The sequence below is a fragment of the Vicia villosa genome, unplaced genomic scaffold, assembly GCF_029867415.1.
Source record: "Vicia villosa cultivar HV-30 ecotype Madison, WI unplaced genomic scaffold, Vvil1.0 scaffold8, whole genome shotgun sequence".
NCBI classification, from domain to species: Eukaryota; Viridiplantae; Streptophyta; class Magnoliopsida; order Fabales; family Fabaceae; genus Vicia; species Vicia villosa.
Genome location: NW_026706811.1, coordinates 696,851 through 762,190, shown reverse-complemented (window position 1 = coordinate 762,190; position 65,340 = coordinate 696,851). Strand labels below are relative to the sequence as shown.

Genomic DNA, 65,340 nt, shown 5'->3' with positions numbered 1-65,340 from the left:
CATCTCTGCTCAACATACTCTCTTCCCCTTGGCCTTTCTCCATGTGGGGAATCGACATGATTGGAATGATCGAACCAAAAGCGTCCAACGGACATCGCTTCATCTTGGTAGCCATAGACTATTTCACCAAATGGGTTGAAGCAGCTTCATATGCAAACGTTACAAGACAAGTTGTCGTCAGGTTTATCAAGAATCACATCATCTGTCGCTACGGCATTCCTAGCAAGATAATCACTGACAATGGGTCAAATTTGAATAACAAAATGATGAAGGAACTTTGTGAAGAATTCAAGATCGAACATCACAACTCATCTCCTTACAGACCAAAGATGAATGGAGCTGTAGAAGCAGCTAACAAAAACATCAAGAAAATCATTCAGAAGATGGTCATTACTTACAAAGATTGGCATGAAATGCTCCCGTTTGCTCTTCACGGTTACCGTACATCAGTACGTACTTCGACTGGGGCAACTCCTTTCTCCCTTGTATATGGCATGGAGGCAGTCCTACCTATAGAGGTTGAGATTCCATCAATGAGAGTTTTGATGGAGGCAAAATTAACAGAAGCTGAGTGGTGTCAAAGCAGATTCGATGAATTGAACTTAATCGAAGAAAAGCGCATGACAGCTTTATGCCACGGACAGCTATACCAACAAAGAATGAAGAAAGCTTTCGACAAAAAGGTTCGACTTCGCACAATCAAAGAAGGCGACCTTGTACTAAAAAAGATTCAATCTTTTCTCACAGATTCGAGAGGGAAATGGACTCCCAATTATGACGGCCCCTACGTGGTCAAGAGAGCTTTCTCAGGAGGAGCCTTAATACTCACGACTATGGATGGAGAAGAATTCACCCGTCCTGTGAACGTCGACGCAGTCAAGAAATACTTTGCCTAAATAATTAAAATAACAGCTCGCTAAGTTGAAAACTCGCAAAGAGCGACTTAGGCAAAAAAGAGCGTCTCGGTGAATCGAAAACCCGAAAGGGCGATTCAGGCAAAAGTTAGAGACATAAAAAAATAAGTAATCAATCCCGGTAAACTTAAAACCCGAAAGGGGTAGTTTACGCAAAAGTTAGGGATATATGGCAAGTAACTGTGTTCAGGACAAACTTGATCATTCAAAATCCATAGCGGAGTATTCATCAGCAGTAGGTCATCTTCTACGAAGCACGAATACAGCGCAACTCGGAGTGGAAGGGAAAGATAACGGTCGTCACGTTTCATCGTAGCCCTTTTCCCGAAAATTACCAATTTCCAACTTTGTAAATACTCCATGGAATCAAGCATTTGGCTGATTACCATTCCATATATAATAATTTGAGCCTTGTGCTTTTCCTTTGCAATCTAGTCTTATTCAGTTTCTTGAAATGCATTCTAAATTTAAACAGTCAATTTCTTGAAACAAATGTTTTCATAAAATAAAAATGAATTTACTTACAAAAATAAGGGTGAAATTTATTTCTGAGGTTTGCAAACAGTAGGAAGAATGCGAACAGTTGCTCCGAGAACGGTTGAGACTCCGGGAACCAAGATTTCCCCATGAGGACGCTTTGCGAACATCTCCCGATGACGGATCTTCACTTCAATTCATATTATTTACTTCGGACAGCGGACAACTGGTAACCAGATATTCCCAACAGAGTTCGAACTCCAAGAAGAGGACATCTTCTGATCAACAAGAATTCAAGTCGTATCCTTAGGATTTTACATCCGCGACAATTCTATTCACATTCACTTTACATTTTATAATTGTCATAATATTCATGCATACATTACATTACAACTGCATAGTCGAATTAGGCTTTTAATCATGAGAATGCCCGAGTCACGAGGGCATGAACTCAAGTTTCCCCTGCAAGTCCTGGAGAAACTTTTTCCTTCAAGACAACGATCCATGTAGAGAGGTTTCCCCAAGCAAGTCAATAAATGGTGGTCTCCCTCAAAGAGATAGTTTGTTCACTTTTGGAATCCCTCAACTGAGAATCTCCTGCAGAGCAACGCTCGACAATCTTCTTCAGATAAGATAGTCTGCTTCACATTTTGGAATTCCCTACAGGTTTGGTATTTCCCCAGCAGGGTCAAGTGATGCCACTTCTTGTAAAAAAAAAAATAATAATAATAATTCAGAATCTCCCAGCAGATCGACAAATGATTCCCCAACAGAATCAGTGAATGGTAGTCTTCATCCAGAAGATAGTTCATGATCCCCAACAAAGTCAGCAAATGGCAGTCTCTTTCAGCAGAAGACAGTTTGCTCACTTTCTATCATAACAAAGTCAGCAAATGGCAGTCTCTTTCAGCAGAAGACAGTCTGCTCACTTTCTATCATAACAAAGTCAGCAAATGGCAGTCTCTTTCAGCAGAAGACAGTTTGCTCACTTTCTATCATAACAAAGTCAGCAAATGGCAGTCTCTTTCAGCAGAAGACAGTTTGCTCACTTTCTATCACAACAAAGTCAGCAAATGGCAGTCTCTTTCAGCAGAAGACAGTTTGCTCACTTTCTATCATAACAAAGTCAGCAAATGGCAGTCTCTTTCAGCAGAAGACAGTTTGCTCACTTTCTTTCATGACAGGGTCGACAAATGGCAGTCTCTCCCAGTAGAAGACAGTTTGCTCCCCTAGCAATTGGCAAATGGCAGTCTTTTCCCAAGAAAAGACAGTTTGTCTGCTAAATACTCAAGAGATCGACAAATGGCAGTTTCTTAAAACAGTTTGTCTGTTTCTGGGATGCTTAACTCCCCACAGAGTCGATGAATGGCAGTTTTCCTCTTAGGAAAATAGTTCGTTAATTCCCCAGGCATCAGTTGACGAATGGCAGTCTTCACCCCGAAAACAGTTCGTCCGCCTTCAAACAAAGTCATTAGCCCCTCAAAAGATCATGAGGCCATATGACATTCTTTCAAAGACGTCAAGTCAAAAGGAAAGATGGTGAAGTTTCTTTATTACCGTCAAATGGCATCTTATCTCCAAGCGCTGATAAGAAGTTAGACGAGGAAACAAACCTTTGAAGTTTCTTTACAGCCGTCAAATGGCATCTTATCTCCAAGCGCTGATAAGAAGTTTGACGAGGAAACAAACATTTGAAGTTTCTCTACAGCCGTCAAATGGCATCTTACCTCCAAGCGCTGGTAAGAAGTTTGATGAGGAAACAGACCTTTGGAGATTTTCTCTTTATCTGAGATATTGTCCAAACGCAACTAAGACCAGTTTCGAGATTTGGACATCCGGAACGAGAGGAGGTTGTTTACCTTTTTCTAAGTATCAACACTTAGTTAAAGAAGATGGATTGCGCATCCTACATTGCCATCCATTCTCCAGAATCCACATCAAGTATTTCTACAGGAGTTTGTCTCCTCAAGTGCGACAACGGGATCAAATCATGCAAAGATTTTATCAATTACAACATCTCAGGAGCGCCCAAAATTCGGGCATTCTTTGATATTTAAGTCTCTTTTACGCAGGAGAGATCGAGATCTCAATCTCTCTCCCTCCAGATAAAAGAAACTTAAATAGGGGCATCTGTCATACCCTAATTTTTGACCCCCCTGAGATGACATATCTTCAGGATTTTTTATCAGGTCAAGACAAGTACCCAGAGCAGTCATTTCTCCATCTGATACCTAATCGAGGATGCTCAAAGACAAGAAAGCTCAGGCAAAGGATCAATCAATACAAAGACTAGTCTCTAATACAATCATGGGGCTCAAAAACTTCACTTTTCTCATCTATGATTGATTAGACATCCAGTCATATGAGTACAGGTTTACTCAGGTCACCAGACTAGGGTTTTGAGCCTATCAAGGACTGAAATCAGGGATCACATTTGGGAAACCCTAAAAAGCCCCAGGGAACCATTCAAAGACATCAATCATCTTCAAATAACTCATATGACAAGATCCACTGGACATTACACCTCAATTCAAAGTCTACAGTCATTATTTTCACATGGTCGACAAATTAGGGTTTTGACCTAATTCACCAAGATGGTTGACTTTTAATCAGGGCATGAATCCAAAACTCAAGACATGATTCAAGGATCTCTACTACCTCCATATAATCCATTTATATCATCCATTTGGGGAGAAGATCTTATTTTTACACAAAAGCCCAAAAATTCACTTTGTCAGGAAAAAGTCAACTGTGAAGGATCATCATTGACTTTTAAGGTTTTTGGTCAAAAAATGACTTTCAAAGATCAATATCATCAATATATGGATGTCAAAGTCATTTGGCCAAAGAAATTCAAAGAAATTCATCAAGGAGCGAAAAGTCGGGAATTAGGGTTTTTGAAGGCATGGTGAGAACTCAAAATTTCACCTACACAACTCAAAAAACTTCCAACATGAAAGTTGTAGATCTTGCAAAATAAAACAACATCTTACAAAGGAACTTTTTTCAAAAGATCAACCATTTATGAAGTTTTGGAAATTTTGAAGTTTAGGTCATAAACACTTAGAAATTTTTCTAAGTGTTTTAACCTAGATTTCATCCAACTTTGGGCTCATTTTTCACAAATTTCCCAAATGATTCTGAAGAAGACATAAACTAATGAATTGAAGTAGATGTTTAGGGCTTTCCAAATTGTGTTCAACCTTCTCCAAATTCAATTTGAGCTAAGAGTTATGCTTGTTCAAAGTTGGCCTCATGAAGTAAAATTATAGGTCATGTGCAAATTGGACTTTGCAAATTTTGTGCAAATAACCTCTCTTATGGATGCTACACGACCCATAACACATCTAAAACCATGCCATACATCCATTTTCATCATTGCATAAGGATTAGAGAAGATTCCAAAAACAAAGGCATGTGATTATGTAATGATTGCATTTTTGAATTTATGACAAATTGGTGATTCATCAAAGGAATCTTCTCCCAACCAATTGGAGCTCATTTCTGCAGCAATTTGGTCCCCTAAGATCAAGCAAAACCGATGGCTAGGGAGTGGTATCAAAGAGCTCATCATTGCACTTGGGATATTCTTTGAATTTCTTCATGGCTAAGAAACCAAACTCACTACACTAAGCAAGCTTACCATGCTCAATTGCTCTGAATCAATTGCCTATAAATAGAGGCCTCTTTCTCATTCAGAAAACACACCAAAGCAACCATATTACTTGCTTTCTCTTTCTCTTCTCTTGTTCATTGTTTTTCAAAGTTCTTTGGCAAGAAGAATCGATTTCTTCAAACCAGAGCTTATCTTTGGGAAGTGAGCATTCTAACATCTCAAGGGAGGTCATTTGAGGTGATCCAAGCACCTGGATCACTTCTGTAAGTGGAGGAACACCATTGTTGCTCTCACTTTGGAGCATTTGCAGTTGGAGGTCCATGGAGTGATTCAGGAGGTTTCAAGCCAAGCCAATCATCCAGACACACTCCTCAGGTCATAGTGAAGCTAACCAGATGGCTGCAGCTCATCTGTAACTCCAAATTCAACAACCTCCATGTTCACTTGAAGCTGAAATCGAGGGAGGTCCATAGAACAATTCAGAAGGGTTCAGGCTACAATAAGCATCCAGTTAGCATCATTGAGTCTCAGGGAAGCTATTGAGATCATTCATTCAAGCTCAGTTGCTCTCAATCATCCTCACGACCTTCAGTTTCAGAGGTAAGTTTCTGAACTCCCTCTCTTTAATTTAAGTACTCTTTGTGAAATAGCTCGATTCTATCTTGTTCAGCATCATCAGAGGATTGAAAACCCTCTATCATCATCCATTTATCTTTCAGTATAGTCATTTAATTTAATTTTGAAATTTTAGGGTTCTTCACGATTTCTGGTAAATTAGTTAGATGTAGTTAATGATAGTTCATGTTAGTTACATATTTAGAATCGTGAGTGAATTTAGAGCAAGTTTCATGTTTACATCATTGCAAATGGTTGAGAAACGAGTGAGTTCAGAAATTCAAAATCATGGAGCTTGAGGTTGAAGACGAAGATGGTGGTGGCGCGCAAATTTGAATTCTCAGGGGAGAGTTTATTTTATTTTGAATGGTATGCGTATTATTAACGACTGAACAACTTGCCCTAGTGGCCACACATGCGCTCTTAGTCTCCTCATGCCACAAGTCTGGGGTTCGAATCCCCCTCGCCCCAGACTTTTTGTTCCTTTTATTTTTTTCATGGTTTTACTACTTGTTTGAAAATATAATGAATTGAATGCAAGTTACTAACACTGAGCGCGCGCTGGCCCAGTGGTTTGGTTTTGGGTAGGTGACCTAAAGGGCGTGAGTTCAACCCCTCTAGGTGACAAAATCATATTTTTTATCACTTTTCACACTAAATTTCTTCACAACTTCACACAATTATTTAACCTATCAAATTAAATCATTTTCACTTCATTTTTCACACACTTGTTATTTAATATACCTATTTTATGTATAATCAAAAAAATCATAAAAATATTATTTAATTCATATATTTTTATTAGGTATAAAATAGTATGTTTTAAGTGTTTTATTAAATACTTTAAATATATGTTTCCATTTTGTTTTAATCTAATTATTTGTGTGAATAATTTTATGATAAAACCCTAATTGTTTAGGTCTTAATTAAGTAAAAATCTTTATTTTTACTTTAATTAAGTTGACTTTTGTCAATTCTCAAAACTGTTTTCAATCTCTGATTTAAATCAAATGATTAAGGTTTTCAAACAACAAAACCTCATATCATTCCAAATCATTTTCAAATTTCTGTTATAACCAGTACTGTAAAGTACTGGGCCTCTAATAGAGTGTAAGTCCCAAAAACCTTCTCTTCTTAGCTTGTTTTCAAAACTGTATTTTCAAAATCTTCTTTCTGTTTTCAAAACATTCTTCTGGTATTTGAAGGGCATTATTCCCGGTGAAACTCTTCAGATACCTATGTGACCTTTGTCCATCTTCACTTCTTCTGTTTTCAAAAACCATTAACTGTTTATCATATATATTCAACTGTTATCAACAAAACAACAAAAATACTGTTGAGGCTCTGTACATACTTCTTCAATGGCCTCCACTCCATCCAGGTTAGGCTTTACAAGCTTTCAATTTACAGTCTTTATTTAAATTACTGTCAAATATAAACTATGCATATATTAGTTTAGAACTGCGTTTGAGTATAAACCTTAGGACAGTTAAACTATATATATATTATAGGAATATGGCCTAGGATTGAGAATGTCTTCCCGGTGAAGGCTCTTTCCTAATTAGAGATCTGTAGTTCAAACCCCCAAGATGAATTATTCCCGGTGAAACATCTTGGCAAAAACCTTAGAATCCAAATAAATAGGACACATCTACCCAAAGAGGAATTATTCCCGGTGAAACCTCTTACCCATTTGCTTAGAGCCAAAATAAGTTCAAAACTACATAGCTTTCTCTTGTGCTATAACAAGGACCCTCGATTAGCCTCCTCTTGGGCTTTGTACAAGGACCCACAGGCTTCTTAAAAGCATTTCCAGCTTCCTCTTGAGCTTGTATACAAGGACCCATCAGGTTTCTTATAAACATAGGAACAGGTCTTTAGTCACCTTTTAGCCTACCCTGGTGAGTTTCTTCCAATTTAAACCAGACTTTAAACAAGCTAAGTTTGTCTCAATTCTACATTGAGTACATTTTTGGAATGAGAGACATGGACAGTCTCTGTCACCCTTATCTTCATCAATCTTCCTTAGCAGAGTCTAGGATCCATGTTTACTTCTCCTCAGCATGTGTCAGCCTTCATCTTGGGCTTTAAACAAGAAGTCTCCATTAGATAATCTTTCTGCCAATCCTTTCATCCCTTAATAATTAATGGAGTGCTACCCAAATCAATCACTTTGTCAAAACCCCTGGAAAGGGTTAGCCTCCAACATCTGTCTAAAAAGTCAAAATCCCTGGAAAGGGTTAGCTTCCACACATTCCTTCATTCTAAAATGTCAAAACCCCTGGAAAGGGTTAGCCTCCAAAATTAAATCAATAAATAATTTCATTCTCTTAGGAGATAATTTCCCCAAAGAGTCAAAATCCCTGGAAAAGGTCAGCCTCCAAAAAAAACATGATAAAGTCAGTCTTTTAACAGACAAATTCACCAGTTGAGTCAAAATCCCTGGAAAGGGTTGGCTTCCAAAGAAAAACAGTCTTTTAATAAGTAAAACCTCTTCAGTAGAATCAAAACCAACAAAAACAGTTAGCCTCAACCTTGGGCTTCATACAAGGCACCCAGACAATAAAACTCCCCTGTCAACAGTTAGCCTCAACCTCGGGCATTGTACAAGGCAGATAATAGAGTCTCCCCAGTGAGTCCTTCATCACTCAGTAGCCACAACCTTGGGCTTTGTACAAGGCAGATAAACCATATCTTTCATGTGTCAAAGATTCCTAACACTTAGGATCTTTCCCCATATAGTCATCCATACTTAATTCATTTAAGAGTCCGCCACAACCTTGGGCTTTGTACAAGGCAGAAAATAGTGTTTTTCTCTAACTACAGTCAGCCACAACCTTGGGCTTTGTACAAGGCACATAAAATAGAGTCATTCATTCAATTATCCTCCACAGTTAGCCACAACCTTGGGCTTTGTACAAGGCACACAAATAGAGTCTCCTTAAGTAGAATCAGCCTCAATTCTGGGCTTTGTACAGAACACAAAAATACCCTGTGATTAATCCCCAATGGAGTCATCTCCCAGAGTCAATAATATCAATTAATCAATCAAAAAGCCTCAAGCTTGGGCCTCATACAAGCCAGCTAAAGTCAAATCTTTTATACAGTAGATAGACATAGCTTATCTCCATAGAGAGATATTTTTACTACTCTACCACATTCAAACAAACAAACATTTCAATTTCAATTTCAATCAAAGTCTCCCATTTAGGACTCTGAAAGACATGCTCTGGCACATCCCCAGACTTGTACACTTTCCCTAATTTGGACGAGCATCTTTCTTTCATTTAAGAGGCATCTGACTGGCATACTTGCACACACAAGTAAGGTCCCCCTCTTGAATGAAATGAATCCAGTTATTCTGTCACTCTTTCAAAATGTTTGTGGTAGAATAGTACTAATACCTCTCTGTAGGGATAATTTCATGTCTCTTTACTATAAACAGAGATTTAATTCCAAGCTTCAACCTTGAGCTTCAAGCAAGGCACCAAAAACATTAATTTCCCTAGTTAGTTCCCCGAACTACATTAAGCTCTGACTTCCACTAGGGATATGTAGGCATGAGGTTCACAAGGAATCTCAGCGAGCTAATAAAATACCAAAAATAGTCAGTTTGTCTGTCTGTCTGTCTTTTAAAATCAATTCAATTCCTTCTCCTAACACAAAGGAGAAACTTTCCCAATCATTAGCAGCAAACACAAACACAATGATACAGAGAAGGTTCCTGTAGAGTACTACAGATATGTAGGGTGTTTAAACACTTCCCTATGTATAACCGACCTCCCGGACTCCAGAATTTCTAGTCTAGGTGAAATCCCCACACTTAGCAAACTCCTAGGGTTTAGTTGAGATCTTTTTTTCCCTTTCCTACTCGTAGGACCAATAAGAAAGTTCGTGTGATATCGTAGGAAGAACTGAAATAAAATTCATCCCACCACGGGCGCATTCTCCTTCCAAATTTCGCGTGAAGGGTTTAGCGTGCCGTCCTCCCAAGTGAAACGGGGAGGTAAAGAAAACGACCACCACACTCTGTTCTGTAGAGATACGTGAACTGACTCTTTTTTATCGCTTAATGCTTTCGCATTTTTGAAAATTCACAGAGTCGCCACCGACCTTTTATTTTATCCAATTAAGGAAAGGTTTATAAAAGAAACAGAAAAAAGACCTTTAAGAAATTCTGGGTAAGGGGGTAGGTTATACAAAGGGAAGGTGTTAGCACCCTTTGTATCCATGGTTATCCATGGGCTCTTAAGTTTGCTTAGCTCACTTGTTTTTCGATCACTTTTCAATTGCTCTGAAATTGCTCATATGTGGTTTCAAATACTTTTGTAATTTGAATTTTGTAATGATCCGTGTGTGGATGTATACAAAATGCTTGTTTATCTTTCGAAAGATGTTTTGAAAAGAACGTTAACTTTGTAATAATCCGTGTTTGGATGTATACAAAGTATTGTCTTTTTTTGAAAGTTTTGTTTTGAAAAACAACAGTGTATGAGAATTTTGTTTGTTTTGATTTGAGCAAGCAAACTAGGAGGTCTACCTTGAGTTGTAAGGTCTTTATCCTATTTCCTTTAAAAATCTATCCTTTCACCGGATATAAACGCAAGGTTCGATTTTGTACTCGAAATAGTAGAATTTTGACTTCGATTTTGAAAAGAATGAGAAGGGATTACCTTAAGAGGTGCAAGTGTGATTGTGTTTGTATTCGGATATTTTATCTTTGAAGTTAGTGATCTAACGGTTCAATTTTATCTTTGACATACACGCAGTTTATATGTGCGGGAAATTAAAATGCGGAAATGTAAAGTGCGGAAAGTAAATCTACGCTATTACATCGATTGTGCAGGAAATGTAAACTAGCCTATTTACATGAATTTGACATCCTATACATTTATCTAGGAATTTAAATTGCAAGAAAAATAAAAGGCATGTTTTTGGATTTTTTATGATTGATTTTAATTATAATTAATGCATGATTAATTAAATTAAAATGAAGAAAAAAGATGAAAATAGATTTAAACCTAGAAATTAAGTTTAAAATATGTACAAAATATTTGTTAATTAATTTTAAAACAAAACTAATTTTTTTGGAATTTTTTGGAATTGATTTGAAATTGATTAAGTTAATTAATACATAATTATGCAAATAATTATACAAATAATTAAAACTTAGAGAGAAAATTATTCAAAATATGTACAAAATTAGTTTATAATATATAAACAATATTTTATATAAAGAACAATTTTTTTTATGATTTTTTGATTGGTTAGAATAATTAAAAAGCCAATATATAAATATATACTAATTAATTATGCACAATATTGAAATTTTGAAGAAAAATAAAATATTTTGATTTCAGAAAATAATATATTATTTTAGAAGTCTAAAAATATTTTTTGTGTATTTTTTGGATTTTTAAAACTATTTTTAATTAATTTAACAAAGAAATTAAAATAAAATAGAAAATAAAATAGAAAATAAAAGGATACTGATCCTGTGTGGTAATCAGTGAGGGCGCATGGTGGGGAAGAGTGATCTGGCGCGTTGGATCATTCATTAAATGAGATCAGATGGTCCAGAAATTGAGGCACGTGGTGATCAGTACACCTGCAAAGCACTGGATTAGTGGAAAGTTTAAAAAAAAACACGCGCGCGCTTCTGGACCAATGAGGGGGAGACACCTCATCGTCTTCAACCTTCAGACAAGGCCTTTTACAGCGCTTTTGTAAAAAAGCGCTATTGTAAGTGAACCCTAAATCTGCAAAATAACGAATAGGGTTAAACAAGCATAGAAATCAGGCGCGATGGTACCATTGGATTCGTCTTGTTCCACTGAATGTAACCCTGCCCTTAATTTGTTTTAATTTTGGCTCTAATGAAGAACCCTAATTTTGAACTAAGCAAACCCTAAAATGGTATATGCTACAAACATCCATTAAAATCCAATTGAAGCTCCAGAAACGACCAGAGCTTCAAACCAAACACAATTATGCATCTACATCTTGTTAAATATGCGTGTGTTATGAGATATAAGTTGGTTTTAGTTTGAACAAACCGTGGCCTATATAGCTCGATTCAGTGGTGTTTAGGACTTGCAATTGATTGGAATAGTTTCAGTGAAGCTCAGAGATGATGTTTGAATGTTTATTTTATATTGAAATGGACTGAAACTTAAAATTCGAATTTCAAGTTTCTTTGAAAATTACAAGTGGTTACAAGTATGCTATATGCTTATGGATGCTTCTGAACTCGTGTCCCTTTGTTTGCTGAACTATGATAGCTTATTTATAAGCTATGTGTGCTTAGAATTGAAGCTAAGATGTGCCTTAGTTGCCTTTGTTGAAACTTTGCATTTTTTAATATAAAAAAGCTTGAATTCTTGACCAAGTCATCTTGCCTTCAATGCACCTGCCTTGTCCTTCAATTCTCTGCAGAAAGATGAAGATTCTTTGAGGTGAGTCATGCTTGGAAGTTAAGCTACCATTATCCATGCATTTTCCTTTTAATTTTAATCTTAAAATAAGATAAAATCATGCAAAAATGGATAAAAAAAGGTATGGGCTTAGTCTTGGTCGTGGGAGGCCCATAGTAACATGGAAATGATGTTTGAATGCTGAAAACTTGGCCCCATTTGGAAAAAATGCCATTTTGAACAATGTTGATTTCATGTATTTCCCCAAAATTTAGCCAACTTCAACAAGGTGTAAATCCTTCAATTTTTGTCATATGAAGGAGATCTTGCACTTTTTGGAAACCTCAAAGAGTCCTATAACCAATGTCTTTGGTCTCATGTCAAAATGATTTTTGAAGCTCCTTGTGTGTCCTTTTGAAAAAAGTGTCTTTTTGTTGACTTTGAAAATGACCTGTAATGTCTTTGATCATATTTTTCAAATGGTGAATCCAATGACCATGGGATCAATGGCATTTGAAAGATAATTGAATTTCCTTCAAAACAAGCTTTGGTTTGAATTTTTTGGATGAAGGATGAGAGAGTTATGATCAGTCAAAGTTGAGTTGACTTTTCAGGCAAAAACCCTAATTTTGAATCTTAGGGTTTTGTTGATTTTTGATCTTTCCTTGATGAATTATGATCATCCAATGATCAAATGATGAATCCTTTGACAAAATATGGACTTTGACAAAAAATTTCATTTTTGACTGTCTGTTGACTTTTTTGGTCAAACGGGTCGTCTGTTGACTGTTTGAGCTGCTGACGGTGCGTCTGAGTGAATTGAAGTTTGAAAATTTGTATGATGGTACTTTGAGATATATGGATGTGTATGAAATCCATTTGAGCTCTCAAAAACTTGTTGCTCCTGTAAAAACAAGAAAAACCCTGTTTAGGGACTGTTTGTGTAGGAGACAGTTAAGCGTACCTGATTTTTGTGCAGTGCTGAGTTTCTGCTAATCGCGTGATATTCAGAAGACTTCTAACACAAAAATCTTGGAATTTTGAATTGTGAAAGATTGATTTGATTGATGGTACAAAACACTGAGAATTGTACTGCCAGCAGTTTGGCTGTCAACTGACTGTTCAGGTATTGATGTAGCAGTTAGAGTGAAAAATCAACAGTCAAGGTTAATTTTCTTTTTTGTTGTTTTTTTTTTGTTTTTGTTTTATGTGAAAAATGAAAGTTTATTTACATGACTTGTTAGAAAAACACAGACATAATAAATAACTAATATTTACGGTATGCGGGCAAAATTACCGATAATAACCCTGAAAATCATTTAATGCACAGAAATAGGAATATTTGACTGGCAGAAAACACACAAAATATTATCTTAGTAATTAAGCAATATTATGACAAATAGTACAACATTTAATACTGACAGTACAAATATCACATACTATATTGAACAGTACGACGAATAAACGGTACATTTAAGAAATAAGAAATACGGCAAATTTTAAGAATGACGATTAATGACCCATGCTATGAACAATAACATGTAGATGATTGGGAGTGCAACCATTGCAGGTCCACACTCTTCAGGACTATGCAGGCAGAAGAAAGTCATGATCACCGTAGCAATGGTGATGACTGTAAGAAACAGTGTCTCTATCCACTTTGCCATTCTTGTTAGGGAAGAAGAGAAGATAGATATGAGTTAGGAATTTGAAAGATGAGTTGGAATTTGATGTGAGATTTTATGGAAGAAAATGAGAGGTATTTATAGAATGGAAAGAAGGAAAGAGACGTTGGGGAATGATGTGATTCCGTACAAAAGGAAAATTTGAGTGGAAGTAAGATTTGAAAGAAAGTGTATGATAGTGTTGGAAAAAGGAGAGATTTGATTTTTGAAAAAAAGAGATTTGAAAAGATTTTTGCAAATAATGGAATATAGTACAAAAATTAGTGGGAAACAAAAGATAATAATAATCTACTTGTTACCAGTACAGTCTGAGTTTCCTGATTCTGCGCCTGCAAAAAGATTTAACTCTGTACCAATTGTGTCAGTACCATTTATCTGTAAATAAATAAATAGCATGTGTGAAGTAATACACAGTATTTGGTGTTTGCGTAAGAATAAATTCAACTGCAAGCCAAATTACTGTATAAGAAAAATTCTAAAAACTAAGTATTTCATATGTTAGGATATTTGTTGAAATAAAAATCCATGATTATATGAGACCCTTAATTTTCAGATTGGAGTTTTCTTGAAAAATATGTGGGCAAATTTTGGGGTATAACAGGATCCATAGCTTCTTATCAGCAGTATGAGGTTGAATCTTCCTCACATATGATTTCAAGTGCAGCTTAGGACAAGAGACTCCATCGTATTTTGCAAAAATTGGAGTTTTGAATTTCGGAGGTATAACAACTCCAGAGATGAGTCCTAGATCTTCAAAATCCAGTCCAGGTACCTTCTAAATTTCCATGGATTTCATACGCTCCTCCAGCAACTTGTATTTGTCATCAGGATGTTCATCCTCATGGTGATAGTCCTCTTCTTCTTCAGAGAGTTTGGCGGAATCATGGTTACTTTTTGCATCATCTTGCTCATCCTCGTCACTGTCTTCAGAGGCTTCGGCCTCCCTGAGTTGCAAGATCGGTCTAAGCCTTTTCCCCAGAGTATTCTTGCCTTTCTTTTTCTTATTCTTGGTAAGGAGTGCTTTCAGTTCATCTTGCCTCTTAGACAAGTTCAGGATCAGATCTTGAAATTGGGCGTTCTGAGCTTGAAGGTCTTTGACTGATTGCTCGAGATTCATGATGCTGAAATAAACAGCGAGGAGGTGAGAAACCTGTGGTGGAAACCTGTGATGCAATGTTATGAATGCAGATGCAATATTTTCAAGGATCTCTGGAAATTTAGTTAGCAACGTCAAAAATGATTTGGTCGCTTCTTCGTTTGAAGAACTCTGATTTTTGGATGTTCTTCTTTGGGAATCAAGCTCACCATATCGAGTGGGTCATCGCCTCTGATTCGGGAGCTTATAATTTTGAAGGTGCATGGCTAGAGGAAGATAAATCCTCTTGCCCCTTGATAGGTACTGAGTCTCCGAATCAGAAGGTATGTGGCCAGAGGAAAATAAATCCTCTTGCCCCTTGATTAGGAATTCGGTCCTTGATAAGAGTACCTAAAATTGTGCGCCCTAAATCCCTAAGATCCTTGAAAGGGTCAGTTAAATCATGTTATGTTTATGATGTCATGATGTCATGATGTTATGCAATGCATCAGGCAAAGCGTGAGATGGTAAAGACGAGTGAGTCCCACAAGAAAAATCTGCATGAAAACCGAAGGGTTAGTGGAAAGCACAGACAAGTCACGCAAGTGTCCTTAGGTTTAAAGGCTTGCGTGAAGTTCGTAGGTAAGTACCCTCCCCACTGAAGTTAAGTTGGTTCAACCTGTCCTAGAATAGTAACCGGGTTCTATGGTGCTCAATATCCCTGATCTTTCTCGCGGGCATTATCTCAACATGGCACTCAATCGGCCAGCCAAAAACATCCCTAGAGTCCAATCTCAATGAGTGTAGCATCGAGTATCAACCGGCTTCAGTCAGGAATCCAAAGCCATCCATCTCGCTACTTCCTATAGGCCAAAGTCAAGTTCAACTGGGGTTCTAAGGGCGAATCAGTGCTTATGACCACGCGGTAGCCAAATGTCTCCTCGATCATATTCAAGGGCCATCAGGACAAACCAAAGCGTCGCACTAACGGTTGTAGCAACCTGCCCTAAAAATTAAAGATTTAGAGTCGCCACCTATTCTGAAGGCGAATAGGAAACCTACGCAGTTAAGAGATCAGGGTAAGATACTATATTCGGGTTAAGGGAAGGTGTTAGGCACCCAAAACCCTTTCCTAAAGGTTAACATGCAAAGATTAGGGTTATGGCAAAAAATTAAGGTTAATAGTTAAGGAAATGAATAGGGTGAAAATTGAGATTTGAAAGTGAATTGAAATTGTGAGGGGGGAGACTCGCCTTGTTACCAAGTTCCTACGTATCTCCTTATGGAGAATCAGAGTCAACGTAGTTCGGGGAAGGGTTGTACGCCCTTAGAATTGAATTGTATGTGGTTTGAAGTTGTTTTGAAATTGTTTTTGAAATGCGAATGTTCAAAGGTATTTTGAGTTACCTTATCGTAGTTATGAACATCGCAGTGTTGAAACACCGTGGTATCGTGGTTTAGTGTTTTTTAAGTGTTTGGGCGTACAACCCTGGTTTGATTTAGCACTATTAACCGCAATAATCGATTGATTCAATTACCATGGTTAACAGATTCGAAGTTGTATCGTTACCAATTTTAATCAATTGACTTGATTATCACTAATAACGAATTAGGATATTTTTTAATAATTTTAAATAATTAATTTGTATCATTACCCCTCTCAATCGATTGATTCGATTAAAAAGAATAATGAATTGAAGTGTGGAAAATAGAAAGGTTAATCATCGCGACTAATAAGATAGTCGAAACCATTTAACCGAATAGAAATTAATTGCATTTTAATTGAATAACATTTTAATTACAATTATTATTGCCCATAGCGATTAATTAATTTAATCGGAACGAACAATAAATTGGAATTTTTAATATAAATATCATATAATAATTTATTATGAAAATAATAATTATTATTATATAAATAAATATATTAAATAAGATTTAATTAAAACATATAATTAATAAAAATTAATTTAGTTTATTGGGATTAGGGTTCCATGTGGTTGTTACTAGGGCGCATGGTATAGGCATCCATTCCATGGCCTTTGGATCTGGCTGAATGAAGATCTAATGGTCAGATTTTGAAGGGTACATGGCAGGTGTACAGGCTTGGGCACATAGGATTACACAAGGAAATTTAGAAAAATAATAACAAGGGCCAGGGATCGAACCCTGGACCCTAGAGACAATACACATGTGCGCTAACCACCCCAACCAGCGGACGAATCTGATCAATGCATGCACACAGAATATAATATACATAATAAAACAACCTGGGCCTCTTTTGCGCGCGAATTTCAAACCGGCCAATGGCGTAACGCCACGCCATCGTCTTCCTCCCCCAGACCTGAATTTCCCTGCAAAATCAGCTACAGATTTGCTACGATTTTGTTCGTAGCCAATAAGCCTGGAAAATAGCGAACTGCTCCTGGGCTAATCGGAGATCTTTCTGGGGTTGTTGATGCTATGCAAATGTCCACACACGTTCAGAATACCTTGAGGAAGCTTTTGCAACCTTTAAATTGGATTGAAACGCCTTAATTCTCTGAAACCGTTTTTTGGTTTTGAGTGAGTTTTCTTGTTCTTGGTTGTGCACCTCTGCCCCCAATCTTTCAACCCTTATTCACGTGGTATGCATTAGGTACTTATAGGCAATGGATTAGGTTAAGAAAAATAGTCCAAAACCTCTTTGAATCCAATATTGCAAGTTTGAGAAAATTGACTTTATTCTTGAATAATAACTTTCTATTTTTTGATCAAATTTGTTTCAAACTTTCTCCAATCAATATGCACGAAAATTACATTGTATTTTACCATAAATGCTGATTAAAATCAATCCATATGCACCTCTTTAATAAAAAATTTGATTTTCTCTTTAATTAAACCATTTTAAATCATTTAAAAATGAAATAAAATTATATATAAATTAAATAAGAGGTGAAATTCGTGGCATGTTGTTTGGATAGCTTGTGGATCAAGTTTGTATCATAAAACCATAGGCCCATTTGCAAAATTTCTCAATTTGAGCCTTCTTTTTTTTCATTTGGTCCTTCAAAATCACCCAACTTTGATCAAGCATATCTCACTCAATTTTTAAGCTATGAGAGGGTTCTAAGACTTTGTGGAAACCTTAAGAGGTCCTCTATAAGCCACTTTGGAATATATTTTTCATTTGGAGCTTTTATCGTGATCATATCATCTTTAACAAAAAATTGCTTTTGAATGACGCCTGAAAATGACCTGTAATCTTTTGTACTGTATCTCTCAAATGAAGCATTTCTAGCCCTAGCTTGTGAGAGACAAAGTTGTAGAGAATCCAATTTACTTCAAAATAGGCTTTGAGTGGGGAATTTTTGATGTTCCATGTGAAAGTTATGCCCAGTCAAAGTTGGGTTGACTTTCTCCTAAAGAAACCCTAATTTGAACCTTTTTGTATTTGTTCATCTCTGAGTTTCTATTAATGGAATCATGATCATTCTTGATCAAATGATGGTTATACTCCTCTATACTTGATGTTTGACCAATGATCATAGATTTGAATCATGATTTGATTGTAGTTGACCTTCAGGTTTGAATCAGTTGACTGTGGATCTTGGGATTGTTTGAGCAAGGCTTTGGAATTGAATCTTGAACTTTGAATTATTGTGAGTGGAATATGGAAGGCAAATTTTGGGGTATGACAACGGTGGCCACCAGTTCAACCATAACGATACATGTCGTACAACCTCCTTGGTCTCATGCCACATACCTAAGGTACACTAGATCCGGGTGTATGATCTTTCACACAAGAACATTCCCAAGCAGTACCCTTAAAAATAAAGCATACAAACAAACAATTAAAAACATTTATAATGAACTAAGCCCTAAGGTAAACCCCTCTTATAGAAATCCCCAGCAGAGTCGCCAGTTCTATAACTCGGTGGGAGAACTGACTTTTATTTTTATAAGCAACAATGTTGCGGTGAGCAAGAGTCGCCACTGACTTTTATTTTATCCAATTAGGAAAGGTATAAAAGAACAGGAAAGACCTTCTTTGAAAAAGAGATTGAGTTCGGGGGGTAGGTTATGAAAAGGGAAGGTGTTAGCACCCTTTTCATCCGTAGTTATCTACGGGCTCTTAGTTGCTTAGCTCACTTTTGTTTGAAATATTTGATTTGTTTGAAATATTTGATTTGTTTGAAAAAGTAGCGTGTGTTTAGAAAAACACTTTTGTTTTGAAAACGTCTAAAAAGACAATGTTAAAAAACATGGTGTGAAAAGTATCCGTTTTGTTTGAATCGATTGTGAGCAAGCACTTAAGAGTTCCTACCCTAATTCGTAAATTCTTTCCTATTCATTAAGACTTTCCTTGGGCGATAGTACTATCCATACCATATGAGGGTAGGTAGTCCTATACATTGGATGTGTGGGTCATCGAATGGTCGTCAAATCGTCATAGAGACTATCCATACCATAAAGAGGGTAGGAAGTCCTATGAGATGTGAATAGTCATAAAGGCAACCAGTAGAGATACCTTAGCAATCCGAAGGGACTATCATCATTTATCGAAGGCAACTCGAGGGACGAGATCATTTCATCGTAGGCAACTCGAAGGGACTATGATCTTTATTCCGAAGGGTCAATGATGATTTTGAATCGTAGGCGACATATGCTAAGGTATCCCTACGCTTCGAGGGACTTGACTATTATTTTCCGAAAGGCAACCAAGAGGGGCGTACCCTAAGGGTGAGTGAGTGCAAGTGTGTTGGATTCGATTTATAGTTTATCTTGTATTTTTTGTGAGCAAGCGTATGGTTCTGTCTTATCATACACACCCTAGTTAGCATACATCTAAGCAATATATATACAATAAAATACGGGAATTTAAAAGTGCAGAAACATAAAGATGTTCACTATGATTTTTTTACATTTTTTACCTATGTACATTCTAATATCTTAAATAAAATAAGTTAAATCAAACATGCGCCATACACGCGATTTTGAGATGAGGGAAGAAATCGGGAGAAAAAAAAGAGAAAAAACTAAAGATTAATTAAATTAAATTACTTGATTAATTCCTTAAAACTAATCTAAATCTAATAAATTAAACAAATTCTAAATAGAAAGTTATATTCAAAATTATCAAAAACCTAATTAATTCTAATTATTTTTAGTAGTGAAAACTAATTAAATTAAATTATATAATTAACCTAATAAATGACTAATTAATTGTTTGGAAGAAAATAAAAGAAAATTGGTTGGAAACATGAAAATATGGTGAAAAATCAAGAAGTAGCAAAAAGTGCCACAGCCAGGATCGAACTGGGGACTAGATGATTGCAAAGGGATGTGTTGGCCGTTTGATCTGTTGCTGCAACTTGTTAGTTCAACCAAACAAATAAAACAAATATTAAAAACAAGACTAAATGGTTCAGTCAAAAGCTTGGTCCGTGTGGGGCCCTGGGGTATGCGTTCAGCCAATCAGACAGGGATAAGGATTTGGACCCTTTTGACCAATCAATTACGTGCTGAGAGAGAAAGATGGAATTTTGACTGGCCAACCACGATGCAGCACGTCATCGTCTTCTCCAATAGGCCATGCAGCATTTATTTGCTGCGGTTTAGCTTGGATTTTTGCTATGGTTTCTGCATATGGCGTTCGTAGCTATTACCTGCAAGAATCAAACGTTGCAAAAAACGAAATATGAACCAGAACTAATAACCCAGATCGACATAAAATCGTGCTACGGACTCAATGGAATGGTCTTCTCGACCGGATACGGCTTGGAATACGGGGTACGAGCGTTCATGTTCTTAAAGCCCTAGCAATGGTATTTTTTGATTCCGGTCCGAAAACTTCCACATAATACGTCAAGGCTGTTCTAAATGAGTCCAGGAACATGTTAGTGGCATCAAATTATATTAAATATCATGGTATGCAAGAATACGAAAAATAAAACATGAACAAAGCTTATGAATGTGATGCGGCCAATATACATGTTATGGGACATCACCAATGGGATCTTACCTCTCGATACTACCTTATTAAGAGATCCCAGTCGTTATTTGATGTGAAGACAAGGCTGCACCTAGTGACACGATTTTCACCTTTTTTTTTTGAAACTTTGCAAGTATGGGAGAGGTATTTTGGAGGCTAGGGTTCGTCCTCTTGTGTGGCTGCACTCTTATGCTTATATATGGGAAGATTTAGGTCAAACAAAATGGGAGAGAGATCAAGCAAATTGATTGGAAAATATTTGTTCTTTAAGTGTGCATGAAACCTTTCCAATTTTGTTGAAAATCTATTTTGGTGCTTTTTTTTTCACGTGTAAATGAAGTCATGGGATAAATTTGGACATGTGATATGAATGGAAAGTTTTTTGTGTGATTTTGTTTTATTTTATTTTGATTTTATTTGATTTATTTTGATTTAATATGAATAAAATCAAGGATAAATGAAATAATATCATAAAATAAATAAAATTTGAATCTTGGGCCCTTTGAGGCATATGAGAGGCCATGGTGCCTATTTGGGGTCTCAGCCTTTGATTATCCTTGAGAAAAAATCAAACCCTAGTTCTGACCTTCATTGCTTAGGAGGAGAGTGAGCCTGTGGAGATTAACTGAGCTCAATTATCTTGAAATGTAATGGGCAAATTTTGGGGTATGACAGGTTCTATATGTGTATTTTGCTATAAGAAAGAAAGTGAAAACAAAGATGGAGAATGGTTGGACCGATACAAAATTTGAACTTAATGGTGGGTGGAATTAAAGATTTAGAGCGTAATTAGTTCAATTGGTTTGGTTCATCGGTTTGGCGGTTCCTAAAAACTAAAACCGAGAACCGATCCAAACCACATCGGTTTTTATTGGTTTGGTTCGGTTTTAGAACCAAACCATAAATAATCGATTTTATTTCGATTTGGTTTATTTTGGATTGTCGGTTTAATTGGTTTTTTCTGATCCACTTACACCCCTAGTATTTGATATCTAATGTTTATTATCGCATTTCTTAAATATTCGATATATTTTTTAATTGAATTTTTTAAAAGTCTGGAATAAACTATTCAAATCAATTGGTTTAAGGACAAAACTTAGGTACAATTTTTTCAATGAAAATATGACAAGTGTATAATTTCCACTTACATGTATGCAGATTTCTCATATTTTCACTCACTAAATGTTATTTAAGTATATTTGTCATATTTTCATTGAAAAATAGTAAGAACCACACCTAAAAAAATTGTACCTAAGCTTTGTCTTTGGTGGTTTAAATATAATTTTTTTTTAAATTTAATAAAACCACATATTTTTATGCCGACATTTTAATAAATCTAATAAATATTAATACATCACGTATAAATCCAATAAAATTTCATAAAAATAAAAAACCAAAAATTTCATGAAAATCCGAGACAATAGTATAAAAAATCGAAAAACCAAGTGTTTTTTTAAAAAATTTGAAAAATTTCGTTAGACCTATTCTAATAAAATTGTACACCTTGAGGGGGATATCAAAAGGTAAAAGGAAAAGGGTGCCATAAAAGTGGAGTCTGTGACTTGCTCAGATCCATAATATAATGAAGTCAACATTGGTGAGTCTTCTGAATGAAGTTATTAAAAACATTATATTTTGAAGGAGGAAAGAATTGATTGGAACGTTAAATCAGAACAAATGTTTTCATACATATGCTTTTTGAGAATGGTTAATATACACATTTTGAAATCATAAAATACATCAAACATGAAAGAAAATTAACATTTTGAATCTTAAATACATCTAACATGAAACAAAATAAACATTTTGAATTCTTAAGAAACATCAAACATTATATAATAAACACTTTGACCGTTGATGCAATTTCAGCTCTAACCTTTTTTTTTCCAACACTTATTTGATGACACAAAATAATGTTTACCTTCCAAGGTTGATGATGGATTCATTCCTCCTCCTTTTCTCATTCTTCAATGCAAATGTTTTTAATATGACAAATCATGGGCCAGTACTCCCCAGAATGAGGCTGACATTTTTGGTACAATTCAGGACAATCACGTATGAGTAAATCTTCAAGTACAGTGAGGTGATCCCAGCCACTTATTGAAAGACTCGACAATTCAGAACAACTAACAATACCGATCCTCTTAAGACGAGTCATTGTAGTAAGATACTCGGGAAGCATTTGAAGCTTAGGAAGCTTGACAGTTTTTCAACAGAAGGGAGTGGATGTTCGAATAAAAACTTTAGATTGACACAATCCTCAAAAATCAAAGTTTGAAGATTGTTCAAGCTAGCGAATTCATTATATGGTAGAGTAGATTGTTTTGTAGTAACACACAGAATTCGGAGGCTAATCAACTTTCCTAATCCTTTAGGCAACTCTTCAAGCTTTGTGCATCCTTGAAAAAACAAAGCTTGCAAATTTAGAAGTTCACAAATGGAATTTGGTAGTGTTTTGATTTTGTGATTACGAGAAAGATTGAGACAACTCAGGTGCTCTAATTTTGCAATTGATTTGGGCACAGTTTCAAAAGAAGAGCCACTTAAATCTAAATAACGCAAGTCTTTGTACTTTGACAGCCATGTGTTCAGAACACTTTCACTCTCAAGACCCACTCCCCTGATGGGAAATTGTATGCTTCTCACACTTCTAGACTCTGGAAATAGAGCAAGGCCAAATGACTTATCTTCAACAACAAATGATAAATGCCTTGCTTGTTGAGGTATATTTCGAGTTTGTGAGTTTACCGCCACAAACTCGTCTCCTGCAACATACAATGCAAGATCTTGTATCAAATGATGTACTTTGAACTCGCAAAAGAAGCCAAAGTCATCGACATCCTGAATAAATGATCTTGAATGTAACTCATCAATATATCTTCCTGCAACATGCTCTAGCTTTTCTCTTCCATTTCCGGATTGAACTAATCCAAGGGCTACCCAAAGATCACACATTGCAAGACTATTAAAGATATAATCTTTGGGATAAAGGGAAAAATAAACAAAACATTGTTTTAGAATGGATGACATTTGATCATAACTTACTTTTATGGCTGGTAAAATACTATCTTTTTTTTGTTCTAAATTCCATATCTCAGAGTCTCTCACAAATTCCCACTTATTTATATCAAAGTTTGAGAAGAGAGAACTTCCTAATGTTTTAACAGCTAGTGGAACCCCGTGACATTTTTTCACAATTTCTTTTGTAATCTCCACTAGATTCAGATATCTTTTTTCTTCACCTTCCTTGAATGCACATTTGACAAATAGAGATAAACATTCCTCTGAAGAAAGACCTTTTAAATTATATGAGGAAACATTACCCATCATGGAAGCAATAGATGTACTACGTGTTGTCACCACAATTTTGCTTCCTGGTGCGCCAACTTTGATCAAATCTTCCAACTCAATCCACTTTTCACGATCTTCGTTCCATATGTCATCTAACACAAGTAAAAACTTTTGACCAGAAAGTTTTTGTTTCAAACGACTTACTAGCTGCACAATATCTAAGCTATCAATGTTCTCTTGAGGAGTGAATGGAGCTGAAGCTGCTTTAGAATCTGCAGTACTGGCAGAGTTGATGATTTTAATGATTATCTGCTTGATGTCAAAATTAAGAGAGACACATACCCACATCTTCAATTGGAAAAGCTGATCCACTGTGTCATCATTGAACACCAACTTTGCAAGTGTGGTCTTCCCTAATCCTCCCATGCCCACAATCGAAATGACACAAATGCTTTTATCACCATCATTTCCATCATGAGGAAAAGGCTGCATCAAAAGCTTGATAATTTCATCTTTATCATTATCCCTTCCGATTACACGTGAAGCATTAATGTCAGGATAAGTCAATTCTCTTTCTTGCACAACAAGTTCGGGAATAGTTGTAAGCCCATATGTTTTACCCTCAGCTGCTTTCTTAAACAATTTGTGACTAATTTCTTTGATTTAATGTGCCATCCGAAGACGGAATACAATTGAATTATTTGTAGAAAACAAGTGGCTTACCTTGTTTTTGATGCTTCTAGAGGATTTGACAATTTGCTTTCTCTTGTCTTGCAACTCAAATTTATCAAATATATCTTCAGCGTCAAAGCAAATGTTTTGGATCTGCCTCAGCCATTCACGTAAAGCGTGGCTTTGGTCTTTCCTGGACTCAGCATCCAGTAGATAACCTCTGACAATTAACAAAGAGTCTCTGAAACGTTCTAGATCGTCCTTCACACCATAGGCTAGATAAGCTTCTTGACAAGCAAAAGAAGCAACCTTCCCAAGCAGTGAATTGGCAATATCGAAGAGAAATGATTCTGCCATGGTAATCAGGAAAGATCAGATCTTGAGTTTGAGGTTGTGGTGGTGATAGACAAAGTCTTCTACTGTCATGAACAATGGACCTAAAAGTGAAGACGAGGAAAGGCACATTCCTCAAAAGTGAGAGCCAAAAGGAATATGTGGTTCCTAAAAATTTGCTTTCTAAGAAATGCATGGTGCTGAGTGGTGAGGTACTATTGGAATCCTAAGAGCTATAGTACTATATATTGTATACATTGCATATCAATCAGACTCAGGAAAAAAATGATTAAAGAAGTAATAGCTAGTTGTCTTTACACTTTCTGCTAAGTTCTGTAATTTTGCTTGTAGTGCTGCACCTTTTCTTTACTGCCATAACATTAACATAACCACAACAACTTCATAATTTATTATTGACCATTGACCATAAGAGTGTTTTTTGGTTTATAAACTACACTTTAAGTTTTTATCGTTAAATTTTAAAATAATTCTAAATAATGTTTTTTTTAAAACAATTAGTTACACGTTTTATATTAATTTTTGGATTAAATATGTTTTTGGTACATATAAAATTACTAAATTTTATTTTTTTCATATAAAAAACTTATATGTTTTTTTGTCAACAAAATTATTATCCACGTAATTTTAGTCTTCATCAACCTTCATGTATTTTTTTCTCTTCTAATTTCACAATTCTTGTATCAAAGCGTGAAAGATTACAAGCGGTTAATTTTAGGTTTAAATGATTTCTCGTTTATTATGATTTTGTTTTACTTACTTGTTGATAAGTTATTTGGTGATTTGAAGCCGGGTTTTGATGTTTATCTTCCAAACAACAGGTTTAGAAAGTCTTCTCCTGGTCATCCAAATTGTCTGCTCTACTTGTCTATGTAATTACATCTCAAATCATATCACTATGATTACTTTAAATTTTTTAAGTGGTTTTAATACTATTATCAAAAAAAAATTCGGAGTAATCGTGTCTATTACATGAATAGCTATGCAAATTTGTCCTTAGCTCTAATTTCCTTCATATATATAGTACAGAAATAGAAGTTCTTGAGAGACAGTGTGGCGACGTTCCAATGAAAGTTTGTGATTGTACTATAAGTGTTTTCATATCCATATATACTTGTTTATGTTATCGAGTATAGCATCATTTTTAGTTCTTAAAGTATCATTATTATTAAGTGAAACATATTATTTTAACATTAGATCAATAAGTCTCAGTATCTTATTTGATCAAATGTTAGAAATTAACTTGTGTATTATGCAACACATATCTCATTTGTGAACCATACAACTAGCCTTTAATAAAAACAACTATTAGACAATTCATGTTCTCAAATGCCATCAACCATTGATCTGCTCTCTTTTGTATCTCCTCAAGCTGCTTATCCCTTTTCCACTCCAATCTCATCATCTATCTTGACATTGCACAAAGATAACATTTCTTTCAAAACACTAAATTTTGTTTCACTCACATTCTTCACTATATATAAATATTTCTTTTCAAAGCAATAATTATCAGCATGGTTATACTAGTTGTGCTCAGTTTTCATTAGAAAAATATAAATATTAACAGAATACTAAGCAACTCAAAGTATTCACAACTGAAGCTAACTATGAAGCTGTAAAAGAGAATTCTTACATTTTTCATTTTATCAGAACACAAAATGTTTCATATCATTTGAGATATTAGTTCACAAGAAACTTGTTCAATTAACCTAGCCCTCCTTCATTCTCACCAACCATTTACAGCCTAAATAAACTGTGTCGGACAGTTTATAGCACAAAAGTCTCAGAGTATCTCCATTCATACACATTCTTGATTCCGAGTCTGCATATTGAACCTTTCAATCCCATTCATGCATGTGAGCTAATTATGGACTATGTTTATTGTGTCTGCTTCAAACTATTGTAGCAAGTGGGAAGCATGAATGAAATTGTAAGGACTATTAAAGTAAGAAAATAAAGCATAGTGTCAAGTAGAAATAGATAGAAGTGATCTCACCGAACCTTGCAAAACTCTTTTCTCTTAAAATCATTCAGTAATTCAGAACAGGAAAATGTGACTCCGTCATCTGTAAAATCTTGTAAAGCAACGACAGGGTCACTATTTGACAGCACTTTGTACAAAATAATATCACAGAACAGAAGCAATTGTTCAAATTCTGCTACACTTTAGGACCATTATAACTGCTATTTAACAAACCTGCATAATCTTTTACTTGATGTGGTCTAATGCTAGCTTCAGGCCCTGCATATTTTGTGTAAAGGAAATTGACTTTAACTAGATATTTTTTCACATTGTTTATATTTAGGGATAGAAAATATTCTAAAGTAAATTACAGATTTCACAATTTCATGGAATGAGACAGAATTAATGGAAGAAACAAATAAATAATAGAAAACAAAGAGTATATCATTTCTGATAAGCTTGTGTGTCTGAATCTTCATTGACAAAAGCTCTCGCGTCGCACAAATAACACAAAATTCAAAGTAGCCATAAATACAGTTCCAACAGCCTCGTCATTAGTACATACTAATCAATCAAAACTAAATACTGATGAATAATCAACTGATCCTGCAGTTCAGATATCCTTGAATGATGTGGGCCGTTTGTTTGATCCTGCATAATGATTTAGATCAAGCAGGCAGTAAGGAACCTGAAAGACGTGCAGAAAACAATTTCCGAATTTGAGTATGTTGCACAGAACTTTTATTAGAAAATCTATCATAAAGGTACAAGATAGATTTAAAGTTCTTTTTTGCTCTTAAGGTAAAAGATAGATTCAAATTCATTATATTAATACACAAGCTAACATAAGTTATAGGGTGCTGAAAAATAATCAGCTCAAAGGCACTTTAGATATTGACACAGACATCAACAACCATCTAGAACTCTTGGATTTGCAGATAAATATAATTGAAGAATTGGATCCACAACTCTTGGATTTCCCCTAGTAATAAGCACACTTGTGAACAACTCATTTTGCCAAGATACAGAACTTAAATAGAATTATTGCTATATCTCGAAACTCATGATATCATTATCATATACATCACAACCATATACAGGAACATAAACATTCAAATCCCTTCTCAGATTGGTTTCTAATCTGACTATCTAAAAATGAACAATCAAAGATAACTATGTCGACAAAAAAAGAATCAACTATTGACGCCATTAAAATATTGAAATGAACATAATAAAAACACATGACTTTTGATTTAAATTAAAGTGACAGTGAGACGATTTGAGCAGTCCGCCTTCTTTTGTGTATGTAACTATCATCAAAATATATAATTAAATCATAATAATTACAAACTTGTACGCAATATACCAAATTAAATAATGAGAGATTATCTTACCTAGAGTTACTTTTCAAGTAGACCTCTAGTAATCATTTCACGGAGAAGTTTCTCTGCCTTTTCATTCTCATTTTTATAAAAGAGAGCACGGATAATAGTTTCATAAGTTATAGCATCAGGAATGATACCATTGTATTCCATTTTGGAGAACAAGGCCTCTACTTCATCAAACAAGCCCTCTCTACAAAGTCCATTGATCATAATATTATACGTTCGGATATCCAGACTATATCCCTTAATCAAAAGATCCTTAAAAACATCTTGTGCGTTCTTAAGTTGTCCTCCTTTGCATAGTCCATCTAGAAGTATATTGTATGCGCATATATCTGGTTGAATGCCCTGGTCTTTAATTTTCTTGACTAATGCAATAGCTTTGTCAACATCATGGTTTTTGCATAAAGCATGTATTAAAGAAGTGTAAGTGAATATATCGGTCGATTGACCATTCTCTTGCATCTCAAGAACAAGCTCCCAAGCATAGGAGATTCTCCTTGATTTGCACAAACCATCAATAAGGGCATTGTAAGTTATCAAATCAGGAATAATATTGTTGCAACTCATTTCTTTGAAGAGATTGATGGCCTCATCCACCATTTTACTCTTGCACAATCCATTGATCATTATATTATAAGAATGAACATCACGAGCCACTCCCCTTCGAGCCAGAGTATAAAATATATTTTTGGCCTTGTTCACTTCATTAACTAGGAAATACCCATCGATTAATGAATTGTATGTAACAACACCAGGTGTTACACCTTCTTTTGTCATCATGGCTAACACTTTTTTAGCTTCTTTCACATTTCCTTCCTTACAAAGAGCATCAACCAATATACTAAAAGTATAAGCATCTGGGTTGATGTTTTTTGATACCATTTCATGGAACAAGCCAAATGCATCTCTCAATTGACCAACAATGCAAAATCCATATATAAGAGCGGTGAAAGTAACAACATCGGGAGAAATTTTCTTTGCAATCATTTCAGAATATAACTCATAGGCTTCCGTAACAAATTTATCTTTACACAAACTATCAATTATTATGCTGTGCATTTCCACATCCACATTGACCAACTTCCCATCAATTTGTCTCAACATTTTCATGGCGGCTCTTGTTTCCCCAATTTTACACAGCCCGTTAATTAAAGTACGATAAGTAATTCGGTCCAGCCGAAACGCACGTGCAATCAAATGGTCATGAAAGTGCAGAGCTTCATGAACCTTACTGTTAAGACACAAACCTTTGATAAGAGTATTCAAAGTTATGGTATCAGGCTGAATTCCAATTTTGAGAATTTTGGCTAATACGGAAAAGGCAAAACCCATTTGACCAGTGTGGCAATAACAATTGATGAGAGTGTTTAAAGTAATAATATTTGGTTTAATTTGGTTGAATTCCAATTGGTGAAAAAGGGAAATGGCAGTGGCGTAATGATTCTTAGTCCTAGCAAGGAACCCTAAAATCTTGTTAAATTGAACAATGGAAGGAGTAGAACGCATATTAAGCATGTGATGGAATGAGAAAACAGCATCATCAACATTAATATTATTATTGGGAATGAATTGATGGAGAGAGTGAGAGAAAACCCTAAACGAAGAATGAGAGTGAAAGGAAGATAGAAAATTGGAGTAAGAAACGAACCTCAACATTTCGAAAATTTACAGAGGAGAACTGTTCGGGAGTTCTGGGATTTGCAGCCTTGCGTGGTATCTCTGAAATTGTTAGAAGGTTGAAAATGGGTAGATGTTTTTTGAAAATGATAAATCGAAGTGGGATTATTGTCCTAAAATATTTAATAGCGATGAAATTTTTTTTTTTTTGGCTTTATATCACCGATTTAGTCCGGTTCGGGGGCGAGTTCTGACATCAAGTGGTTTCATCCCCCTCCCGATCGCAGTTGCGGGGAATCGAACCGTGGTTCTCCCTACCAAGTCCAATAGCGATGAATTTTTTTACCATACATATAAAATAAACAAAAAATTTCAGTTATATATACATCTATCTAAATATTATAATAACCAGTGGGAAACCCGTGCGTCCGCACGGGTTCTGGTGTGGGTTGGACCGAATTTATCAGATACATATAGTCTTAAGTAAAAAAAATGGAAAAAGTTTTTTTATATGAAATTGAAATATATAATATTGTTTAAACAAAACTATTAAATTGATAAAAAAAAGTTCAAAAGTAGTATTTATTTATAGAAAATGATTTATTTATAGATCAAAAGTTATATTATTCACACAGATTTTTATCTGGTTATCCGTACGTTCATACAGTACCGGTGTGTTACTCATGAGTTGACACGGGTTTTGACCTCATTACCCGTTCGTTTACACGGTACTGATGTGTCACACGTGTGTTCGCAACACGAGTACTTGTGTGGACCGCAGATACGTCACCCAGTTTGTCATGAAAATTCAAACAAATTAAAAAAATCAAAATATTATTGGAAAAAAGAAAAAATATAGACGGAACGAAAATTGTATACCTTTTTAAAAACTTCTATCGTTAAGAGAAAAAAAATCAATTCTAAAAAATAGAAAACAATATATTTTTTAAAATTGATAGATTTGTAATAGTAAAAAGATTGGTAAAGTTTAATAAATAAGACAAATAAATATTCAAAATTAAAATTAGTTGAAAATCAATAAAAATATGGAACTTCGGTATTAAATCTAGTGGGAAATTAAATCTAGTTGGAAACCCGTGCGCCCGCACAGGTTCTGGTGTGGGTTGGATCGGATTTATCAAATACATATAATATATAATATTAAGTAAAAATATTGAAAAAAAAATTTATATCAAATTGAAATATAGAATATGATTAAAATTTTATATTAAATTGATTAAAAAAAAGATCAAAAGTAGTATTTATTTATAGAATATGATTTAAAATTAATAAAAAAAATAATGTATTATGTATTGTTTAGATTCCACTTACTAAACATGAATAAGAATAATAGACAATTAAATGTATGTTCTAAAGTCCAAAAATAGAATGATAAAAAAGAAAGAACTTTAATGTTGTAAAAAATATAAAATAACATGTGTTTGCATGAATTTTTGTATAGTTACCCGTGCGTCCGCACGGAATTGTCACCAGTTTGATTTTTAAATAATTGTCACAAGTTATGATATTTTAAATTAAAACAATCAATATAAAAATATTAGATACATAAATAATTAAAAAAACAACACATTTTACTCGTGTTTGAATTCATACATTATTTTAAATATTTTTTATTTTTATTTTATTTAATTATATAAAATTATAATAATTCGTGTGTTCAAAAAATGTAAAAACCCCGTTAGAGACAAAACATTCTCCTTTCCAACTAACCCTGTTAATTCTCCTTTCCAACTAACCCTGTTAATTCTCCTTTAACTTTTAAATTAAAACATAATTATGTATTTTGTAATCAAAATACTTTTTTTAGAAATAACATGCTGCTTTTTTTTTCTATAAATGTAATTTAAAAAAATAAACATGATTATCTACTACACGTTGGCATTGAAAATAAGAAAATCCAAATATACTATTGTACTACTATATACACATAAGGGAACATTGAAAACTATTCATACTGTAAGTTATATTATTCCACCCTATATCAGGAAAATTCATTTCATACACAATAACATGGGCTTTGGCTAATATGCATAAGGATTTTCCTTATGCACCATGCATAAGCCTACATAAGTCATTGGATCATGTTTTTAATCCAGTATTGAGTATTGAGTATTGAGCGGTGAGTATTAAGTATTGAATAATAACAATTGATGTCTAGAATTTGATTCAATGATCCAAGGGTCCATAATAATTATGCACAGTGCATACATTTTTATCTATGCACGGTAATGTATAGCTGATTGTTATGTATGTTCTCATTTAATATATCATTTTCAAAACACTCAGCTATATCACCGATTATCATAATTGCTTCTTTTCCACATTAAGCATATTCTACAACTCTATATATATTGAGTGCAACATAATAGTTCATCTTCAAATATTAGTTAAATCAATAATTTATCTTTACAAACAATTTCAACAACACATAATAATTCAACTACATAAGCCACTTGATAAGTGATCGGAAAAATAGCAAGTGTACTATTTTGCCTCTGTAGTAATAATAGGGAAATTCCCCGAATGTCGATCTCAAGGACTGCGTAGTAATATCGAGTTCAAATTGTAGTTTAATTAAACAAAAACTAATGTTGGGGTTATGTTTGCAAATTGTGACTAAATAATAATTAAAATAAGCAGAAAAGTAAATTGGCTTTTTGACAAATATGATTATTATGCTAGGGGTATAGTGTGTGATTGTTCCTGTAATAACCTTGGATTTAGATCTCTTCAACAAGTTCATGACCTTTAATTACCGCCCTTTAGATTATTTTCCCCTAAGTCCTTAGTGGGAAAATCTTTGAACATTCATCCTAAATCCTAAGTCCTTAGAGAATTATGATGAAATCAAGCCTTTATGTTATCAACAGTTAACCGGTAACTATAGGGTATCCCTAGTCCTAGGTGATATCTACTATAGTCTAATCGTACAAAAACCTTAACAACCGTTGTCCAGCTGGTTGTTAACCGTAAATCAATCTTGTTGGTCCGACAAAGAAAGCATAAAAACCTTGTACAATTAAATTAAATAAGAAAACAAATCTATTGATGAACTCAGGAATTCAAAATCATTACAGAATCAAATCAGGGACACCCCCTAGCATTAGGGTTTAGTTACTCATATTGTTCAAAGAAAACAAAATATAAAATAGAGACATTACAAGAATTGAGATGAAAGTTGATCTTCAATCGCTTCCGTTCATGAAAACCTTCTTCTCTCCCAAACCCTTGTTTTCTCCAATCTTCAATCGTGTCTTCTCCATGCCAAAAAGTCCTCTAATTCATCGTTAAAACTCTTCTAAATAGTGCAGACTCACTTAGGTTGGTTGGAAGTACCCAAAACGCCCCCATAGCTTAACCCATGGAAAAAATATGAAAAAATCATAAAATCAGCGTCACATGCTGACACGGGTCGTGTCAGCCAACACGGGCACCCGTGTCAGACTTCTGTCATCTTAAAACTTATTTTTTTTCTCTCAGGCCTCCTGACACGGGTGCCCGTGTCAGGTAACACGGCCCGTGTCAGCCCATAACTTCATATTTTGGCTTTGAGTTCTTCATCAAAGTTGTAGCCCTTTTCGTTAGCAAAATTTTGCCACCGGAACCGCGTCAATCGGAGTTACGAAGCTCTAGTTATGATCAAAATACTACACACTTGTCACGATGAGAAACATGCTGAAAATTTCCAGATCTCACACTTGCTAACACGAGCCGTGTCAGCCCCGTGACTTTCATCTCTTTTGTATTTTCTTGGCCACGCTTCATCCTAACACTGACAATTTCAGGTGACACAGGTGGTCGTGTCAGACCTAATGTAGCTTGATTTTTCACTTCCTTCGAAACTCCCCTTTTTGTACTTTTTCGCATTGATTTGTCTCGATTTATTCCTTGGAGCCTGCAAATAGTAAAATACACAACCAAAGCATAAAATGTAGAAGAATAAAGTAAAACACTTGAAAATATAAAGCAAAGACGACTAAAATCAACGGTAAATAAACGTGTAAAAACCACTGATCAATAAGTCTTAGGTGGCCCTCACAAAAATTGCTAGAAATCCACCCTCACCTCAGCTATATGATCCAATATCCCAGCCAAATTGCAAGAAAAGCTTCATGATGCCTTCCAGTATCTTTGAAATAGAACCAATGTCTAAGAAAGTATTGGAAATCACTGCTGATAGATACCTACAGAAAACATTAAAATTATGTAAAGAGTATGATCCTTAGTCTACAACTGTGGAGCTTTAACATTCTTGTAAGTGGAGTACAATAACATGTCAATTTTGATGATTAAAAAAACAACAAAACAAAGATACCAAACAGGGGAGGAGAAGAGTATTGTTTTTCTGGCAAATTCTTTACAGCTTCCTCCTAAAACAAACTTGCAACACGATCTACCTCACTTCACAGATCAACACATCATCTCTAATTCATACCAACTCACAATTTCATCATCATCTCCAATTCACATCAGATTCATAACTTTCTTCATCGATTTGCACAATCACCGACACACCAAAATGACTAATTAACGGATCGCAGCAACAACTCACAACCATTCGTAACCGAGCAAAAATCACCTCAGAACGACGGATCGCAACAACAATGACGTCAACTTTCAGCATACAATGGATCGACGCATATCATATCAACATCACCTCATCACCGACGAACACAACTCAGTAGCAGCACATCTGACTTCAAAGTTTCACAACGCCGCACTGCTCTTCAACACAACAACCAGTTTGTAAATCAATAAAAATATTGAAATTCGGTGGCAGACATACCATCAAGCAGTTTGTAACATCAAGCCTCTTAGATGGGGTATTGGTTGAACATGTCTCCGAACTCCAACTTTGTTGATTTGATAAGGATGGCTGAGCAGAGAGACTTAAATCTGCAGATAGAGAATGTTGATTACAGGAAAAGGTAGTTTACATTAGGACATCATTCTTCACATGTACCAATATTAGATCATATTAAGGAGGCTAAACCAGCAGAAAACTCCCTTCACCCACAACATTAATACAATCAAGAAAATATAACGTCAAATCCATTAGCAAACACTCAGTTAGTAATGACATTTAAAAAAAAAGCTTGCTGGAATACTTCTAAGCTTTGATTCATCAAAATTCAAAAAGAATGTAATTTTGCAACTGCGACCAGCGGCGACAGTCGCAATCGGCGTCGTAACAGAAACATAAACAATTGTTATATGTAGTTTCAAAAAGTATCTTTAGTTCCTCAAAATTATATGTATAATTCAAAAGCAGAGCTTACTTGCAGCTACCATTGCTTAAAAAACACATAAAATCGTGCACAACAATAGAACATGATCACCTTCCTCTGCTTCGAACACAAAATTAGCCTGAAAGATCAATCAAACAATAATGTCATTAGAACCACAGAAAATGTATTCAAAACAAAAATGCGAAATCAAGAACCTGCTAGAGAAACGTGATTATTCCAATATTTTAGATTGGGTGATGGCATGTTTTTCCTGTTTAATGATCCAATATTTTTTTGATGAACCACCTCGCTGTGAAGTCTCTGCCAATGCTAATGCAATATTAGCAGTGACAACATTTGTATCATCCTTTTGTTTGGAGTCCTTCCTAGCAGCTTTGCTATTAAAGCCACAATATCGAAGCCACATTCAATTCAATTTATTCAAAACGAAGTCGAGTAAAATCAGGGCATACACATTACCTTAAACCATTTGAAGCTAACTTCAGCCCTGCATCGTTGTCTGTAATTGAATCTACACCGTAAAAACGTAGATAGTCCAAACCGAGCTTATGAGTCCAAATACACCTTCAAGCTCCAAAACTCTCCAGAATTCTGCATTATAACATATCAACATAGAATCAAACACATGGTATGCTAGCGTGAAACTGAAATACAAGAACATCAACAAAATATTGTTACTGCTAGCATCAGGCTCCAGTTCTAGGTAACATCAACACAAATTTGAAATGTTTCACAAATTTAAAATCTTCATCGGATTGAAATGTTTCACAAATTAAAATCATTTGCAAATTTAAAATCATTCGATCTTCGTATATCCCATAATGATGATAGCATCGGTGCTTAAAATGTTTCACCGATTGAAATGTTTCCCTATTGCTAAGACAGTTCGAAGGTTGCGAACGGGATGATTTCCTCAACAGCATAAGGAACGATTTCATTTGCAATGGTTATCAGAGATAAAATAATTTCAGCATGAAATCTATTTCACCATGCTAAAATAATTTAAAGATAAATGCATACTTGCAACTCACCTTCTCAAGGTGCAATTCTTCACTAGATAGTGTACCCTTCCACTCTCTCAACAAATGGTACACCGTAAGGCCTGCCATCCATTACACGTCTTCGAAATTGTTAGAGTTGTTGCAGTGAATTGGCACTATATTTGCACCAGTTCTCCACCTTAAATCTTTATCAAACCTACAAAAGTACAATAAAAAGATTAGTATAGAAATTATTCATCTTATATACTTATTCCATGAAGGTTAAGAGCTCATTGGCAGTAGCAGCTGTAGAAGTAATGACTATTCTTTATGGTTCAAATTTGGTCCTACCACCTCTTACTTGTTCCATGAAGGCTGTCATTGCAGTTCTGAAAGATATAAGAGCATGATAGTCTTGAAATAATGCATTCTCTCTAAAACCATTATAATCCTTTAGGTACTTTTCTACCATATCAAATGAAACATGAACACACCACGTTAAAATATATGAGTATTTCATCAGAAGCTATAGCTATAAATATTAATTTGAATGGAATGATATATGAATATAAACTTAATTGGTTAGGATACTTGCAAGAAAATGCTCGTGATACTAAGTCTTGTGCAATTGCAATTGCTGCCTTCAGAGAGATGTCATAACAAATGCATAAAAAATAGATATGCAAGTATCTAATGTCTAATAAAATATGCAAGTCGATAATCTTTACTCCTTCGTATACTGCCTGTGTAACAGAACCTGGACAAAAAATGTCTACAATGAGAAAAACCAATGGCTGTTATGGTTATTGTTACAGACTCCATAGTTGTAACAGGAGCCAATTTCACACCTGCAAGTCAAAATTCAGGAAAATTCAAACATCAATTTACAAATTTTTAATGTATTTCAAAGGAACCAGATAAACCGACCTCAACCATATGCATGAATTTTGTGCTTTAGGAATTAACAGGAGAACATAATAAAGGGAATCGATGTTTACTTGTCTCTTGCAACTTCCTTTGAATCTGTATAACAGATATAGAATATCAGAACATGTAAAATCATGAAAACTCATTGGTGTTTGGTGAATTCTAATGTACCTCAAGTTGTTCGTGAAGCTGTTTTTGGAGTTCCAGCAGCAATACATACTTTAGCCACATTATCGCGCAACAGCCGAACTTCAGAAACCTGATCCAATAGATTTTTACAGCAGTAAGCTTTTTCATCTCTGAATATGCGGTAAATCAATGACTAAAAGGACCACATCAATTCAAATAAGTGAAATATTTACAACACTCAATCAACCCATGATTCTAAATCCAAATAGATTATATTTTTTACAATGAATTAGAAGCTTGCATCGAATCCGGTTTGAAAAATATCCAATAAACCCGCTGATATAACAAATCGGTTCTTGCACCAAAGTCTAAGAGCCCTACAACTTCAAGCAGAACTTGACGCCGTCGGCAAACACATCCCTACGGCAGCCTCATCATTATGCAGCACGCTAAGCCAGCCCCACATCGTGCCAAGTTCATTATTAACCTACAAATAAAAAACACCCAAATATCAGCACCATATAAAGCTAAGTGAAAAATCAGTTGAACACCTTGCCACAAGCTGATCGAACCTGTTGCCCAAAACCTCTAAATCTGGAACTTTCCACATTGAACCCTAAAACATAAAACAAACACATCACAATATTTCAACCCTAAAACATAAAACAAACACATCACAATATTTAACAATTAGACACATTCAATAAAAGCATAGTAACAGAAACTTACCAATGATAGGTATAGTAGTAACGATATGAAAAGGAGATCTAAAAAGGTTCGACGCAATGAATCTAAACGTATTGTTGCGAATGAACGATTACATATATGAAAAGGGGAAAACGGAATAATATGAAGTATTTGAAATGAACGTTAAACAATAAAGTGAAAAACAAACCTCTAAAATCTAAGGAGTAGAGGAGTCAAAAAAGCCCTATATTGTAAAGCCCAAACAATTAGGCCCCTATGTGGCCCCATTTTTTTAAGCCCTTTATTAAATGATAATTTTTGGGCCCCATATTTTAAAGCCCCATCAAATTTTTGTTTTTTATGGGGCCTAAGTAAGGGCCCCAAAGTATAAATTATATGAAACTAAATGGTTTGCAAATTAATTTTATTTTGAAAAATAAAAAATACTTTTTTAAAATATAACTTTTACAAAATTAAAAACTCAGTTTATTTTTTAGAAATTTTTAAAAAATTAATTATTCCGAAAATATGAAAAATCGACTTTTTCTAGAAAAAAATTTTATTTTTCGAAAATATAAAAATTCGACTTTCTGAAAAAATTGATTTTTTAGCGAAAACATAAAAAGTAGACTTTTTTGAAAAAAAAACCAATTTTTGGTCGAAAAACACAAAGTCGATTTTTCCGGTAAAAAAAGCAAATTTTTGTCAAAAACACAAAAGGTTGATTTTTCCGAAAAAAATCGATTTTTTGTCGAAAATAAAAAAATTGAACTTTTTCGAAAAAAATTAACCGTGTAATTTTCGAAAATAAAAAAGTCGACTTTTTTCCGTAAAAAACCGATTTTTTTTAAAATGGAAAAAGTCGACTTTTCCGAAAAAACAATTTTTTCGAAAATACAAAAATCGACTTTTTTGAAGAAAAAAAACCCAACTTTTTAATCAAAAATATAAAAGTCTGTTTTTTTTGAAAAAGATCAATTTTTTATCGAAAATATAAAGAGTCGACTTTTAAAAAAAATGATTTTTTTGTCGAAAATATAAAAAATCAATTTTTCCGAAAATAAATTTGATTTTTTGTTGACAATACAAGAAGTTGATTTTCCAGCAAAAAGAAAAACGATTTTTTCAAAAATATAAAAAGTCCATTTTTTCCGAAAAAATCAATTTTTTGTCAAAAATAAAAAAGGTTAAGTTTTTCGGCAAACCCCCGAATTTTTGTCGAAAATACAAGGAGTCGATTTTCCGGTAAAAAAAATTGATTTTTTTCAAAAATATAAAATGTCGATTTTTCCAAAAAAAAATCCATTTTGTTCGACAATATAAGAATTAACTTTTCCGAAAAAAACAATTTTTTTTTATCGAAAATATTAAAAATTGACTTTTTCGAGAAAATCAATTTTTTCGAAAATATAAAAAATCGATTTTCTTGTGGAAAATATTGAAAGTCGATTTTTCCGAGAAAAATTTGATTTTTGTGTCGAAAATATAAAAAAGTCGTTTTTTCCAAAAAAAAAAATCGATTTTTCCGAAAATATGAAAAATTGATTTTTGTGTCGAAAATATAAAAAGTAGATTTTTTCGGAAAAATTGATTTTTTACCGAAAATATCAAAAATCGATTTTTTTTCTAGAAAAAACCAATTTTCGAAAGTATAAAAAATCGAAAAAAATTCAAATTTTTAAAAAAATATAAAAAAAAGTCGAATTTTCCAAAATAAAAAAAAATCTGTTTTTTTCAAAAATAAAAAAATTCATTTTTTTATTAAAAATAAAGAAGTCAAGTTTTTAATGAAAAATAAAAAAGTTAATTTGTTATGAAAAATATTTGATGAAAAAATTAGGGCCTTGAGGCCTTACTTAAAATTTAGGGGCCTTTATTTTAAGGCCCTACTTATTTTGGGGCTTATTTATTTTTAAAAATTTAGGCCCCTTATATTTTGAGGGCCTTAAACATTAGGCCCTAGCCCTTGAAATTGACAGCTCTACTAAGGAGAGTCAGTGTCTTCTTCGTCGTTTGCGATTCATCTCCAACCACCACAGGCAACGAAAACGTAGAAGCTCCACAGTCGCTATGAAATTACAATCGAAGAATATGATGAAAAAAAAGGGAAAATAGAGAAAGGGAAGAAAGTGAAATCTGAGCAAATAAAGAAGACGCGGCGAGAAAGAGAGAAGGAAGAGAAAGAGAGAAAGAGAAAAAAGTAAGAGAGAGAGAGAAGAGAAAGATGCTGCAATCTTTCAGTAAAATTTGTATTAAAGTGCTCATTGGAATATGACAAGGAAATTTCTTTACCCACCTCCTAACCTTCTTAGTCACTTCTGGCGAATTTACCAAAATACCCCTTGTTTCGGAAATACATTTCCGAAAATGTACTTTTATTGAAAAAAAAGGTGTTTTCGGAGATGCATTTCCGAAAACACCCCCACTTTTTTGAGTTTTCGGAGATGCATTTCCGAAAACACCCCTTTTTGGGAGAGGGGTGTCTTCGGAGATGCATATCCGAAATATTCCAAGACCAAATTGGTCTTGGAATGTTTCGGATATACACTTCCGAAAGAATTCAATAATTATTAAAAAATTAAAATCAAGGTGAATCAATACAATTAATAGGTATAAAATCAAGGTAAATCAATAAAATTAAGGTGAATCAATAAAATCAAGGTGAATCAAAATTTCCTAAACAATTTTAAAGTTAAAAATTATTTTACTAACTTATATAAATAAAAAACATTTTAATTTCATAAGTAAATTTTGAATTATATAGAGTTAAATATAAAATTTATTCATTAAATAAAATTAAGACAAAATATTTTTTTAATTTTTTTAAACTAAATAAAAAATTATAACTCATTTTTAATTATGAATCAGAATAAAATATATAAATATATAATAATAATTATTAATTTTATAAGTAAAATATATAAATATATAATACATAAATATATAATAATTATTATAAATTAAAACACTCATTTTTTTAATTTTTATAATTATTATATAAATATATTTATAATTAATATATAATAATTATTATATAAATATATAAATATATAATAATTTTTATAAATATATAATAATTATTATAATTATTATATAAATATATAAATTAAAACACTCATTTTTTAATTTTTTTTGTAAATATATAATAATTATTATAAATATATAAATAAAAAATTATAACTCATTTTGTAAGTGAAATTATTTTAATTTTTTTAATTAAAATTATTTTTAATTTTAAAATATGAATTAGAATATAAATATATAATAATTATTATTCATAACTCATAAATTATATCAAAATATATAATTATTATTATTCATTACTCATAAATTATATCCAATTTATGATATGTGAATTAATTAATATCCTAAAATTAATTTTTGGGATTTTCAATTTTTTTTGTTTTTTCGGAGATGTATCCCCGAATTAATCAAAATCCCAATTTTTGGGATTTTTTCGGAAATGCACTTCCGAAGTCTGGAAAAATTTAGAAAAAAAAATATTTCGGAAATGCATTTCCGAAGCGGGGTAAAGTGGGGTTTTCGCTGTTAAATTGTAATTCCTTGTGTCGAAGCAGGCTGTTGCTCGAACACAAGGTGTGTCGAAGTGTGTAACAGTTTGTTACACATAAGTTTGTTTTAAATCTATATAGATTTGATTTAGATTTAAAATAGATTAGATTTGATTTAACTCCAAAATAGGTATTTTAGGCTTTTATAGTTTTGGGCTTTGGCTTAGGGAGAAAGCTAACCTAAATCTATAAATAGGGAGTAACCCTCATTATTTGTAATCAAGTCATTAACTTGTATTCACAGAAGTTGCAGTTGCAAGTGAATAACAGAATTTCCACAGTTTGTGGGCAGAGAGAAACTCTGCAGAAAATACTTTCTTCTCCTCTTTTAATTTCCGCAAACCCTAATCCTACTTTTGTTCTTATTTTTCTTCATTGTCATCTTTAACAATAAGGAATTACTCAAAGGTTTGAGAGTCTAATTCCAACATCTGGTATCTAGAGCTCCGGTTGATCGATACAAGGCAAGAAGAATGGTGATGGCAATGAATCATCCGAATGGGCATTTTCCAGCAACACTACCAATTCTGAAAGGAGATAACTATGAGAATTGGTGCAAGCAGGTGAAGGTTGTATTATGTTGTCAAGATCTTTGGGATCTTGTAAAAGAAGGGATATAACCGCTTGCAGAAGGTGCGAAGGAGGAAGAAAAGCCTGCACATAACGAATTAAAGAAGAAAGATTATAAAGCTCTCTTTATAATCCATCAATGTCTGAGTCCAGATAATTTTGAAAAAGTTAGTGATATAGAATCCTCAAAAGAAGCTTGGGAGATTCTTGAAAAATCTTTTGGAGGTGCAGAAAAGGTGAAAGAGGCGAGGTTACAAACTCACAAAAGAACGTATGAACTGCTTCAGATGGAAGATAGCGAAAGCATAACTTATTTCTTCACTAGAGTTACGAAACTAGTGAATCAAATCAAGATATGTGGAGAAGTGTTAACAACAAAAGCTGTTGTTTCGAAGATATTGAGGTCTTTGGCCCCTAAGTTCGATCACATCGTGGTAGCCATAGAAGATTCGAAGAACTTGTCGAAGTTGACAAAAGAAGAGCTTCAAGGGAAGCTTGAATATCATAAACAAAGAATGGCTGAAAGAGCTGCAGGCAAGTCGAAGAACGATGTGGCTTTACAGGCTCGGTCAGCAAACGAAAAGAAAGGCAAAGGAAGCTGGACTGGAAATAAAGGTAGAGGTGGCTACAACAATTCGACTGGTCGAAATCAGCAAGAAGGAAATTGGTCGAATCAGAGAAAGCCCTCTTACCAAGGCAACCAAAGAGGTGGTGCTGCAGGTAGAGGAAGAGGTGGTGGTCGAAAGCCTGACAAGAGTCACATTCAATGTTTCAAGTATCAGAAGTATGGTCACTATTCGACAGCTTGTCCAGAAAAGAATAAAAATCAAGAAAGTGATGCAAAGCTTGCAAAACAAGAAGAATGAGAGATGTTGCTGATGGTCACAACAAAAGATGAAGATAAATTCAAGGACCAATGGTACTTGGATTCAGGATGCTCGTCACATATGTCTGGAAGAAAAGATTGGTTTGTCAACATAAAACCCTCAATGAAGAACATGGTGAAATTTGCAAATGACAATACTCTAGCAGCTGAAGGTATTGGTGATGTAATGATTACGAGGAAAGATGGAAAGAGGTCAGTAATTTCCAATGTGTTGTACATACCAAGAATGAAGAGCAACTTACTCAGCATTGGGCAGTTGGTCGAAAAGAACTACAAGGTTTCGATTGAAGACAAGATGATGAGAGTTGTCGACGCAAGTGGGAGGTTAATCTTGAAGGCTCCTATGTCACAGAATAGAACCTTCAAGATCGAACTCAATGTGATGGAGCACGAGTGCCTTGCAACTGCAGCTAGCAGAGATGAATGGATATGGCACTATCGACTAGGCCATCTCAACTTCAATGACATCAGAGACTTGAAAAGAAAGAATATGGTTTCAGGAATGTGAGGAATGTGTGCAGGCGAAGCAGCACAAGAATAGCTTCAGCAAGGATGCAGGAAGCAAGTCGAAGGCAATCCTTGATGTCATATACTCTGATGTATATGGATCAATCCAGGTGGATTCGAATGGAGGTAACAAATACTTTGTTACATTCATAGATGATTTCAGTCGAAAACTATGGACTTACCTGATCAAGAAGAAAAGTGAAGTGATCGAGGTATTTGTCAAGTTCAAATCTATGGTCGAAAGACAAAGTGGTCGAAAGCTCAAGGTTTTGAGAACTGATGGTGGTGGAGAATATGTGTCGAAAGACTTCGACATGTTATGTGAGAAAGAAGGGATTGTGCATGAGGTGGTGCCACCCTACACTCCACAGCAAAATGGAACTGCAGAAAGGAAGAATAGAACCATCATGAATATGGTGAGAAGTATGTTGAAAGGAAAGCATTTACCTAAGGAATTTTGGGGAGAAGCAGTGTCGACTGCAACATACATTCTAAACAGATGTCCGACGAAGAAGCTAGAAGGAATTACTCCAGAAGAATGTTGGTCTGGTGTGAAGCCTAGCTTGAGCCATCTGAAGGTATTTGGATCTATAGCACATAGACATGTGCCATATCAGTTGAGAAGAAAACTTGATGACAAGTCGAGTCAAATGATACTTATAGGATATCATTCGACTAGAGGATACAAGTTGTTCGACCCAGTGAACAAGCAAGTAGTGATCAACATGGACATGATCATAGATGAGCTTAAAGAATGGGATTGGACTGAAAATGTCAAGAGGGATTCAGTGAGAATTCTTTATGACGAACCAGCTACTGAAGTCGAAAGAGAAGAAGTTCGACAAGAAGAAGTCAGAGGTGATGCAGGCCCAGGCAAACCTCAGAGAACAAGACACATGTCTTCAAGGTTGCAAGAATGTGTGATTACATCAGATGATGTAGTCAATGATGAAGGTGAGTGTTGAAAGTATTTGTGGGTAAATATTTTCTGTAATATATCGTATCCACAGGGATTGGTTAATATCACTGCCGTTCTATAGTTGTTTATTTTGAGTTAAGAAATTTGGTTTGGTTTGTTTTATACTAATAATAATATCAAGAGCAAATAATAAAATAAAAGCAAGTAAAAGACTTTGTGTTAACAAATAAAGAAAGATGTTGAGTCTTTAGGGTTCATCAACCTAATCCTATACAATTATCAATTAATTCACAATAGAACAATCCTTTGAATCATTATCTTCACTTATCCTCAAATAAGATTCCATGTCTGCAAATCAAATTAGATAACTTTTACCGGTATGAGATTCGATCTCTCCAAATCACAATAACGATAATAGTAATTAAGAACGATAATTATGAAAACCCAATTACAATTCCATCTCTGCAAATTGCAATTGAATCAATATAGTAACCTAGGGCAAAAGTTAAATCCTTTCTTTCGATCAAAGATTCAACAATGATGTAAATTAAAAGCAAGGTTTCTTATTGATAATAAATTCAAACAATTGTTCACAGGGATTAATCAATGGTAATGTATATTCATAGGTTAACTACTACCTTAGACTCAACAAGAGGGATTTAGCTCTCCATAGACATGAAGAACATACAAGAATCAATGGAGGAATTCATCTTCATCAATGGAATGTCTTCGATTGGTAAAGAATCCACCTTCAATTGTTGTTCTCAGCTTCAGAATCAGATAGCTCTCCTAATTTCGCTCCCACAAAAGTCTCTCTAACCACTTGGAAAACTAGGGCTTTAAAACAGAACTTTTGGGCTTTTAACGCCGAGGCCGCGGCGCGGCAACGGGCTGGCGCGGCGCGCCCCTCAAACAGAAGTATTTTCGCGGCGCGCCCTTTGTACTTTCCATCTTTTTCTTCAGCCTTTGAGACTTCCAGCTTTCTTTCCTCCTCATGTTTTTCTTAAGTTCTTATTCAGCTCAAAACCTGCAACAATAACACCCACAAGTGATTCGATTTGCTTTACGCACGAACTAAACTTATTCAGTTCAATTCTTAATAAAAACCTATGGATTCATCACATTTTTGCATTGGTTTAGCGAAGAAATCACTTATATTAACACATGAATTTACCATTAATTTACTCCTAACAAACTCTCCCCAACTTAGAGTTTTGTTTGTCCCTAAACAAAATTACTTACCTCCAACAAAGTCTACCGACAATCATGCAACAAGTTTTTCAAAAAGTTTTTCTCAAGTAGTTCAATCCAGTAACTAAGTCAAATACTCCTCTTCTACCTGCAAACTCAGAATATACACATGAAACAAACTTTGAAAGCAAATTAACTCCAGAAGTTCAAAACACTACACAATTGTAATTGAATCAGCACTAATCACTCTCATCAAAAAAAATATGATGAATAAAAGAGGGGTTAAACACTCATCCAAACAATTAAATCAACAAAGATCCATATCATACGTTCACCAAATTGCTCGCATCAAGTCTTGTGGAATCTGAGAATCAGAAGGTCTTTCTATGGTTGTAATGTGGGTTAGATTCAAAAGAAAAGAAGATAATCAAGGGTTGTTCCTAATATAGGGAAGCATCCAATTCATAACTTATTTCTTTCTCTCTAAAACTCTACTTCCTTTACCTGTCCATCTTTTTTCATTCGTAGCTTGGTTTTTCTTTTTCACTTTTTTTTTCAGCAACCGTTATATTCTAACGTTGGTACTTCTCTTTTTTTTTTCAAGCTACGACTTCTTTTATCTTTCGCCGATTACCATAAGTACTTACTCTTCTTTTGAATGTGACTCTCCCCAACTTGGAGATCAACCTGTATTCAGATTATATGAATGCTCCCCTACTTTCTAAAAAGGTCAAAGAGAAAACACATCACCAAATTTTATGGTTGATGGTCCAAAACAAAACTTTTTATTGAGATCAAAACTCACCAGGTATTTTCCTTGGTGCATATTATGATACTTATCTTGATCTCAGGCTCAAAGAATGGTTAGCAAAGGATCACACTCTCACAGAAGCAAATAAGTTTTTTCATTGGAATAGGCTAAAAGAACTCTCAGATTCAAACAAGTGCCTCAATCACTTTCACAGATTTCCACAAACGATGCAACAAACGGTTTAGCATGATACAAACACGTCAAAATAATTGATGGTCTCCTGCATATAGTAAACAATGGAAAGCTTTCCTCACAATGGTTAAGGCTAAGCTGATCCAATAAACAATGTACCATAAAGAACTTCTGGCAGTATTTACTCACACCTTAAGTTTCATTGCACACATTAAGAGTTTGAGTTCAAAAATTCATACCTGCTTTGTTACTTACTGAAAAAGAAAGTGAAACTCAAAAATTTTGAACATTCACTTACTACCACTTTCATACATGTTGCTTCATTGTTGATACTTCGCTTGAGGTTCTCGCTTTGTTATGGGACTACTTACTCTCACTGGGAGTACATAACAGACATAAAAACATAAAATTGAACATAAACAATGCAAAGAGTACAAAACAGAAAATTTGAACAATTCAAAAATAAATAGCTCCACCCCCCAAACTTGAACTAAACATTGACCTCAATGTTTCGTAACAAGTCCGAGGGGGTGACTTACAGAGAGTAACGCAATATCAATTGCTGCCTCCTAGCTTTCACCAGACGGGTTCCCTAATTATTTCCTGAAATAAAATCAAACAAAATAAAACAAAACATTAAAAGTGTGGGTTACCTCCCACAAAGTGCTTCGTTTAACGTCGCATGGCTCGACGGTCCATTACCCCTTGTTTTATGGAGGGTATTTCCTTTTCCAACACTCGCTACTTTGTACTTCCATACCCACAAACTCATGAAGATAAAAAGCATGGATAACTTTTCTCTTCACTTTATCTTCCCCATTCTTATCACTCTCCTTAGCCCTCTTAGGACTTTTGACATCATCATAATTTGGTTTCATTGGAGAAGATATGTTAGAGACTTTTTCTTGGAGATTTTTGAGATTTTTGTTTTCTTGTGCACCTTCCGGTATACCAGTTGAATTTTTCTCATTTACCCCTGACCTGTGTTTCTTGACTCCCAGCATCTTCAAGGTTACTTCTTCATCAAATGATTTTAGCGTTAGCGTCCCCTTTTCAATGTCAAGATTACAGCGTCCTGTCGACAAAAAGGGTCTCCCAAGAAGGATCGGAGTTTCTTCATCTTCCGGAATGTCCATGATGTGGAAGTCAACAGGGAAAACAAACTTATCAACTTCTACTAGTACATCTTCCGCTACTCCATAAGATTTCTTAATAGTGTGATCGGCGAACCGTAATTGCGACTTACTTTCACTAATCTTGTCTAATTCAAGCCTTTTGAAAATGGATAACGGCATTAGACTCACACTAGAGCCAGAATCGAGAAGTACCTTTTTAAATGATATATTCTTGATAGTGCATGGTATCGCCACCGCCCCAGGGTCTCTTCTCTTAATTGGGATTTTTCTTGCTGCAGCGACTATACTACATTTTTCGATTGCCATTTTTGGTTCTCCCTCTAGTGATCTTTTTTTCGCCGATACCTCCTTCATAAATTTATTATACACAGGTACGTGTTCCAGTGCTTCAAAGAAAGGTAAATTCACTTCTAACTTTTTGAACAAGGACGTAAATTTCCGAACGTCTTTCTCTTTGGAATCCTTCTTTGTTACTCGCAAAGGGAGGGGTGGTTTAATCACCTGTTCAACATCTTTCTTATTTTTTTCTTCAACTGGTTTCATTGGTAGTATTACAACTTCTGGCTCTTTTAGGTCCTCTCTTATTTCCAAATCTACCTCCATCGCCATAGGGTCACCTATCTCTTCTTTCTCTTTTTCTGATTCTGAACCCCTTTGACTCCTTGTTGTAACAGCATTAATTTTCTCCTGGTCTTGCGGTTTTTTTCCGGTTGAGTTTGGTAAGGCTCCTTGTGCCTGTAGAGTAAGTTGATGTGTTATTTGCCCCACTTGAGTTTGCAGGTTTTTAATTGCCGCTTCCTGGTTCTTCTGATTTATTACTGATGTTTGAATGAACTGATTCACTGTCTCCTCCAACTTGGATTGTCCTCCTTGCTGTTGTTGTGGTGGTTGAGTGTATGGTTGGAATGCTTGTTGTTGATACCCTTGATTCGGTGGTCTTTGTTGGTACCCTTGGTTGTTGTATCTTGGTGGATAACCTTGTTGGTATGGCTGATTCTGATATTGATTCTGCCTTTGTCCTTGGTTATTATTCATGTAATTCACTTCTTCTTCTTGCACTGGTGGACAGAATCCTGTTTGATGATCTCCCTTGCACAATTCGCACTTAGCAACTTGATATGAATTAGATACCCAGTTCAGCTCCTTGATCTGTTGTGGTAATTTAGACATTTGTTGTGTCAAAAGTTCCACTTGTGAAGTTAGCAATTTGTTCTGAGCAAGTAGAGCATCACTGTTGTTCAACTCTAACATTCCGGGTTTCTTATCTCTTACCGTTCGATCATGATTGCCTTGACGATCATTTAGAGCCATTCGCTCTATTATCTGAGTAGCTTCTTCAGGTGTTTTGGACATGAGAGAACCACCAGCTGTGGCGTCCAAAAGTGTCTTGTTTGTAGCTGTGAGACCGTTACGGAACATATGGATTTGGTCAACGTCTGAAAAACCGTGTCCTTTGCACTTTCTCAACATAGCTTTATACCTTTCCCATGCTTCATTCAAAGATTCATTACTACCTTGAGAAAATACTGCTATTGCTGTTTTTGCTTCGAAGAATCGGTTTTGAGAGTAAAACCTTTCCAGAAATTTTTCTTCCAATGTGTTCCAATTTATCATCACTACCTCGGGTTGATCCAGATACCAATCCTTTGCCTTAGATAGCAAAGAGTGTGGGAACAACCTCTTAAATAATGCTTCCTCATCAGCTTGAGCGACACCCGTAGTACCCGCTAACTCATAGAATCGAGTAAGATGCGTGTATGGGTCTTCATGGTCCAATCCAGCGAAAGGACTTGCACAAATCAATTGTATGATACCGGTCTTCAGTTCTGTCGGTCGCCCGTTGGCGGCAGTTCTCGCGAACTGAGGATTGAGTCTTGGACTATTAGCACATGGACCATTAGCAGCCATGTTGCCAATAGTAGGTTGTATAAAAACTTCCGGTTCTTCCTCCGTGAATAGTTCGTGAAAGAAGAATCCTTCTTGCGACTCGTCAATGGTTTCAAGTTGTTGTGACGATGTCGCGGTTGCGTTGTCTCTTGCTTTTGCTATGTTCGCTCTTTTTCGTGCTTTGCTATTTAACCTCCTAGCGGTCCTTTCGATCTCGGGATCAAAAAGAAGTTGATCGCTAGAAACTTTGCTGCGCATACACAATCTTCTGCAAAACTAGCAAACACGTGAAACAACCAAATAGAGAAAATAAAAATTAAAACTCAAAATAAGAACTATTGCAATGCATGCAATATTGACACCAATCCCCGGCAACGGCGCCAATTTGTTGAAAGTATTTGTGGGTAAATATTTTCTGTAATATATCGTATCCACAAGGATTGGTTAATATCACTGCCGTTCTATAGTTGTTTATTTTGAGTTAAGAAATTTGGTTTGGTTTGTTTTATACTAATAATAATATCAAGAGCAAATAATAAAATAAAAGCAAGTAAAAGACTTTGTGTTAACAAATAAAGAAAGATGTTGAGTCTTTAGGGTTCATCAACCTAATCCTATACAATTATCAATTAATTCACAATAGAACAATCCTTTGAATCATTATCTTCACTTATCCTCAAATAAGATTCCATGTCTGCAAATCAAATTAGATAACTTTTACCGGTATGAGATTCGATCTCTCCAAATCACAATAACGATAATAGTAATTAAGAACGATAATTATGAAAACCCAATTACAATTCCATCTCTGCAAATTGCAATTGAATCAATATAGTAACCTAGGGCAAAAGTTAAATCCTTTCTTTCGATCAAAGATTCAACAATGATGTAAATTAAAAGCAAGGTTTCTTATTGATAATAAATTCAAACAATTGTTCACAGGGATTAATCAATGGTAATGTATATTCATAGGTTAACTACTACCTTAGACTCAACAAGAGGGATTTAGCTCTCCATAGACATGAAGAACATACAAGAATCAATGGAGGAATTCATCTTCATCAATGGAATGTCTTCGATTGGTAAAGAATCCACCTTCAATTTTTGTTCTCAGCTTCAGAATCAGATAGCTCTCCTAATTTCGCTCCCACAAAAGTCTCTCTAACCACTTGGAAAACTAGGGCTTTAAAACAGAACTTTTGGGCTTTTAACGCCGAGGCCGCGGCGCGGCAACGGGCTGGCGCGGCGCGCCCCTCAAACAGAAGTATTTTCGCGGCGCGCCTAGGAACTCTCGCGGCGCGCCCTTTGTACTTTCCATCTTTTTCTTCAGCCTTTGAGACTTCCAGCTTTCTTTCCTCCTCATGTTCTTCTTAAGTTCTTATTCAGCTCAAAACCTGCAACAATAACACCCACAAGTGATTCGATTTGCTTTACGCACGAACTAAACTTATTCAGTTCAATTCTTAATAAAAACCTATGGATTCATCACATTTTTGCATTGGTTTAGCGAAGAAATCACTTATATTAACACATGAATTTACCATTAATTTACTCCTAACAGTGAGCTAGTACATTACGCTTTCTACGCAGATGTCGAACCTGTCAATGCAACTGAGGCATTGAAGGATTCGAAGTGGGTGAAAGCTATGAATGAAGAATTGAAGTCCATCGAAGACAACAATACTTGGTCACTTATCGAATTGCCTTAAGTCAAGAAGGAAATTGATGTGAAGTGGGTATACAAGGTGAAGTGTGATCCCAAAGGTGAAGTGACTCGACACAAGGCAAGGCTTGTGGCGAAAGGATTTCTTCAGAAGGAAGGAATTTACTTCGATGAGGTTTTTGCACCTGTTGCCAGGATCGAAACGATCAGGTTGGTTGTTGGCCTGGCGAACATGAACAATTGGCACATGTGTCAGATGGACGTTAAATGTGCATTCTTGAATGGACCCTTAGACGAAGAAGTCTATGTTGCACAACCAGCTGGGTTTATGAAACATGGCGAAGAGAGAAAAGTGTACAGACTGCATAAAGCCCTGTATGGACTGAAGCAAGCTCCAAGAGCTTGGAATAAGAAGATCGACATTTTCCTAAGGAAGAAAGAATTTGTGAAGTGCACAAATGAACATGGGGTATATGTAAGAAGAAGCAAAAATGAATTGCTTATACTATGTCTCTATGTCGATGACTTGTTAATAACAGGTAGCTGCAAGAAAGAGATCGAAGGCTTCAAAGGTGATCTTAGCAAGGAATTTGAGATGTCGGATTTGGGCGAAATTTCATACTTCCTTGGCATCGAATTCTACAAGAGTAGTAGAGGCTTGATGATGCATCAAAGAAGATATGCAAGTGAAATTCTCAAGAGATTTGAGATGGAAGAATGCAATTCGACTTCGACACCTGCTGAAACAAGATTGCAACTGTCGAAGAACCCAAATGAAGAGGATGTCGACCCAACCCAATACAGAAGACTTATTGGGTCATTGAGATACCTTTGTCACACAAGGCCTGACTTAGCATACAGTGTAGGTATGATAAGTAGATTCATGCAGAAGCCAAAGGTATCACACCTAGCAGCGGCGAAGAGGATACTGAGGTATCTGAAAGGAACCCTCGACTATGGCATTTTGTTTCCTGCAGCTGATGAGGGAAAAGAATGCAAATTAGTGGGTTACACCGATTCGAGTTGGTGTAGTGATGCTGAGGATCGAAAATCCACAGCTGGTTATGTGTTTATACTAGGTGGTGCACCAGTTGCTTGGAGTTCGAGAAAGGAACCAGTAGTAGCATTATCATCATGTGAAGCAGAGTACATAGCTATTTCTCTTTGTGCATGTCAAGCAACGTGGATGGTGAACTTGGTCGAAGAGATAACAGGGAAAGCTCATGGAGCAATTACCATGAAGATCAACAGCATGTCAGCTATCAATCTGGCGAAGAACCCGATAGCACATGGTCGAAGCAAGCACATCGAAATGAGGTTCCACTATCTTCGAGAGCAAGTAGCTAAAGGGAAGATGAATTTGGAACACTGCAGAACTGAGAATCAGATTGCAGATATCATGACGAAAGGAGTGCTGGTTGAAATATTCTGAAGACTAAGAGCTATGATGAATGTAGATAGCTTAGACACAATGAATTAGGTGGTGTGTTAAATTGTAATTCCTTGTGTCAAAGCAGGCTTTTGCTCGAACACAAGGTGTGTCGAGGTGTGTAACAGTTTGTTACACATAAGTTTGTTTTTAAATTAGATAGATTTGATTTAGATTTAAAATAGATTAGATTTGATTTAACTCCAAAATAGGTATTTTGGGCTTTTATAGTTTTGGGCTTTGGCTTAGGGAGAAAGCTAACCTAAATCTATAAATAGGGAGTAACCCTCATTATTTGTAATCAAGTCATTAACTTGTATTCACAGAAGTTGCAGTTGCAAGTTAATAACAGAATTTCCATAGTTTGTGGGCAGAGAGAAACTCTGCAGAAAATACTTTCTTCTCCTCTTTTAATTTCCGCAAACCCTAATCCTACTTTTGTTCTTATTTTTCTTCATTGTCATCTTTAACGATAAGGAATTACTCAAAGGTTTGAGACTCTAATTCCAACATTCGCTGGGGTGACCCCCATAGGGAGGTGGGTAAAGAAAAAACCTATGACAAAAGAAGAAAATGATTTCAATTTGAACCAAGTGACATCATCAACCAATTAAAACCTAGTTATCAAAGGCATAAAACAACAAACATGCCATTGAAATAGAAGTATATGACATTGTTAGTTGAAAAAATTAATATTTAGACAACATTTACCCCAAAATTGATGTTGTGGCAGCAAGCTAGCAAAGGGTAAAATAGGCTTTTCCAGAACCATAAATCTTCTTATATGGTAGATAATTGAGTGGTAATTGACGCTGAATTTGTTAGGTTGGACCACAGTTTGATCCCCACAACTGCGATCATAAGTAAAGAAGATCACGGTTCGATTGGAAGGAGACAGATGTTGAAGATATATTTATGCACCTTATACACATATATTTCAGAGATATATTTCTGGAATTTTTCAAAAACAAACTAATTATAAATATCTAAGGCATTTTTAGAATTTCACATGATTCTTTTCCACTCATATGATGGAATAAAAAAAATTCTATAGGGAAATTTCTAGCAAATTCTTGTAAAGTCAAGTTCAATTTAATTGGATAATCATCGTAATAACAAAGAATCAATTTAAGATAAAACCTTAATTTGGTTATAACATTTGCACAATTAGTAGCTTTTCTGTATATATGACTGACGCAACTTTCTAATTTCGATTAAGAGTTGCCTACAAGTGATGCATGGGCAAGTCCCGGTTCTTTGTCTACAAATATGGCAGTGATCCCATAGGTTTAACTCAGTATTCCAATGGCAAACCAGAGAATTTTTGAAAACTATGCTTTTTCCTGGATTGCAGTTGGAACATAGAGCAGCCACACAACAATATGTTTGTCAGATAACTAAAAATTCTCTCGCTGTTAGTTTTTTTTATACATGAGACCTATCTATACATGCAACATTTTCATAGGTTATAAAACTTATAACGATAATGAACCTTGTGTACGTGGCATATTTTGTGGACGCCTGTTACGTTCAGCCCGAATCTAACTGTGTCTCCGGGTATTTTATCATTTGACTCACAAAACTCGGCCCATTTGTAACCTAATTGTGTACGGTTTGGATCATTTATGTTCAAAATTAGCAGCATTTGACTTCTGCCCTTACCACCGCATAGTGTTAGCACCTCATAATCGTTGTTTCTCAGTACATGTCCAAAGTCCGGCATTAATTTCTACATGGATTAGATAAATCGTTGTCATATTTTTCAGGGGAGTAAACAAAATATGCCATATTAAATGGTTTTAAAAAAAATACATCACTCAACTATTTTCCAGCTCAATACGGTTATGGCTGAAAGTTGTACATCAAAAACATATATGCCTTTCCTGTTCGTGAACCTATTATGAAAGGTTGGTAAATCGTCAGTTCCGTTGATCTCTTCAATCCCCGCTATCTCAAATTTGTTGTTTCCGTAATATCCGAAAACAACAACCGAATTGGTTGGAATTGAGTTATACTTTTCCACTTCTTTCCAACCTCCAACAATAAGTGGTAGATCGTCATTTTCATTGAAAATTATTTCATGTCGGGTATCGAATTTGTCCTATATCCTCCATATTTGACCCAGAACTGATAAATGAGTTCTAACAAACAAGGGATCTACCTCTGGAAAGGACTGCAATTTTTGGACCATGAAATATAACACAAATTAACTCACAATTTTGAAGTTGTGGATGTCATCACTTTTTACCAATTTCTATTTAGTGCATGTTTGGATTGGCTTCTACAAGTCCCAAAAGCACTTCTAGTCCACCTCAACTTGAAAATTGTTTTTTTTTCTTGTTTGGATAGTTTTTCAAAATCAATTCTCCTCCTCCAAAAGTAATTCTAGTAGAAGCTACAATTCCTAGCTTTTGAGTTTAGTAGAATCAATTCTACATTTATTATATATTATTTATGACAACTCTTTTAAATTTTCCTACTTTACCCTCTTAAATTTTCATCAATTACTTCTTTTCTTTTTGATTTGTACTAGAATTTATTACCACTTTGGTAATTATACAATTCAAAATCAATTTTATATCAATCACTTTTACGGAAACATTAATCGATAACTATCACTTTTATATCATTGTATCCAAACATAAATCAATTCTTCTAAACTCAATTCTTTTAAAATCAATTCTACCAAACTCAATTCTCTCAGAATCAATTCTGACCACCGCCAATCCAAACATACCCTTAGAACCACCAACCAAATGGAACGACATCTTTCCTTAGAGCATCTCCAATGGTATAACCCATTTTTGGGTTCTTTATGGGTCCCACTAGCCACATCATCTTAAAATAATTTTTATAATTTTTATTTTAATTGTATAATTCTAAAAAGTTATTATTGGGCCCACAACTTTATCTCATAAACTAATTTGATTGGGTACCACAATTTTTTCATAGTTGCATTGCAATGCAATGGTACTATGATGTGGCATGTCTAGGTGGAGAACTCAAAAGAAAATACCACCATTGAAGATATGCTCTTATATTTATGTGTTGTACTGCAATGATTCACATGTCAACAGTGCATGTTAATTTATGACCACCACCCAACTTTTGTTGCTTTATGAGATTCTTTTTGCTATGGCTTGAGGAAATGTCCACTTGTAAGAGTCAAAAGATACAACATTCTAAAATATACAACATTCTTCCAAATGCAATGGGAATTACACGAAAGTTAACATATTGTTTCAAAATAAGTAAACATAACATTTAAAACATCACTGCTCCAACAACAGATACTTCATCACTGCTCCCAAACATACTGGGACAAAAGATGACTACCCCTTTGATCCTTTCATCAACTGCCAACACCGCTATCTCACCCTCGCTGCACTGAAACCAGAATGATGTCTACTGGCAGATAACGAATTAAGAAATGTAATGTATCGCCCTCCTTTAGGTTTATGTCCTTGCAGAAATCATACCAGCCACCTAGGAGATACCTATCCATACTTCCTTCCCTCTTTCACATCACACAGTATTATTGTACGCTCGTAAAGACAAATGCTTGGAATATTTCCACGTATGCATTCCCTTATTATGCCTCTGGGAATTTGCTGCAAAAATTATACACCCTTATTTACATTGCAAAGATGTTAGTGAAATGTTTTTATACAGTGTGATCGGGGGCAGGATTACTTACCAACACATTCTCACACAACTTCTTCAGATTTGTAACAACCCTGCTATATACCTTCATATACCTTTTCTCTCCTTCACTATTTCATTCATTTTCCTCCAAACAAAAACTCAAACCCTCTCCAAAACCTCAATCATTTTCAATCTATTTTTCGTCTCCAAATCAAGTTTCAAGTGGTTGATCATAGTAAAGAGGACATACAAAGCTACAATTTGAGGTAAATAATCTTCATTTTATTTCTTATTCCACTACATTTTTGTTGATTGTTGGTGAAGAAAACTGCGTCAGTTCAAAAATGCACTTCCGAAATACACCACCTAACAATTTTCGAAAGTGCACTTTCGAAATAAACTCTGATGCAACATTTTAAAAAATCGTTTTAACAACATTGATGTATTTTGCATATGTTAGGTATGGTGCACCCGGAAAACATTGTCCCCGATGAGTTAGTAGTCCCGGAAGAGGTCAACGTAGATGCTAAGCCTAATGAGCCGGTTAACGATGTTAAAATATTACCGTTACGTGGATGTTCGACCACAATTTACAAATGATATGACTTTTACTTGTCGTGAACATTTGTTAAATTGGGTCCGAAATGAAGCTAGTAAAATTGGATTTGTCATTGTAATATTAAGGTCCGACAATGGAAGTAGTACAAGGAAAGCTTTTGTTGTGTTGAATTGCGAGAGGAGTGGGAAGTATGTACGAACAAGCCGGGTGTTAAAACATGATGACAGTATCGAGAAAGTGTGCGTGTTCGTTTAAGTTGCACATAACTCGTAGGATTTATGGATTGTGGCGTTTTAGTGTCATATGTGGAGTTCATAATCATGCACTGGAAACTAATCTACATGGGCATCCAAGTGCGTGTCGGTTGTCTCGCGAATAGAAGGATGTTATTTCGGAATTATCGACAATCAAAGTTGCGCCGACAAACATACTTGCGGATTTGAAGCGAAAAAATCCAAATAGTTTTTCAAATAACAAGCAAGTATACAGTGAACGGTACAATCTTTAAGTCATGAAAATGGGCCCGTGGTCGGAAATGCAACACCTTTTGAAACTTTTGGGTGATAACCAATACGTTTCAAGCTTCAGAACTTGTGAGGACAAAGTTACGGTGCGTGACATATTTTGGACTCATCCCGAAAGTATCAAGTTGTTCAACACATTTCCAACCGTTCTTATAATTGATTCGACGTACAAGACCAACAAGTATAGGCTTCCGCTTCTAGAAATTGTTGGTGTGACCTCCACGGACAAAACATATTCGGTTGGATTTGCTTTATGGAATGTGAGAAAGAAGATAACTTTACATGGGCTTTAGGAATATATAAGACTTTGTTGGTTGATCAAAAGAATATGCCTAGTGTCATCGTTACCAACCGAGATAATGCTCTGATGAATGCGCTCGGTACCGTCTTCCCGACGTCAACCGCATTACTTTGTCGGTATCACATAACATGCAATGTGAGAACTAAGCTCAAAATTGCGGTTGGCACGAAAGAAAGAAATGATGAAAACGGAAACATCATCAAAGACGGTGTTGTGGTGGACAAGATAATGGCCGCATGGAAGGAGATTTTAGATGCACGTTTCGAAGAATTGTATACCGAGAAAGTGGAACAATTCCAAACATTGTGTGTTTCTTTGAACACTTTTTGCCATTATGTAGAAAGTACTATCCTTGAAAACGTAAAAGAAAAAGTTGTTTGTGCTTGGACGGACCGAGTTAGACATCTTGGTTGCACTACAACTAACCGAGTTGAATCTGCACATGCGGCGTTGAAGAAATGGTTGGGTGATAGTGTTAGAAAGTATAGGATAAGTATTTTTAGTATCGTCTCCTCAGGGATTGATGCGATATTATCGCCGTTCTACAGCTTAGTGTATTTTGAGTTAAGATTTTGGATGTTTTTAGTGTCATGAAAGATAAATAGCATGAAAAGAAATTAAAGACAATAACTTAGGATTTAAAAACGGTTTGGTAAAACTGTGTCAAGATTAGTGTTCATTAGTTTGCTTCATATGTACTCTAATGATTATATATATGAACCTATTCATGATTAATACAATCACGTATCCTCTCGATACCGTTTATCTCTAAAGCAATATCGTGATTATTATCATATTCACCGTCAGATGATCTCTCATGCCGACAATCAACATGATAATCTTAAAAGCTTGATACTTGTGATTATCAACTCACAAATCTATCTCTAGAGTTTGTTTATTGATAGATGAATATCTTTTAGGTCTAGCGTTGAAACATATCTCTCAATAATGATCCAAAACAACAAATGAAACATAAATAACAAGATATTCACCATGTATTAATCATTAACTAAGTTCATACATAATAGATCAAAGAAAATACATATTTACAAACTAACTACCTCTAATCTTGACACAAGATGAAACTTAGCCCTCCATATCCATGGAAGCTTCAACAACAAGCAACAAACCAAGATTTAGTGACATCAAACTCAAGAAGATCAAAGAAAGATGTTTAGAAATCTTGATTTTCTCTTAAGGAAAATGGTTTTTTCTTCTTCTCTTGCCCTAGCTTTTTCTCCAAGTGTATATTATGATAAGAAGTATCCTAATCCTCTTAATCATCAATTTTATGTGGCTAAGAACAAAAGTTGGAAAAGTAGGTCCGCTGAGCGGAGCCAAAATATCTAATTTGTCTTCAAGGTCCGCTGAGCGGAGCCAACTTTGTTGCTCGTCCCTGTCCATGTCCGCTTCAACTCCGCTGAGCGGACTTATTGGTGGAAAAATCTCTGCCTGGGTCCGCTTGGACTCCGCTGAGCGGACCTTCTTGCACAAAACTCCTTCTTTTTGCATTCCACCCTCATTGCAAGCTTGTTTTGATCATTCTTCTCATTCCATCTTGCCCAAAAGTTGTTAAAACCTAAAGAAAAACATTACAAGAGTTAATAAACTAACTTAGTTTAGAAAATAAACACAAAGTTATTTATTTACATACTATTATATCAAAAGGTAATCAAATTTGACACAAGAGTTTAAGAAATACCACAAAACTTATATACAAAATATGCACAAATGGGATTCTAACAACTCTCCCCAACTTTGATCTTTGTTTGTCCTCGAACAAAGCTAGCTCAAAAACATACATCATCAAATCACATAAGGTTAGTAACATCAATTGAATGGTTCAAACTTGAGTTACATACCTACAAGATAAGTCTTCCTTGCTTGTACAAGATTCTAACATGACTATGAACCACTTTCTGAACACAAACTTTTCAACACAATTGCATTAAAAAGATAATGTTCATGAATGAATCACCTAGGTTTCACTTCACAAAATAATTGAAGGACAATTGTCATGATAGCAAAAGGGACAAATCACACTCACTAGCAATGATGCACATCCAAAACAATTCATATATTCATCTGTACTATGCACACGAGACAATAGAGACAAAGATCACTGAGGACTTCATTCGGTTATAACTTGGCCTGGGTTCCAAACAAGTGATATTATATGTACACGGCCATTGAAACAAAAAGGGTGAATGATCATGGAAAGCATTATTTATGTACAACACTACTAATATGTTACCCTTTTGTTTTTCACCATACAATGCATTCTTTTCTTTTCTTTAGATCATTAAAATTTTTTCCTCTTTTATCATATGCTCATTCTTTCTCAATTCTTTTCATTGATTTTCCTTTTTCAAAGAATGCATTGCACCATCATTTTCTTTCTTTTCTTTATCTTTAAGAAACATCTCTCCCCAACTTTAAACATTTCTATCTATAAAGACATCAATGCTTTCCATTCAAGGTTCAAGTACTATTGGGTTAAGCGTTTGCCAAAGAAATTGTCAAGTGAATCACTTCTTCTCTTTATCAAAATTCATTGTGTTTTCCTTTGATTCACTTGACAAAACAAAAATTTAGGCTCAAAATTGGTTACAAAAGATCACACACTCACGGGTAGCCTTGTTTAAGGTGGTTTTTCTCATACTACTCAAAAAAATTTGCCTCGATCCCTTCTAAGTTCTAATGTCTCATACAAAGCAAGATTAAACATGAATCATTTAAGTTAACATCAATCACTAGAACACTCTTATTTTTGTACACAATGGAAGTCCACTCACTTATCTAGTTTTGTCCTAATTTTGATTCAAACACAAACAAAATTTCTAGAATGCAATGTGACAAAAACTTTGTGTAAAGCCCTTAGTTCATAGTCACCTTATAATCTACAAAACAACAAAATACTTACCTTGGTATGAACATCATCAAGAATATTATCATCACCATCCAAATTTTTGATGTTGACACACCTTATCACTTTTTCTTCTTTAGAGCATCACTTCTATTCCAAGACAAACACAAAAAATTATATACACCTTAACATATAATATATGTACACTATTCTACTACTAAAACACAATATTATAAAAACAAGGGCATATATTGCCCACACAAGCACACATTACTTAAACAAAATACTTAATCAACAAAGGCATAAGTTGCCTACAAAATATATGTTCGGGTGGCACCCACGGCCACCAAAGTACATCAAACCTCATCCTCATACGGATGGCACAAAAGTAGTTACTAACAAAAGCAATAGAAAACTATGCTACTAGTTCAACAACAAAAAGTAAAATCAAAGTATTATAGAACTAAACATAAACTAAATAACAACAATAACAATTCAACAATGGATATCCTCAATCCTCCTCATCATCCTGCTCCATGCCATCTCCTTCCTCTTCTTCCTCTTCACCATCCCCCTCTCTGAAAAATGGCCTCTCCGCAGGCCATGCACAATGAGCCTCATACTCCTCATTAGTAGGAAAAGAGGGAACATCCGCCGGATTGACTTGGTGGCGATAGAGCTTGCAGAGAGAATCATGAATCATAGCTTGTGATCTTCTGTTGGCATCAAAATACGCCCAATTGTACCTGCAAGCTAATTCCTCATTATACCTACCACCAGCAGGAGGAGCGATGTTCTGTGGCTGAGGATGCTGCTGGACACCTAGCTTAGGAGAGCAATGCCTGTGCACATAGCCGGTGTCCACAACACTAGTGGATTTCATGCTTGCCACATTAGGAAACTCCACACCTGCTTTCCTACAAAGTCCCATTATCAAACTTGGAAAACCAAGCTGAGTAGAAGGCTTCGTCCCTGACTTGGTACCACTTGAAGCCACGATCCTAATCTCCTCAGAAATGATTTGAGCCACATACACCTCTCCACCTGTCATAATCCAAAACAAAAGACAAGACATGTCAATGGTCAGGTCAGAAGTGTGGCTCCTCGGCATGACATTGTTCAGGAGGAAAACTGTGTACAACTGCGCCATTTGAGTCATATTCTTCCTGTCCATCTTTTGAATATAACCGGAAGGGTTAAGAGTGAACCCTCGGTGCTCAAAGGATAACAGATCAGCAATCTCCTGCATATTCCAAGTTCTTGCAGCCTTTTTCCTTGCATACTCACACATATCACCTGCAGCACAAGGAGAAGGTCTTCCCAAAAAGGTGTTAATTGCATCCCTTGAAAAAGAAATTCCCCTACCTCTCACATAGGAGGTGTAAGTGTACACCCTTCCCTCAATCGGAATCGCATTAGCATAGAACTCACGCACGATGTCCGCATTGATTTGAGTATCAGGAGAGATCAAAGCTTCCCACTTGCGTTCCGCAATGTTCTCCAGAAACTGATTAAAGTTACCTCTTTGTGGGAGGTCAAACACCTTTTCAGGCCAAATCTTTCTACCAACCAACTTCTCAAACCTTGCCTGCTGCTCTTGACCTAGGAACCTATGTGAATCGAAGGGTGGTTGTGGAGCAGTTCCAGAGCTTGAACCTGTCAATTGCCTAGCTCGCTTTCCCCGATCACTTCTTGACGACATCTACAAAAAACAACACAACATCGAACAAACATCGTCAAAAGCAGCAATTATAGAGCATTACATGTTCAGTTGTAGCATTACTTGGGCCCTAAACCATTGCATCAAACACAGGGAGCAGGACTGAAATTCTGCACACAGCAGGGTCCGCTCAGCGGAGGGGGTCCGCTCAGCGGACCTGCGCAGAAATTCAAAAAAACTACAGAACACAGGTCTGCACCAGAACATCCATGGGGTTTCAAACCCCACTCCAAAATACATTTAACTAACAAAACATTCCAGGGGATAAAGGATATAGATAGCAAACCCTAAAACCAAAATCCTACTCAAATCTAATCCTAAAATCTACACAATTTCTTACATAAACACAACCTAAAACACAATCTAATAGTAACCCTATCACTAAATCACACCCTAATTCCTAAAAGGAACAAATTTATACAAACCCTACTATACATTAAACACAAAATTATCACATCAAACACCACATACCTTGTTTGGAAATGGTAGAGAACAAAGTGCAGCAACTTGAGTAAACAGAAGAAAAAATGAAGCTTGAAGGTTTGAAAATGGTGAAGAAGGAGGGGAGAACAAATGAGAGACACAAATGTGGTGAGTTAGGGTTCTGACCCCGCTCAGCCACAGTCTCCTGCCTTAAATGGGCCTTTGGACCAGGTTGGTCCATTGGGCCCCTTTTTATATTTTTCTGGTTTTTAGCAGGTCCGCTCAGCGGAGGGGGGTCCGCTGAGCGGATGACAGAAAACCTGGTTTTTCTGGTATTTCAGCAGTCTGCTCCACCCGATTTTTTCTCCACCGACTTTTCAAATATCCCAAAACACATAAAATAGAGAATACTTACAACGTTGGGGTGCCTCCCAACTAGCTCTTTGTTTAACATCGGTTAGCTCGACGGTCCGAGGCGGCTTTACGGATCAAAAATCGGAACGGATTCCGAGTTTCGATCGACTTCACCACCAAGATACGGCTTGAGTCTTTGACCATTCACAGTCCAACTTTAATTTGTTGTCGGATTTTCTAACACAACCGCTCCGTAGTTTTTTACTTCCTTGATTCGGAACGGACCCGACCACTTCGACTTTAATTTGCCCGGAAACAACTTCAACCTTGAATTAAACAATAGAACCATTTGGCCTTCTTTGAACTCCTTCTCCACAATCTTTTTATCATGATACCCCTTCACTTTCTCCTTGTAGATTTTGTTGGATTCATAGGCTTGTAATCGCAATTCTTCCATTTCAAGCAATTGTAATCTTCTCATTTCACCACTTGCCTTAGGATCAAAATTAAGCAACTTCAAGGCCCAAAATGCCTTATGCTCCAATTCCACGGGTAAATGACAACTCTTCCCGTAAACCATTTGAAACGGAGTAAAACCAATCGGTGCCTTGTATGCCGTACGGTTGTCGCACGCTCGCGAAAAAATGAACAGAGTCGCCACCAATATATTTATCCCATAAGGGAAAGGAATATCAGAAAACCTAACAAAGGAAGGAACAGGGTCTTGCGACCAGAGAGTCAAGGTACGGGAGTCGGTTATGAAGGATAGAAAAACACTTAGAAAGGGGGGGGATTGAATAAGTGTGACTTAAAATCTTGAGCGATAAAAATAAAATGCACAATTATTTTTATCCTGGTTCGCTGTTAACGAAGCTACTCCAGTCCACCCCCGCAGAGATGATTTACCTCAACTGAGGATTTAATCCACTAATCGCACGGATTACAATGGTTTTCCACTTAGCCGCAACTAAGTCTTCCAGAGTCTTCTGATCACAACCTGATCACTCCAGGAACAACTGCTTAGTTCACTCCTAAGACTTTTCTAGAGTCTACTGATCAACACGATCACTCTAGGCTTAGTTCACTCCTAAGACTTTCTGCTCAGCCAACTGCCAAGACTTCCTGCTCAGCCAACTGCCAAGACTTCCTGCTCAGCCAACTGCCAAGACTTCCTGCTCAGCTAACTGCTAAGACTTCCTAGAGTATACTGATCAACTGATCACTCTAGTTCTTTACAACTTAATGTAATCTATTCAAGAGTTTACAAATGCTTCTTAAAAGCGATAATCACAACTGTGATATTTCTCTTACAATTTAAGCTTAATCTCACTAAGATATTACAACAGCAATGTAGTGAGCTTTGATGAAGATGAAGATTCTGAGTTTAGATTTGAACAGCGTTTCAGCAAGTTAATTTGAATTGTATTGGTGCGAAATCGTTCTACTTGCTTCTCATCAGAACTTCATATTTATAGGCGTTGAGAAGATGACCGTTGAATGCATTTAATGCTTTGCGTGTTCCGTACAGCTTTGCATTTAATGTTATACGCTTTTGTCAACTACCTCGAGCCTTGTTCACGCTGTGTCTACTGACGTAGCCTTTAGTAGCTTTAACGTTCCTTTTGTCAGTCAGCGTAGTCTGCCACGTGTACTTCCTTCTGATCTGATGTTTGTGAATACGACGTTTGAATATCATCAGAGTCAAACAGCTTGGTGCACAGCATCTTCTGATCTTCTGACCTTGAAGTGCTTCTGAGCGTGATACCATCTTCTGATCTTCAGTGCTTCTGATCTCATGTTCTTCTGATGCTTTCATAGACCCATGTTCTGATTCTGCTTCGACCATCTTCTGATGTCTTGCCAGACCATGTTCTGATGTTGCATGCTGAACCATTTGAGACACATCTTCTGAGCGCTGAATTATGCGTACTCTTTATATATATTTCCTGAAAGGGAAATTGCATTGGATTAGAGTACCATATTATCTTAAGCAAAATTCATATTATTGTTATCATCAAAACTAAGATAATTGATAAGAACAAATCTTGTTCTAACAATCTCCCCCTTTTTGATGATGACAAAAACATATATAAATGATATGAATTTGCGATCAGAAAGAGTAGACGGCAAAAGACAAATTACACAGCTATAGCATAAGCATATGAATATGTCTCCCCCTGAGATTAACAATCTCCCCCTGA

At 35.4% G+C, this 65,340-nt stretch overlaps 1 protein-coding gene and 1 pseudogene across 2 annotated transcripts; both read right to left on the bottom strand.

The window, feature by feature from the left end:
- Positions 1 to 22,579: 22,579 nt before the first annotated feature.
- On the bottom strand, positions 22,580 to 25,208 carry LOC131643165 (disease resistance protein RGA2-like; annotated as a pseudogene).
- Positions 25,209 to 27,469: 2,261 nt separating this feature from the next.
- On the bottom strand, positions 27,470 to 30,209 carry LOC131643205 (pentatricopeptide repeat-containing protein At1g12620-like). 2 transcript variants are annotated; one of them, XM_058913357.1, is made up of 2 exons: positions 28,441 to 30,209; positions 27,470 to 27,734 (listed from the first exon to the last, which is right to left on the bottom strand). In XM_058913357.1, exon 1 carries the CDS (start codon positions 30,088 to 30,090, stop codon positions 28,447 to 28,449), a length of 1,644 nt encoding a protein of 547 aa, XP_058769340.1. In that variant the 5' UTR covers positions 30,091 to 30,209; the 3' UTR covers positions 27,470 to 27,734; positions 28,441 to 28,446. The 2 variants fall into 2 exon arrangements, with proteins under 2 accessions (XP_058769340.1, XP_058769341.1); XM_058913358.1 differs by having other exon boundaries at positions 27,470 to 27,697.
- Between the last annotated feature and the right edge of the window lie 35,131 nt (positions 30,210 to 65,340).

Coding starts and splice junctions, on each gene's coding strand:
- LOC131643205 (XM_058913357.1), bottom strand. CDS start 30,090: ATGTTGAGGTTCGTTTCTTACTCCAATTTTCTATCTTCCTTTCACTCT.